This window comes from Carex rostrata, chromosome 13 (assembly GCF_964058835.1).
Source record: "Carex rostrata chromosome 13, lpCarRost1.2, whole genome shotgun sequence".
In the NCBI taxonomy this organism is placed as follows: Eukaryota; Viridiplantae; Streptophyta; class Magnoliopsida; order Poales; family Cyperaceae; genus Carex; species Carex rostrata.
In genome coordinates this window covers 4,544,178-4,616,266 of record NC_135930.1, presented here as the reverse complement: position 1 = coordinate 4,616,266, position 72,089 = coordinate 4,544,178, and the positions used below count along the sequence as shown (strand labels likewise).

Here is a 72,089-nt window from a genome sequence, read left to right as displayed (position 1 = left end):
TGAGAAAAAAATTGGATTCATTGGTGTTCAATATTATACTTATTGATAAAATAATGCATCATGCTTCATGCATAGGTGAGCCGCCATTTTGGACTTAATTTCTCTTTCAGGGCTATTAAACCTACTATCCATAATATAGTAATTAAATTCTCCCGCAATATAAATATTTTCCTTCAAATCCAATCCATCTCTTGTGTGTCCGTTGTCTTTTTGTTATACATTAATTCTGCGATACCTTCCTACCCTTAACAGCAATCATCTGCACTTCCACAACAATTAAGACACAATTCTGCCTTAGCTATCAGCACAGTCAAAAGTGGACCTTGATGCACCTCAAAGAGTACTTAGCTATCTTTATAATATTTAAATATATTATTTATGCATATTGAAATTTAACTAAAAAAAATTTCCTTAAAGTTTTTAAATAGTTCAACTCCCTCGTGAAATATCAAAAATGGACTATATAGTAGCCAGTGGCTAGAATTTTTACGATTGTCCCTCATATCTAAATTTTCTAGTTCCACCGCTTAGCATAGTGACAAATTAATTCGACAATAATTCGGTGAGTCTTGAAATTATTTGTGATTCAGATATAATTCGAAAATATTTTATTTTTTTCATTTAGTTCAAATAATATATTACAATATTAATATTTTAGAAAATATATATTTGGTATGAATCGCATCAGCACTCTTTGGTATTGTGAAATAAAAATATATATTTTTATTGAATAATATTTTATATGAATTTTGTATAAGTTAAATCTGATACATGTCGAACAAATTCTTCGAGAACAACTATTTAATTTATCCATTTGTTTATGAAAGTGCTGAAATTAATGATACATTTGTAATTCAAACATGATTCAAATTTATTTATTTTACTATTGCATAAATTTGTCCAAGCAGACTTGATAAAAATTAAAAAGAAGTACGTATATTTGAATATGCATGAATGATTGATGGGAAAAAAATAATCATGTTTCATTATTCCGTTCCTTCACTCATTTTAATTCCTCTAATTAATGTACTTTGGTAACGTTTAAAAAACCTTCAGAAGAATCCACTCAAAAGAAGGAAAAAAGGAATAGCAAATAGAGAGGCGGCAAAGACTGAAGTACAATTGATTGTGTGATAATCCTGATTTTTTTTTTCCAAATGACTAATTAATTATAACATAATTAAGGGTTAATTTAAAACAAATTTAATGCATAATTAAATTCTAGCAACTGATTAAAAACTTAGCCTAAATGTAACAAAATAAAACTAACAATATATAAAACCCCAATAAACCTGAATAATTAAATGCAAACAAATTTAAAACAAACATGAGATGCTTCAGCCAACTTGTTTAAGCTTCTTAGCAAACTAGAAAATGGCGCATCATTTTCTTCAGCGAAACTAAGTGTACATGCTTTAGTGTAGTAAATTGTGTGTTTTCTATCATCCAAGATTTTGTAAAGCAGGTGCCACAAGTTGATAATATATCAAGCAAATTCTCACTCAAACTACACGAGCTGAAAGTACATATTTTAAAAGATTTGGAACTCTGTCCAAATTCTCGTGAGGGACACAGCAAGGAAAAAAAAATACACGTGAAAAGTAAGATACATTTTATTGGCAATGATGCTAGAGAATGGTGACCAAGATAAGGAAGAGGCACCAGCAACAGCCACAGTCAGAGGCGTTTGCTTCCCACTTCAATGAGCATTGGCCCCACCTCCTCCTGTGCCTAGGAATGAACTGCCGGCCGGGCCCACAGGTGCTTTCCGTTTGCTCTGAATTTCACCTTTGCATGGCCATTCAGAACATACTCCACCGACTCCAGGTTGTAGAACGTGACATGTGCATGCATATTGCAGATCCCTTATTGTACTTGGCTCTTCAATATATGCGCTCTCCGCCTCAATTCTATTGCGCCTGAAAATTATAAAAAATATTTTATATAAAAAAAATTGAGTATTATAAACTACTTCTAAGCCATAAATATTCACCAGCATGTTATATATCTGTAACCTGGGTAATTGTATACTGAAACCAGTTGCATGCATCAGGCCGGTCTTCTGTACCAGCTTTATATCATCTTGTTCTAATTATTAGTATTTAAGCCCTAATTGACCAGTGCAGAGTTCTTCCATAGAACCCCCATGTAAACACAAACAACGCTATTCATGCACTACTGACTTAATCATACAAAATAAAATTTACTCTAGATTCTCATTAAAAAAAACAGGGTGCAAACTCACGTCCTCAAGAAATCGAGCAGCTAATCCGCTGTTAACGGTGATCCATTTGAGAAGGTCACAAAGAATGTCCTCTCGTCTGGATGGAGTCATCGAGGTGGCACTAATGCCGGCTGCTGTATATTTGGTGCATTGATGATCATATTGGTAGCACCAGGAGGAGATTGGTACACATTGGTGCCGTTTTGAGAATGGACAAGTGATGCACCGCCTTGTGGTGGGAGTGCAGGTAAATGTGACGTATTGGCACCTCGTTGAAAATTACACAAATCAATGTCAAAAGTTTGCTTATATACCGCAAACATGGGCTAGTGTACTGTTATTTCAGCAATTAATAGTATACTAATACCAGATGATGTATCTGGTCTTATATATGTATCTCCTTTGGTACCATAATTAATGCCAAGTTCAAGTTTTGACTTTGAGGCCTCTATTAATGGATGCATGGTTCCTCACATACAGATATATACAAGTCACACCCAGATGTAATGAATGAGATGGATCTAAGCTTCTTGCCAGTTTGGGAATTAATATAAATTAAGCTGACCAAAATAAAGAATCCACTATTTAATTAGTCTGATACTCTGATGTGATTAGTTTACTTCCAGAATAGAATTTGTTTGATAGAAAAGTATCGAGAAAGAATGAAATTGCTGAAAGAATTAACCGATTTAATTAAATATGAAATAGAATATTAAAGGACAAACTGATCAATAGATCGGTAGCTTATTACCTTGATAAACCAACTAGGCTATATATGGTATATAAAATTGTAACTGGCCATTAAAGGGAGGTTTTAATACATACCTTGTATCTAATACGTATCCGACAAGGATATTGCACAACACGCCTACAAAACAAATCTGACACGACGTCACCTCGTAACTGAATTGACTGGAATATGCATTGGCACAATCCCCTGTCATGTGTGATCTGAACCACACACTGAGATCTCTGCTTTGGACACACAGATTGACAGGATATATGATATATCTATATATAGGGAGCTCGGCGCTCTCGTTTTGTAACATAAGCAATGTGGGACTATTGTTCCGGTTGTTTCCGGATTAAATCCAGAGTAGCGTATGATGATTGTGCTACTTATTCGTTTCAGCCCTCGATTGTTTAGATATTATTATGTCAATCTCCATAATCCATGCATTACATCTATCATTTATTTATGTTTTTTAAAATGAAATAATCACTTGTAAATTATTTCAGTTTCTACTTTCTAAATTTCATGAAAAAATTATTGGCATTTTATTCATAGAAGTTGTTAATTATTTTTCTACCTTTGTTTTTTTTGTAAACACGTTTCAATGATCTTTTCTATTAATTACTATACATAATTTTCCTGTTATCAAAAGAAGTGACTCTTAACAAATTAAATGCAGTATATACATTAAGCAGAGGAAATTTTTATGTTTGATGGAAAAGGGAAAAGTGGATTCAGAAATTTAGTTTGCACAACTCGGAATTTTTACTCGAATTCAAGGGTTCTTATATAAATTGGAAATAGATAATTAGTATTGACTAAAAATTGAAATGACAAATGAAAATAAAGAAGAAAATCACACGGCAAGCAATAAATATTAAGTAGGTTCACATTATATCTTTATTTATCATTCTAAATCAAAAGATCTAATGAGATAGGTCAAACAGTTAACCAGCTCTAGTAACAGACTGATGAAACTTTCTTATCTCATAATTAACTGATACACCATGAGAAGTATTCTTCACAGGTATAAAATAGAGTAGCTCTTTCATTGTCACAATTTTTCAGCTTGAGATATGACAGTTTTTTAGCTCTTCTAAAGAGCACCATCTTTATTTTGGAATTTAAGAGTATGGAGTTTATTAAGCGAGCAACTCTACTAGTCATCTTATAACATCGGTATGCAAAAAAAAAAATATAATTTTTGGTGAATTTTGCGCTTAGAATTACACTGACACTTGGAATAATGTCCTCAACATTTTCTCCTGTGTTGTTAATTTACATCAACGCAAGGTATTTCATTCACAACAACTACACTTTGAATAATCCCTGTGGGACAATTAAAGGCCCGAATAGATACTGTGAAATTGAAGAAAAAACTACAGGTACAGTTGCAACTTGTGCTCTATCGTAATAATCATATGGGCACCCAGAAATATCCTTGTTGTCAGACTCGGTAAAAAGCAAGACTTAAAACGAGGCAAAGACCTCTATAGATTTTTAGTTCATTTTTGTTTAACTATATTTAATGGCTTTTCAATGGAAGGTGATCACAGATATTGTACAGCAAACGGAGCTGGCAATTTGAGGCAGAAGCCGATCATGTTCCGACTTCTATTGGAGACTCATATCAATGATTCAGGCACAAATTATACTTGTTCTCATGGGACCCACTGAAGCCAATAAATAATACTTGTTAAAGGATTGGAATAAGTCAGGTTATAGAGGGATCAGACCCTGATGTGTGTACCAGTATACTCATACAAAGGTAATAATCAGAGGTTCCCCACATTAGCAGATTCTACGGCCATGATGGCAGAGCAAGAAAATATTACCTGTTGCACAGTGGGTACATAGGTTCAGACACTCAGGTGAGGCACAGGTATTCCATTGCAACCACAATATATAACTTCCAAAACCTCTAAAATATTCTTCATGGAAATTTATATAACTTTACAAAGATGCAATGCTTCAGCAATTGACAACCCAACTTGTTTAAGTTTCTTAGAAAACTAGAAAATGGCACATTATTTACTTCGATGAAACTAAGTGTAGCAGTTTTAGTGTAGTAAATTATGTGTTTCCCATCATCCAAGATTTTGTAAAGCAGGTGGCACAAGTTGATAATCAAGCAAATTCTCACTCAACTACACAAGATGAAATTACATATTTTAAAAGATTTGGAACTCTGTCCAAATTCTCTCAAGACACAACAAGGACAATTATTTATGTGAAAAGTAAAATACATTTAATTGGCAGGGATACTAGGTGACTAAGGTAAGGAAGAGGCACCAGAAACACCCATAGTCAATGAGCATTTTGGCCCCACCTCCTCCTGCGCCTAGGAATGAACCGTCGGGCCCACAGGTGCTTTCCATTTGCTCTGAATTTCACCTTTGCATGGCCATTCAGAACATACTCCACCGACTCGGGGTTGTAGAATGTGACGTGTGCATATTGTGGATCCCTTATTGTGCTCGGCTCTTCAATATACACACTCTCCGCCTCAATTCTATAACGGCTGAAAATTACAAATGATTTTATATCAAAACTGAGTATTATAAACTCTTCTAAGCCAAAAAAAAATATTCACCAGCATGTTGTATATTTGTAACCTGGGTAATTGTATACTGAAACCAGTGCAGAGTTCTTCCATAAACCCCCATGTAAACACATAAAAAACACTAAAAGAGTAATAAACAAAATGAAGATAATCATCGATTCATGCACTGACTTAATCATACAGAATAAAATTGACTTAAAATCCCCATTAAAAAAAAGGGTGCAAACTTACGCCCTGAAGAAAGCGAGAAGCTCATCCGCTGTCAAGGGTGATCCATTTGAGAAGGTCACAAAGAGTGTCCTCTCATCTGGATGGAGGCGTCGAGGTGGCACTAAAGCGGGTGCCGGTGGCTGTAGATTTTGTGCACCAGAAGAAGATGACGCACCGCTTTGTGTAGATACTACAGGTATGTGTGCAACAATTGTACCAGTTTGGGGAGAGAATGTTGGCATTTGTTGCATTATCATACCGCTTTCTGCAGTAAGTGCAGGTAAGTGAAATACAACTCCACCACTGTGTGGAGCAAGTGCCGGTATGTGTTGTACAACTGCACCGCCTTGTGGAGCATGTGCAGGCATATACTGTACAATTGCACCGCTCTGTGGAGCAAGTGCAGGCGTGTACGGTACAATTGTACCGTATTGTGTAAATTGCGGCACAATTGTACCGCCTTGTGGTGGGAGTGCAGCTAAATGCGGCACAATTGTACCACCTTGTGGTGGGAGTGGAGTTAAATGGGGCACAATTGCACTGCTTTGCTGAGGAAATGAAGGCAAATGTGGTACAATTACACCATTTTGTGCATAGAGTGTGTGTGGATGTGGTACGATTGTACTAGACTCAATCATGTGTTCTACTGGTGGTACCGGAAAATTGTTTGCTGGAATCGGGAAACTGGTGGCATGGCTGGTGTGGCCGGGCATGTATGCTTTTGCCGTAGCAGAAAGCTGAGATGAATTCTGTGCACGATCCTGAAATATATCGTCCAATTGCTTCAAAAGGAAAAGCGACTGCAGTTAATGAATTAAGAGTAGAATTAAAGAAAATTTGGAGTAATTTACATTATGGGGATGCACTAGACTTCTCACTTCTCCATTTTCACCTCCACTGTAACTCCCAGTTTGTGATATGGAGACTTTAGACGAAAAAGACTCTGTTATATTTGACAGCAAACCCTGAAATAAACAAATATTATAATGTAAACCAGGAGAATTAACTAAGTTATAATAATTAAAAAATGGAAGTAAAATTAGTTAACCTACTAATGGAAGACATTATGTAAGTACAAAGAAGTTGTGATACTACCTATCAGGTGAGGGAAGTAATTTTTTTCTAACGAAAAAAACAAAAAGAAGTACACCGAAATTAGCCGTTTTACATTGTTTGATTGCACGTGAATCCCTGTGCCAGAGCTGCTACTTCCGGCGCCATCTCCACTAGATAAGCATGACTTGACTAAAGATGGTTCTGGTTTACAGAGGAATTCCTGAAACAATTAAAAGAATTATGAAATTCAGTTGTCTAAGTATTCTTTTATAATATTTCCCGAAGATAGAAGTTGCGAAACAAACCGATAGATTATCTCAAAAAAAGTTCCATTCAAGATTTCCTACCGACTTCATGGGATAATAACATAAACAATAAAAATAATTTACAAATATTACTTTTTCAAACTGTCGCCCTGTCAATTATAGTATCTTATCTACACGTGCGCCCTTCTATTAGAGTTCATGAAGCTAAGGTGAGTTGCATGCTTAAATCACTGCCAACCAAAATAGAAAACTGTCGTTTTGCAAAGAACAACTTCCGAATTTCTTTTTTTTTTCATGTATGATGTTTGAGAGATTAACAGAAAATAATAATCTGTCACTTCTAGCTCATATAGGAATCTTCGGAAAAGATTCTTTAGATGTATAGCATATCTACTTGTACATCACTGAATTATGTTAGATTTTCCAATTGGTCCTTCACCTATCCTCGAGGGATTTTGTCGTACCTGATTTTTTTTGTCGTACCTGAATTTGTCGTACCTTGATTTATGTCTCACAATAACTAAAAAGGGAAAAAGCAACTAATTTTGAAGAGTAGTGTGTATAGCACACAAAATCAAAATTGAAACCCCTTTTATCAATTCAATAGATCTAATATAAGGAAACCAAAATTATCTTATAAAAAAATGTAAAAAGTTCTCCCAAAAATTGCAGTCCTGTGCCATGTAGCTTTGATATTTTATGTCAATTTGTACTTCACAAGTTACACGGCCATAAAAACTCGAAGAAAAAATCAAATATGAATCTGAAAAAAACACAGAATTAGATCTAAAAAAAAGAACTCACCTGTAGATCCAGTTCCTGCAGTGTCTTCTTAGCCTTCTCATATTCTGTTTCGTCCTTGAGATCGTCAATAGCCTTACGGCAAACAGCTTTCAGAAAATAATTTACACCTAAGAGAGCTTTGTGAGCTGTGGAAGAGTCACTTTTTGCTGCATTAGTCAAAACCTGTTCCCCAAGTGAGCAGATTCGTTTGAGACCATCATCACTCAATGACTGGATAGCGTGAATTACATCTTTATTTATGTTCTCTTCAAGCCATAGCCAGTAAGATATGATCTTGAAGGCTAAATCGCCGTCTATTTCAAGAGAGGAAGCCATACGAGAGAAGAGGTTTCGCTCCCCTGAGTAGAAGGAGTGAATGAATTCAATGCTAGGTTTTCTATGCTCCATAGGAGCCATGGTTGGGTGGCGAGCAGAAAGGGGAAGTAATTGATGCATTAATTGATTTTTGGAATAATATAGGAAGGCATTTTTCCCACATATTTAACAGTGGGGATACACCATTAGGTAAACCGGTTCTAGTTAATAATATATTTCCTAATATGACTGACAAAATTAAAGTAGTACATGGTTTACAAACTGGAGCAATATGCCCGTTCTAGCAGAGGAGTTTATTCTATGACATAACCGTTTTAACACTTGGCAACCAAAGCAGGAAAGAGGAATTGTTTGTATCTGCATAATATGCGCTGATCGCTGTGCACAGCTGTTGCAACCTAGTGAGTATAGAAAGATGGCAGGTCCCACCAGTCGGTAATTGTGTAATATAACTATTATTCATGCTCCAGGACCAGCCAGTGATTTAGATTTGGCTATATTCACTGAGTCACGCTTAGAAACCCTTTGAACTCTCACCAAAACAAGAGGGAGGGTAAGGGGATGTGGTTGTTACAATTGTTGTTTATCTTAAGCAAGTGTCCTGACTCCATGCCACGTACACAAGGGGTGCATGTGTGTGTGTGGGGTGGTGGTGGCTGGGTGGGGGGGCGGGGGGGATTTGTAATGCAAAAAACATCTTTGGCTCAAGCAGCACTGTTTGCAATATTACGTTTTTTCCAGACATGAATAAATTTTGACAGGAGAAACAAAACAGGTTATTTGAAAAACGTTAACCAAATAACCCAACCCGAAGAATGCAGTTTGAGTTTACTTTTAACCGAAGGATTCAGTTTCTTACACGCGCAACACCATATCAACATTCGAACAGCCACATCAAAGCAGCCATGCTTATTCTAAATTTTCTTAAAATTAATTCAAATATATAACAAACAAATGATAAAATTTGTGATAAAACCAATTTTTTTTTTGGTAGGCAAAAAAGGGTTAGGGAAGAAAAAATATTAAGTATCAGTTTAAATTATGCACACTAGAAATCAATTGTGTGATGTACGTAATGGTAATCCTTATGCACACATGCAACACAAAAAGCTGCTTCCTCTTTGACTCGGCCACAGAAAATCTTCAATTGTAGAATTAAATAGCAGGACAAATAATGGCAAGAATAGATTATGTTCATTGAATTATCTACATAATAAATGTACAGGGAAGAGCTAAGAATATGCCAAATGAGGAAACAACCAGACCAATATAATTTATTGTGTACTTATATTAAATAAGATTCTAATCCAAGGAATGCCAATTAGCAGGCAGGAAATAATAATATACTACTGATCATCGTAATATTAATTTTCGTGCAAATTTGATTGAATATGAATGTCAAAACTGATATTAAGTAGGAACATACAAGGCCTGGTTGAATTTATTTTTCAAATTAGAGCAATGCAAAATGCCATAATACAAGCCACAATATATATCACCCCCTCAGCAAAGAATGCAAAAGCACCTTATTTTTTTTCCGCATCGCTATGAAATGAGAACAAAGGCATAGTCAATAGCAAAACAATATGCAGATTGAAGGGCCTTGAAGAAATCTAATGCCAAATTGAAAATGTGTAATTCAAAGATGAATGAATTAATTAATTAATTATGAGGAGTAAATCAGGAAAAGGAAAGTAATTATTGAAGGCAAAACGCACGCACAGTTTTTAGCACACTAGACTAATGTAAAACCTAGTCTGAAAAGAAAAAACTAGATTTGCTATTGAAATCATTTCATCGCTACAACATCCATCCAAAACCATGGCTTTCGTTACACACTATAAGTATGAAAATTCTAACTTACAAGCACACCAAACAGTTATCTGGCACTGAAGATGGGCTCGGCGACAGCATTAGGCTGCACCCGTCGTGTATATTTAATTAGAAGGCCTTCTGAAGATACACCAGGCACACGTAAATCCCTAAATAAAATTATAATGGCTTGTTAGTTAATTCTTACTGTACAGCATTTGCACCAATGGTTGCCAAGACCCTTAAATATTAAATAGTTTCCACATTATTATTATTTTTTAGATTAAATAAATTGACAACTACCCCTATGTTTTAAATAGGTTGAAAATTAAATTGTGCAATTTGATCAATCGAACAATTTGAAAATTGATGGTTCATTTTTAACAACATTTGGTCTTCACCAAATAATTATCATATTGCAGCGAATTTAATGAATGCTCTATTTAAGATAAAGAGCACATTTTTAGTATTTTTTGTTTCAAAATATTTAGCATCAGTTACCATGGTTGCCAAAATGAGTTGGACTTCATTAAATCTCTTCCCATTTTCTAGCTATTATTTACTCTTACAACTTGCATATTAATATATTCCAACATTTGTTTCTTGCACAAGATATTGTTACAAAGTAATTAAATAGATTTCCCTTGTTGAAATAAAAGTTTACCTTACATAAGGCTCCAAATCCTTCCATGCCCACTTGGCACGCTCCTTGAACAGCATTGAAAATCGAGCATCTGGTCTCAATGGTAATTCTGCCACACTAAAGGCCTTGATCCAAGTCTCAGCACCGATTTTCTCAAACAAAACCTCTCCTTCAAGCATATTCATATCAAATGACATCCCCTTCAGCACATTTCTCATCCATTTTTCTATAAAAATCTCTAACTTCATCTTTCCACCATTAGTGCCCAGAACCTGTTTGGCAAAATGCACAGCTATCCTTTTCGTATCTAAGCACCAAACTTTCTGATTCTCATTCTCAATTTTTGTACCAAATGTCTCTAGGCAGTGTTTTACAACGGTAGAATTAAACCCATCAGAGTCTAAAATTGATAAGACCTCTTCTTCTACAAGTGCATCCCACAGCCAATCATGCAATACCAAATTGGTTAAAACCATAGTTAGAACCATGTTAGTGGATTTCGGGTCAACCATCCGCCAAAAACCATTTATCTCCATGGCTGAGAGGGACCTCAGCCCCTCTCTCAGTTCTTCATCACTTGCCTGAATTGAGGAAATTAGGTCATGCCACGTGTACAGCCCCTCTGTCCCACAATCTTCTTCTTCTTCATCTAGTTTGTATGGTCTTTGCAAGAGAAGAAACCGCAACTTGTCAAGTCGAGGTGCAGTCTGCACCAGCTCTATGTTGCCTGGCGCAAGCTTCAGAACAGATATTAACGGATCAGGTCCCAAATCTGATGGATTCGGGCTTTCTCCATTTGTTATTAAAAATAACGAATTTGAAGTGCCAACAAATTTCATGGCGTAGGTTGAAGATTGTGTGCATAGAACAGCCTCTTCATCAGTTTGGCCTCTTATTGTTACTCTATGATAACAAAAATTAATTTTATCAGGGACTAAAATGCAAATCCATATTTCAAAGTGATCTAACTAGATATTATATCTCGTAATAAAGGAGAGGTAAGAACCACCTGCCATGGAGAACATCGTTCAGAAGAGCTTCATCAGGAGCTTCTAGAAGGATGAGATCATTGTGGGGCCCAAAATCCGGGTGGTATCTCACCGTCACTGACCCGCCTGGGCCCACTGTCAGAAACGACTCTGCTCCACCACCGCTTATATCAACTTCGTCGGCAGCCATCTCACTCTCTCCCTCTCTCTCTCTCTCTCTCAATCGTCTATGTGTGTGTGGATCTGTCGAAATCTTTCAAAGCGCGGGAAATGTCAAGTCTCCTGTGTTTTTCCCGCGCTATGGGATAAGATGTGCTTCTATTTTGGGCCTAAATGGGCTGAAGTCAAAGAACCAATTAAGCCCACGGGATTTAAGTGCCTGTTTTTTCAGTTACGACACCTACACGATGATTTGATTCCTCTAGAGAGACATTCGTGTGGAATTCGTGTGGACTCATTCTGGATCGTGTGGTTGTATTTGTAAAAGATCGTAAAATTTTCCGTGGGGTAAAACCACCATCAAAGAAGCCATTAGTGTCTGATTTGAATGCCTTTTCAGTTACGACACCTCACACGATGATTCCTGTACAGAGACATTCGTGTGGTCCGTCCACCGTGTGGTTGTATTTGTAAAAGGTCGTACAAATTATCCGTGGATTAATAAAATCTCCTTCTAGAAGGCATAAATATGAAAATTGTACGTAATCACTGTTGCAGGTGGTTTGTCATTATTTGTCATTTGCGTTATAACGCATGCCAATGCTATCTGTGACTGTGCACAACAACACACCCTCACTGAAACTGAAACACACTACCGCACAAGAAGACAAAAAAAAGAGATTGAATACACCACGTAGTGTTTGGTGGGCCTCACCGACCTTTGAAAACCTTTCTGAAAAGTTTTGTAACGGATATTATTCTGGTAATTATGCCCGTTTTCTTTTGACCAAGACATGCTTATCCTATTATCTAATTATCTAATTATCTCCTTTCTAGATAAGTTGTTAAATGTCAAACGATTGTGCTTTATGTTTGTATGATCAATATATAGTGTTATGGAGCACCAACTCATTTTACTCCATGGTTCACCATAGAGAAATTTTATAAAATACTCTTCATTTTTAAACCAACAAACAAAATATTCCTTCCCATAAATTATTAACAAAATACCTTGTGGACCTCACTTTACCCTTCCTTTCCCCTCCCTCCTACTTCTCCCCATTTACTTCCACAAAATTTAGCGCCTCTTCCTCTCCCTCTCCCTCTCCCTCTCATCCTGCCGCTTTTTTTTTTTTCCTTGAGAGTCCGCCTCTAGCCTTTATTTCTCAATTTTCTTCTCGTCTATCCTCTTTGTGCCTCGCATCTATCACCTCCCTGTTTACTCCTCCTCTGTCTTTTATTTCCTCGCTGCGGGTGTGTCGTATCGTGCTAGTTAATAGGTAATCAAATTTCTTTGTAACAAGATTTTAATCAAAGTTTGTTATTTAGTTTCATAAATTTTGTTATCCTTTTTCTTATGTATTTCTTTCAATATGCTTTAGATATTTCAATATATATACTCATTTTGTTTGGGAGTTCCGTTAATTTGATGAATTTAGTTATTTGATATATTTGAATTAGTTGTTTGATATGGACTATTTGGTTAGTAAAACATCTCTTACCCACGATTTAATTGTAGATTTGTCAGTAAAACATTTTTGTTCTAAAAAAATGATGATATCCATCACTTGAAAGTATTTCCTTTGTCTACTCCTTTTCCTACAAAGTTAAAAAAACCATTTGTAATGGTACAGAGGAAAAAAAAAATGGGGATAGGTTACTATAATTTTTTTTTTTTTTCAGAGGTTGCAACAAATAAAAAAGGGCTTGATATATACTCCCCAAAGCATTTTATTTGTATCTGGAGGATTTTGTACAATGAAATAATCATAAGGTAAGAATGTATGAATCTTTTATGTATATGGAAAGATAATCTGTCATGATCTAAGATTGGTTTTTTTCCAATGTAAATATTATTAACTTTGGGGAAAAAAACATATTATTATTTTCTAAAGAAACTCATAATATGTTATTTTCTTTTCGATTGAAAAGACACTCATCATAAAATATGATATTATAATTTTGTAAATTATTACATTTGATTCAATCAAATACCTCTATGTATTAAACACATAGGAAATGTAACATCACATTATCGTTGATTTGAATGATATGTTAACATTACAATAGTTTAATAATAATTCTTTTTTTTAGAAGCTATACTGGAGGCAGAGGTTGCAAAAAATAAAAAATAGTTATTTTCTCAGTTTGATACCCAACAAATGCAGTTTTGTTCTTCTTTTTATGTGGAACTCGCAAGCTTAATTTTAATTTATACAAGGTCGGTTATAAATATATGCCGTTATTCACTTTTTTAATTGATTTTTTTATACATATAGGATCATGGATGATTCATTTGGCAATTTCAAAAGTTTGCTAGAAAATGACAAGGCGTTAGATGATACTTTGTCATTCGAATCATCCAGTGAAGAGGAAGAGTGCTCTGATTCTGATGATAGCGTTGATGAGGAGGCAGAAGTTGAGCATGATGGTGGTTTAGCAAGCATAGCTGATGCTATTGAAGTAAACAGAAGTCTAGAGGTGGATGGTGAGTTTGTCAACAATCCGATGTCTTTCAATGCTGATAAATCTTGGCTAGCGAAATACAAAATTGCAGATGTGCTTAATTAATGAGAGTCAATTTGCTACACAAGGCCTGGCAAATGCAAATGGGGACTGGAAAGGACTAATATTTTCGGACAAAAAGAGTTTATTGAGGGCACTTGAAGAGTGGCATGTCACTCACTTTGTTCGAATGAAAGTGAAGAAATCTGACACTTGTCGCTATACTTGTGTTTGTGTTGAAAATAACTGCAGTTGGAGGTTGCACGCACATAAACCAAAGGGAGCTGCATACTTTTTGGTTAGTCAATACAATGGATCTCATAATTGTGTTATTGCAATAGGTAACAGCATGCACCGAAATTGCACGTCTACTTTAATTTGTGAGAAGATACTCCCTTCAATGAGAGCATCGTTGTCAATGAGTGTAAAGGAAATTCAACTCAAGATAAAGGATGATTTCAAAATAGAAATTAGTTATGAATTAGCATGGAAGGCACGCAGTAGAGCATTGAGAATTATATACGGTAGTTGGGAACGGTCTTTTTCTGATCTGCCAAGGTACTTATCTATGATGCAAGCTTCAAATCCAGGTACTGTTTGGACCATAAATCCTCCATGGACTGGAAGAGATGTACAACAATTTAGGCGAGTTTTTTGGGCATTCGGCCCTTCGATAGAGGGTTGGAAATGTTGTCAACCGGTGGTAAGTGTTGATGGAACTCATTTGTATGGCAAATATGAGGGATGTGCATTGATTGCTACAAGTATTGATGCTAATGGGGGGCTTTATCCAATAGCTTTTGCTATATGTGATAAAGAAAATGGAGATAATTGGCAGTGGTTTCTTCACTCATTGAGAGAGTTTGTTACTCGTGAAAGGAAGGTTTGTATCATATCTGATCGTTTTTCAGGTAATAAAGAGGTGGTGCGTAGTGTATTTTCTCCTGATGATGGTCATGCTCATCGCTGGTGTTTGCGCCACATAAAGGCCAACCTTAAGAAGGCAGGATTTACTGATAAAGTTGTATTGGATAAATTTTACATAAATGGTTGTGTAAATGAGATTGCAGAATTTAATAGACTGAAAGAACAATTTAAAACTGAGTGTGAGGATGCTTGGCAATGGGTAGAGGATAGACTAAATAATGACCGTGAATACTGGGCTTTAACATTTGATGGTGGAAGAAGGTATGGTGTTATGACCACCAACTGGTCTGAGAGCCTTAACTCGGTGCTTAGAGGTACTCGATCGCTACCTGTTACTGCATTTGTTATTGCTACCTTTTATAGAGTGAACCAAGCTTTTGTTGAGCGTAGCGAAGAAGGAAGAAAAATGACAAACCAGTTGTGTCCTAAAGTTATTGCCAAAATACGCCATCGACAATCAGCATCTCGTGGGTACCAGGTATGTCGGTTTGGACCATGTCAATTTGAGGTTAATACCGGAACCTCATTATACCCGGTGACAATAAACGGGAGTTCATCAAGTTGTGTATGTGAGGTATTTCGACTTACCAAACTTTCTTGTAGTCATATGTTGGCTTGTTGTGGTGAACAATGGCATAAAACAGACTTTCATACACTTTGTGATGATTGGCATTTCACTGAGATGTATCGAAATACATACTCGGTTCGATTTCATCCCGTACCAGACAAGAGATTTTGGCCAAGCATGGAAGGACCAACTATGCTCCCTCCTGCGCTAAGGAATAAAAAGGGTCGTCCAAAGTCAACTCGCATACGTAATTCAATGGACGTGAGAGAAACAACTGGTGCAACAAAGCATAAATGCTCGCATTGCAGTGTACTTGGCCATTATAAAAAAAGATGTCCGCAGTTTCGCAAAACTAGAGGTAACACGAATTTTTCATTGCATTTGTTTGAAACATTAATTGTTCTTTCTAACAAAATTATATGATATGTAGGTGGCACAACTTGAGATCTCATCTACATATGAAAATTGAAGTATGCTTAACACTATCTTTATTCTAATGTAAGATTGCTCGGTCGTTTAAAGTTCATTCACTACAATTTAATTTTTTTTCTAAAATAATATTGTCACTTTATTTGTTATATTTTAAATTTCTCTTTGTATTGCAGAAATTTTGGAAGCTTGATACGAGCATAGAACGATACAGAAGTAGTTTCAATTTGTGATCTCCATTTTGTAATGGCATTTTATGCTTTTATACTCTTTGGTTATGTTGGAATAGTAATTTAGTAATATTTTTAGATATTATATATGTGAAAGATAGGAGTTGAAATGCATTAAGCACATTGTGTTGGCTTTTTTTATGTTTGTTGTCATTCTCTTGATGAGAAATTTGTAAAATGAGCAATGAAAAAAAAATCAAATGATTATTAGAATTGTTAATTTTTGATGTTGCGGTGTATATTAGTTTATCAATTTTGTACTTGGTTTATGATTAATACAAGCAGATTCCTCAAAAAGAAAAGAAAAATGAAAAAAAAATAACGCAACAAAAAGTTTATAGATAGATAAAGATAATATATATATACTAGTAATCGTGCCCGTGTACAGCAACGGGAGCAAATTATGTAGTAGAAAACATTAAGCTCCTTAATAAGGAGGAGAGATAATTTAAATCAAATTTGTAGAGAAAAATAGTTAAATACTATATTTATCTACAAGATAACACATGTGAACTCTAGTGTAGTGGTAATAATTTTGGCACCAACAGAATCCAACTGAGTTCGAATCCCGCCTTCAGCAGAAAAAAAGAAAAAGGTGTCGTGCGCGGTGCACAGGCTCGGTCCGCAGGTGCCGTGCGTGGTTCAGAGGCGCGGTCCATGGGTGCGGCGTGCGGTCTATGGGCACTGGGATCATATGCGGTGCGACCAATGCATACTTAAGTGTTGAAGCTCATAATTTGGAATATTCATCTATGTGCGATCTGGAAATTCAACGGCTGAGCATAATTCCGAAAAAAAACCAGTAAATCAGAACCCTTGCAGGATCTAGACATTAAGCTCCTTAATAAGAAGAAGAGATATATATATATATATATATATATAGAGTACGGCTAACGTGCTTCCTCTAGCATATGGGCCGAAATGCTTCCGGTGGAAATTTGAAATTTCAAAATCCAAAAAGTCGATCTGAACCGTTCATCTTCTTCTCCATATTAATATCTGCTTGGAGACCAAATTTTACATTTTTCTGAATTTTTTACTATTTATTAAGCCACTTTGAAAATTGCTGATCCAACGGTGGCTTACCAAACAGTAAAAATCAGAAGCTACCGTTGGATCAGCGATTTTCAAAATGGCTTGATAAATAGTAAAAAATTTCAGAAAAATGTAAAATTTGGTCTCCAAGCAGATATTAATATGGAGAAGAAGATGAACGGTTCAGATCGACTTTTTGGATTTTGAAATTTCAAATTTCCACCGGAAGCATTTCAGCCCATATGCTAGAGGAAGCGCGTTAGCCGTACTCTATATATATATATATATATATATATATAGCAGCGATATTAAAAGGATGCATATCAAAATGATTTGAGCAAATAAAATTGTATATGCTAAAAAGATTTTGTTCTAAATCATTCTGTACATGTCAAAAAGATTAGGGATACCAATTCAGAAAAAATAATTAATTCATAAGAGAATCGGAACAGCTGTAATTTCCAAAATAGACTGAGTAAATGGGGATGAATGGGAGAGAGGGAAAAGAGAAAAAAAAGTGGGGTCCAGAGGGGTATTTTGTTAATAATTTATGAGGAGGGGTATTTTGTTTGTTGGTTTGAAAAGAAATGGTATTTTATAAAATTTTCCCTCACCATAGCTCATTTCTCTCTCTCTCTCTCTCTGTATATATATAGAGAGAGAGAGTAATGGTACGCTACTTCGCGAATTAAAAGAGTTATTTTAATTCGCACTCATATCTCTAGTTTTGAAGACCAAATAGCCGATCCAAACCGTTAGATATTTAATCTATATTAAAATGTACTTGGAGACCAAATTTTATATTTTTTTTGGAATTTTTTTACTATTTATTAAGATGGTTTGAAAATTGTTGTTTTTTAATGGTGCAGAATTTTAATAAAAACAGCAATTTTCAAACCATTTTAATAAATAGTAAAACAATTCCAAAAAATGTAAAATTTGGTCTCCAAGCACATTTTAATATAGATTAAACATCTAACGATTTGGATCGGCTATTTGGCCTTCAAAACTAGAGATATGAGCGCGAATTAAAATAGCTATTTTAATTCGCGAAGTAGCGTAGCATTACTATATATATAAAAATTTGAGCAAAGCTAGGGTGTGATGTGCTCACCAAGAGAGTTTGGTGAGCACAACTCTAAAAGTATATCGGATCGATTTCAAATGTCGAATCCAAACCGTTGAAATCTATGTATATCATGAGTGATGCACGTACATGCAAAATTTTGAAAGCTTCGAGTTTATTTGATACAAGGTGTCACACCCCAAATCCCGGGTATAACAACCTGCCGCGTATATTTATTAAGACATATATACGCAAGGCAGTGGATCTTTTATATGCATTACCAGTAACATCATTACATAATAACCACATCCCAAATTTCACGTGGTTATGCTGTCAGACGCAATCCAGAACCGTCTCTCTATATCCGTGTAATAAACCTGAAAATGACCCAAAGGGTGGGGGTGAGAATAAATTCTCAGTGCGAAATTTGCCACAGTTAGATTATTGGACTTGCAATCAAACTCCATGCATATTCAAAAATGAAACCCATACAACAGCAATTCAAATCAATTCATATTCATAATAAAAAGGAATGCATATGCTTGACAACAAATAATAAACCGAATCACAGTTTACGAAATTTGCAAGGTGAATTTCAAACACAACACATATTTGGCTTAACTCAACTCTTTAGGGCTTGTAACAACTACAGATGTTCTTTCGAGTTGGACCCTTTGCAAATTCGTCGGATCCAAGTCAGCTATACAGCTCAACTTCGTAAATCCGCTCACATACATAGTCCGTGGAGACTTTCAATCAAAATCAGATCATAATAGATCGACACAAATGGCAACCATACAAGCATGCAAATCATTTCATTCACAATAATCTGAGTTTAATTTGATTGGGCTATGCAAATGATTTATGCAATTCAATGATGTAACAATCAAACATTCAACATGACAGACGAATAACAATTTAATTCCTGAAAATAAAATATCAAACAAGTCCAAGAATCCCGCACCTGATTACGACGAGCGTACCGCTTAATTAAGGATTGGGCGTCTCGAATTGCCCCGCGAAGTCTTGCTCGACCGAGCCTACACCTATATTGCACGTATACTAGGTTTAATCTTGGTTCAGAAATTCAGTTCCTGTAACCGTTCAATTTACCGATTTGTTAACCCTAATTTGGTCAATACCTCAAATTAGCTGTTAAACGTTCTACAAATTCCAGATCAAGAGGTAACCCTATCGGTTACAAGTCTAATCGGTTGGATTAAACTAATCAATTCATGATTATGTCAAATTTCAATTTTTGGCACAAAACCCTAGGAATCGGTATCCTAAATCGAGATGAAATCGAGAAAGAATCGGCAAATAAACAATCAAAGAAGCTCAAGGAGCTAGTCTACAAGCAATTCGAACACAAATCTCGGGTTTAAAATGAAAACCCAAGAAATCGAGAAATCTGAGATTTTAGAGAGAAACGGGAAGAGAAAGGATTACCGAATAGGAGAGCTAGGAGAGATCTACGGCCGCTTGCTCGGTTCCAACTTCGATTTCTCGCAACAATCGAGAGTTTGAGAGGGAAAAGAAACTCTCTCGCTCTTTTTCTTCTCTCTTGGGTGAAATTCGCCAAAAATGGGGAAAGGGGTGGAGGGGAAGAGAGAGAAAAGAAAGAAATTTTGGGCTTTTATAAGAAGATACCCTGAGTGCGAACGCACTCAATTCAGTGCGGGTCGGCCACCCGCACTCAGCACTTGGAACATATTTTCATCAGTTAAAAATACACAGAAATATACACGAGTGCGGACGCACTCATTTCCAGTGCGGGTCGTTCACCCGCACTCAACACTTGGCAGAATTTCGGCAGCTTGGAAAACACATAAAAGAATACCCCAATGCGGACGCACTCAGTACTTAGTCAAATTTTCATGAAAACGACACTTGAAAAAAGGAAAAGTCTGAGCGTAATGCAGACGCACTCAATTTCAGTGCGGGTCAGACACCCACACTCAGTACTTAAGTAGAATTTCAGGAACTCAATCAACACAGAAAATTCATGAGTGCGGACGCACTGATATCCAGTGCGGGTCAACCCATCTGCACTCATTACTTGGTCAGATTTTGGAAAATTCAGCCAATACAAGATTTTCTCAGTGCGGACGCACTCAACCTCAGTGCGGACGCACTGGCCTAATTCAGAACATAATTGACAAGGAAACCGGAGCCAGTGCAGATCAACCATCCGCACTCACTACCAGTGCGGACGCACTGGACCTATAAAGGTTTAGAACTTCGTATTTTCGACGCGGTTTCGATTCACCCTTAACCTACTTATCTAGGGAATCATTAATTAAGGTTTAAATGTCTATTTCGTTAGCACGATTTTTGATTCTTGCCTTTAAAACATTCAGAATTTAATTGTTAAAGTTCTGTAACGTAACACAAGGTCAAGCGATCAAATAAATGAACTTTTGATAAGCTAATTTATAAGTTATTTAATATATTCAATTTTTATCATTCCTTTGACCGCTTGACCTTGTAACAAATAAAGTCGAAACTTTCAAAATTTTACATGTGCATGCATCACTCATGAAGTACATGGATTTCAACGGTTTGGATTTTATGTTCGAAGTTGATCCGATATACTTTTGGAGTTGTGCTCACCAAACCCTCTTAGTGAGCACATCACACCTTAGCTTTACTCTATAAATTTATATTTGTGTAATTTAAACATGAATTCAAAAATAATGACATTGATTAGCACTAATGATATTCCTCTTTTTTTATGAATGTTAGACCTGAAAAGTTATTGAATGGGTTGCACTATGTAGGGTTGCACAAAAAGTTCGTAGTTCGTGATTCGATTTGAATTTGATTCAAAAAAAGTTTGCAATTAATTCAATTTGAAATTAGTTCGTTTTGAAACAAATCAAACCAATTTGGTTCGATCTTATTCAAACTCAAACTCGGTATAATTTGTTCGAAATTGATTCGCGAACTATTTAGGCTCGAATCTCAAATAATGCAACTAATGGATTCCACCATTAATCTTTAATAATGCGGGAACCAAACTTATATTAGAGCTCAAAATTGTTAATATAATTGTAACTTATAATAGGAAAATATTTCAGCATCGTAACAAATTAACAATAAAATAAGTTTTATTTAGCTAGGTTCATGCCGTGATTTTAATCAATCTAGCAGCGTAAGGAAATCTTGAGCTGGCCCATAATCTATCAGTGTGAATTCGTGAAAGGTAAAATGAAACCGTGTGAATTTTGTTCCGTGAGAAAAAAACTAATGCATAAACTACCGGTATAACTGAGATAAATTTGATTTGGTTTGATTCGTTTGTAGCCCTGGCACTATGTACTAAAAAGTAGTAATGGGCTGATTGATTGAGCCTAGCTAGCTACCAGAAATTCTAATTCAGCCTGTTATTTCAAAAATCTGATTTTTTTTTTTTTTTGTCAGTTTTATGATTTTGTACCTATACTTTTAGGTCCAATCTAGACTATCGAGTCCATGATTTTTAAAGCATTTTGTGAATTTTCAAATAGGTCCGAATTGACTCGAATTCAGATCAAACGGTACGATTCTAAATTCACTAATTACGTTACTTCAAAGGATATGTCGACAGTTCGTTCCTCATTTTAATCAGTGTTGTAAAATATGTTCATTTAGTTTGATTAATTGGTCAATTAGTCATTGTTGGTGACTAAACTGTTACGGATTATTTTGACTAATCGATTAATTATTTTTGTTTATAACTGATTATTCTTAATTAATCACTTGACAGTACATTTACGTCTAACGTGCACATACTGTGATTTACAACACTGGTTTAAACTATGAATCTTAAGTGTCAAATTAAATATTACTTTTAAAAAAAATCACAATGTTAAATTAATATGAATATTAACTAATTAAAAATTAAATAACATGTAAAATAAATGTATATACTTTAATAATAGCAATAAAAAACATGTAAAATAAATTTATATACTTTAATAATAGCAATAACAAACATGCAAAATTCATCTAATTTGTTAGATTCAAATATGAATAATATTGATTTACAAAATAATATCATTTTTAATAGTAAGATAATTGTGTAATTATTATGAAATCTCTCTAATCTTTTCAAATCCCCAATCGAGAACCTCTCGTGTAATAAATTATCTCCACCAGTTTCTTAGATAATTTGTCACTGACACATGGGTCCCATATGGTTCTTCAGCAATTCAAGCGTACATAAATTTGAGTAACTCTAAAGTCTAAAGTCTTAAACCCTTAAAAATTAAGACCCTCTCATCTCCCCCCAATTCCAATCACCTAAAGTAACTCAAATTTTAAATTGAAATTCGGACCGTCAGATCATATTTCCCACGAATATCGGGCGTCCTTGCAGGACCTGATTCTGATCGGACGGTCCAGGCCTAAACTCAAAATTTGAGTTACTTCAGAGATCTTAGCCTTCTTCACCGATCACCTCCTTCAAATACGTTGTTTCCACTGGATCTGCAAAGGGAACCGCGTAGAAGTTTTCGCGCCTCTGTTCAAAAGAAACGAGGTCATGGCTGTTTTCATGCGGAGTGGGCCCCATTGTTCAGGGTCATCTTCTCTGTGCTGGAAGCTTCTCCCTTTGATTCCACAACCTATGTGCAGTATTGATTTGCCGTCAACCTTTTCTGAGATAAAAAGAAGGTATAATGAATGGCTTTAACCTGCTAGTAGTTGATCCTTGATTTAAAAAAAAAAAAAATTAAACTTATGTCTTTGGTCCTTTTTCTGAAAAAGTTGAGAGGTATAGATGAAAGAAATAATTATCTCATTTTGTAATTAGTACATTTGTAAGGTTGGATTTAGTAAAGAGAATTTCTGTTTTCAGTTCTGAATTATGTATACTGGCACTTTAAAACCTGATTATTGCAATCTGTGGTACTGATAAGTAATTCCTTCTTGCCACAAACTTTAACCAAATTTGTTACTGAATTGGTTTCATATTTGCTTGATATCAAGTGACTAATTTATTTGTTTTCTTGTAACAATTGTGTCGACTGCATTGTCACAAACATCTAATTCTCAAGTCTCTTGGTATAGAGCGAGTCATATTATATCATGTAATGATATCATCTTCTTTTAGTATATAAAATAATCCCAAATGGTTCTCTCTCATTGTGTTATTTATTGTTAGTGTTGTGTATTTTTCTACAGAAACTTTCTAATATTGAAATCCTCGGTTCTAATAATGGCAGCTTTAGAGCTCACACTCTTTTCTCTTCAAGGGAAGAAGCTCAAGGTAAAATTGAAAGAAATTTGTGTTTGCTTTCGAAAGGCCAAAGAACAAAAGAAGAGAAAATCAACGCATGGTTATATGATATGCGAGATTCTACAATAAAGAAAATACGTGCTGGTCACATACCTCTACAGTATAAAAATTGTATGAAAAACAATCATTCAAGGAAGGTCGCTCCTGCCCCTTGCAAAGGTTCTTTCCATTTTTATTTTTTATTCAGCTTATAACATGTATTTCCTCCTTTTTTTCCTTTTTTTTGTAATTTTTTTTTCTTTGTTCTTCATAGTCAATCATGGAACCAAGTACGAAGTACTCAAATTTGGGGGCCGCATAGTGTACTGTCGAACAGATAGTGAAGTAAAGAATGCTACTATGGAACTCCTAGACAAAATCAAAGCAAAAAATAGTGCTGGTCAAGTTCCTCTTGGATTTGACCTTGAATGGAAGCCTTCATTTACAAAAGGTTGGTTCCTTGTATAGTTTTTATCCCATCATTACTAATTAATTGCTGCTAATCCTGTACCACCAGTCTAGTGCAACATCGGTACCTTTCTGGTATAGAACATGTCATATCAGACCCGTATGAATTGCCACCAGTCAGACTTCATGTATTTTTATTTTTTATTAATGGTTAAATTGGTATTTTATAAATTTAAAATGACTTTTAATAGAAAAGTCAATAAATTAGGTAAATTTGTTGAGTTTTTGAATTTTAGAAGGGTAAATATGATATTATGAATTTTAGAAGGAGAAGTGTGTAATTTTGAGGTTTTTGAGGGATATAAATGAAATTCCCATTATATTGTTTTTATCCCATTATTACTAATTGCTCCTAATGCTGTACCACCAGTCTAGTGCAAATCAGTACATTTCTGGTATAGAACAGGTCATATCAGACCCGTATTAGTTGCCACCAGTCCGACTTCACATCGGTCATGTTTTGGTGATTTCTCGATATAATTGAATAGGGATAACAATGCAGTTTAGACCTAATGCTCCTTACCAAAAAAATATGTTTATTCATATTAGTTTAATGTTCAAAATAACAAACAGTAACAAATATATCAATTGGAAATTTGAGAAATTTGCAGGAGTACGTCCAGGAAAAACAGCTGTAATGCAAATTTGCATGGACGCGACATGTTGTTATGTGATGCATGTAATTCATTCAGGAATTCCTTCTATATTAAAGTCATTTCTGGAAGACAGCTCGTCTGTTAAAGTCGGTACAGTAGTTTGTGCAATCATATATTAATTAAGAAAACCATTCTGTCAGGTTTCATAAGTGAGGCTATGGTACTATGCAGAGTGTGGGTTGGCCCTTCATAAGTGAGGCTATGGTACTTGCATACTAAATTTTACATTTGTTAGAATCTTTTTACTATTTTTTAGATAGATAGATAATCACTACTTTTTAATGGTCTAGAATTTTAAGATCAAGTGATTTCTACATATCTAAAAATGTTGTAAAAAATATAAGATTGATCTACAAGTACATTTTCATATGGAGATCATGTTGAATGGTTCATATCGACTGTTTGGACTTCAAAAACAGAAATATTGATTCATATTACAGACCAATTCGTGCTATGCATAGTACCATGGACCATGACCTCACTCAGGTTTAATTTGTATTTTTATTATTTATTGCTTCTTAATTGAAGGTTGGAATAGGTATAGCAGGAGATGCAACCAAACTTTTAAAAGACTATGGCGTGCATGTGCAGTCACTAATGGATTTATCTGACCTTGGAAGTGCGAAGCTTACGGGTACCCGAAATATATGGGGTCTCTCTTCTTTGATGGAAACCGTCATGCGCAAACGGGTATTACTTCTTTTATATATACAGGGAGAATTGTTTATACCCAATGAGATAATTCTAAATTGCTTATTTTCTCATCAAAACACTCAAATTTCTTATTATGTCATTTTAAATTATGATAATTGTTGTCATATCCATCAAAACTTCTAAATATCCAATTTTCCCATCAAAACTTAAATTTTTTTATTTCTCCACTGAAAACAAATAACCTTTCTCATGTCCCTTTTCTTTAATCTAATTTTAAACTTTTATTTGAGCTTATTATTAATCATTTATTTTAAAATGAAATGACTAATTTACCCATCTCTTCATACAAACACACTTTTACTGTTCAACGTAACTACGATCAATATTCTTTTGCATTATAATCAATCAAATGTTGAATGCTAATGTGCAAATTTAGCTACTGGATTTGTGGAAAACTGGGAAAACAGATTAAAAGTTAAAAAAACTAGATTATTCGATCTAGTCAATCAAATAAAAGTTTAATATTGGATTAAAGAAAGGAGAAGTGAGAAAAGATATTTGTTTTTATTGGGAAAATAAACAATTTTGAATTTTTTTTATTGAGCAATTGAATATTTTGAAGCTTTAGATGGGTATGATAACAATTTTCCTTTTTCCTTTTTTTTTGTATTTCTGATGGTGGTGTTTACATGTTTTCTTATTAGTAATTTAAATTATTCTTATATTTTTGTTGAATGACTAATCTACAGCTATCTAAACGAAAGAAAATAAGAATGGGAAACTGGGAAAATGTTCTATCAAAAGAGCAACTCCAGTATGCTGCTACTGATGCATTTGCATGCTGGCACCTGTATGAGGTAAGTCTGAATTTCGGTCCTTCTTTCAAAACATCTAGGTATTGTATGAGATTATGGATATTTAATTGACTGATATATGGTAATTCTTATACCCAAAATTTATATGCAGAAATATCACGTAAATATAACAAAAAAGGACCAATTAAATAAAAAAATAACTTAATACATGGTTAATACTACTACAACAATCCTTCATTATTTCGGCATTTTTTTTTTTGGGGGGGAAATAAACAGTAGTGTGATGCTTGCTTTGTGCAGGTACTAAATGGCATGCCAGATCTAGAGATTGAAAAAGAGAACTTAGCATTGGAACAGGAAAAGAAAAACAAAAAACGAGAGAACAGGAAAATCAAAACAGAGGAGAGGAAAATGGCTCGTAGTCTTGCGAAGCTTTAATGATACCTTTTTAGATAGCTGCTTAACCTGAGAAGTGCATGAACTGCTTAATTACCGATTGGAACTAATAAATTAATGAGAAAAGCACTAGACTTGTATAGGTTTTCACCTTGGCAGGCTTAACCTTTTTGGCAATCAACAGGCAACACAGAGATTGGTTGATTTGGTAGGTTTAGCTCCCCGATTTCGGAACCCCTAAAGTAATCCAATGTTTGAGTTTAGATTCGGATCGTCTGATTATAATCTGTATGAATATTAAAGGGGCCCCATAAATTACAACTTGAGCTGGATTGGCTCGGATTATGCTTGGACAGTCTTGATCCAAATTCAAATTTTGAGTTACTTTAGGAGATCTGGACTAGCACCGCGCCCCTTCCCATGGCACTGAGATATCATTCTTTTTTACTTGGTTGGAAGCTCATTCTACCAAGTGTGGTATCCAGAGTATATCTTTATTTTCGATTTTAAAGTCCAAATAGATGTTTTGAATCAGTACACGTGATATCTACATTGAAATATGATTGAAGACCAAATTTTATATTTTTTTAAAAAAATTTATTATTTTTTAAAAAAAAATTATTATTTTTTAAGATAGATACAAAATCACTGTTTTAGATGGTCCAAAATTTTCTAAAAACAATAATTTTGTACCTATTTTAAAAAATAGTAAAAAAGTTCTAAAAAAATATAAATTTGATTTCCAAGCACATTTTAATGTGGATATCACGTTGAGCAGTTCAAATCTTCTATTTGAACTTTAAAATAGAGATAAAGATGTGAACTATGATTGGGGCATGAAAACAATAGAGCATTAGAGCTCCTCTTCTTTTATATATTAACTGTTTAATAATAAAATTTGTTAATTATGAATTATGATTCATCTACTATAATCAAAATGTGAAAATAATGAAAAATAAATACATCCAAATAAATTTTCATACCTCCACTTTTAACCACTTATTTTATACTAAATGTAAAAAAAATACAAAATGATATTATTATAAAAAGCATTATTTTATGAAATAGATCGAATATTAGACCGTCTTCCTTGTGTGGATATCATCATCTCTAGAGGTAAAATCATTCCCAATCTAATGCTACGCATAAGAAAAAGGTTGTTTTTTACTTAATAAAATGAAGAAAAATTAAAATTACATTATTAATTGTTTATTTTCTCTCATTCCTGATTGTAATAACAGCTGCGCCGAGTGGGCGAAACGACGGCAGATTGAAAGGGTCGAGCGTGTTCGTCAGGCGAAGGAGAACTGGGAGTCTCAGTGCAGAGCCTTTGTAGGCATTTAAAATCACTACAAAAATCTGTGTTTATTTTTTCTCAATTGATTTGTAGTAAATGTTTTATTCCCATTTTTTTTTTTTTGCATCGTACAAACAATATTAAGAACATAAGAATAAACAATAAAGAAAGCTACTTTAATTACTATAAATAAAGATAAAATCAAATATGGAAAATTTCTAAGAAATGAACTTTTTCTTATGTTGTTTTCGCATACATATATAAAAAATAAAAAATAAAAACAGTTCAATCAGATATATACACAGTTTTAAAATATCAATCAAAGAGCTACAGTTTTTATCCAATACAGCCACGATACATTCCGTGACAGAACCTGACATGGCATAACATTTTTCATTCCCTAAGCATTGTGAGAACCAAAAACTAAATAACAGTCCCATTTAATTTCATTACTGAGGTGTTCAGAAGATCATAAATCCATAAAGAAAATTGTGTTGATAATTAGTTATTAGAAACTTGACAACAGTTAATAAAAGTAAAGATGCCAAAAGTTTGAACAAAGCAAACCAAACTCCATTAAAGCACCCTTCAAATATTAAACAGATAAAATTTCTTGCTTTTATTGCTGTACAGATTACAAAAAAATACTGCTAAAGAAGCACTCTTACGCCAAAATTTAAGATTTAGATGGATATCAAACATTATATCCTATTGAATCATATCATTTGCATTACTACAATTTGCATTGTTTAGATGTGGTACAAGCCAAGATAAGAAGCCAGTTTTCGTCTCTCTTGCAAGTCTTTGAGATGCGTACTCGGCCAGCATTTGCCACAAATCACCAACTGTCCATTCGTGATCCATTATCCATTCCGTTACCTATCCGAACAGAGGAAAAAAAAAATATGACAATAATATTTCGCATTAGAAAAAAGAAAAAATATATAATTTTTTTAACTTTTTAAAACAAAGATCCACCTGTTTGAGCTGCTCCAAGGATGGTTCTCCAAACGTGTAGTAGTGAATGAAAGGCCTGTTAGCCTAATATAGTAAAATAAGATACACAAGAGACAAGTTGTAAAATACAAACTAAAACATGAACCCAAGGGTGAAGCGACATATGAGAAGAAATGCGCCCGAACTTTTTAAAAATTAACTCAAATAAAATGATTCCATAGCCAGTTTATGACAATCTCAGTACCCAAAATATGTGTTTCCTTGTAACCAGAGATTTTGACTGTGATTGAATAAAGTTTCCAGTGTTGCCTAAGTAGGAAATATTGGAACTTTGCTGTATATAAGGTAAAACTTATTAGGCAAAATATGAGAAAATAAAATATTTTGATGAAGGAGCATGTAAATGGCCAGTATTTTCAACAGCCAATAATAAATATAGTAATCCAGTCAAGGATAGATATTTTTTTTGAAAGAAAGTGGGGTAACCCACCAATTTCCAACAATATGAAAACCATTACATTGTCACCTGGTACCACCTCTCTGGTACCAGAACCAAAACCAATACATATTACAAAACCAGGTATTTAGTAAAATAAGTCAAGGATAGTTATTTGAACCCACTATTTTATGGCACAGTAATAAACCCTATATTTGCGAGTACATTACAGTATCATTTCATTTAAATGCTTTTTTGTATCAATTACCTGAGAGGCAGCCAGCCACTGAATCATACTCTTAATTTCCGGGTCTCCTCCAAAGGCACCACATCCCCAATTTCCAGTTGAAATTCCAACTTTATCCTCATCAATCTCCATATCTTCATGTTTTTCATGTCTGTACTCTGAGTTGTAATGTTTTAAACATGAATTTTCAGGACTGCAGTTATTTCCAGAACTTTCCTGCTCAAGTTAGAAAAATTGATGGTTTTAATAATGAAACCTCTATTACTAGTATTTGCAAATAATAAAATTTATAAAACCAACATGGAAATTGATGGTGTACTAGAAAAATTGACCAATTTGCCCTTCGTTTAGCAGTGCAAACATAAGGCCAATCCATTCAGTCCCCATTCTACCATTCTGGGGCAATTAATAATGATTCTCTGAAGCAAAATCCTCTTATTTAGTTTAACTCTAATGTATGTTAAACTAATTTTTCCTGAAAGTCTAATCCAGGTCATTCATTTAATCAGGAAAAAAGTTTGAAATAAAAGATGTTTTCTCATAAATGTAACGAAGGGACAATTTTTTCCAAAAAAAGAGAATATATGTGACATCCCTATTCAAAGATGAATACTTATACATATACCAAAATAATGTGTTTCACGACAAATTGTTCCAATTTATTTGAAAACCATGACCTCAAAGAATTATAACAGTAATATTAAACAATTAACCTGACAATTTTGATATCTTGATTGGTAATTTGAGTGCTCCAAAAAGCCACACAATGCTTTGTTAGCCTCCCTATAAATTTATAATACACGCCAAAGGAAAAGTAAAAAAAAAATCATCTTCGAGTTGAAAAACACAAAATAAGTAAAATTTGGAAAAAGAAATAAGTACCTCAGAAGACACCTAACTTCATATTGCGCAATCCTAGGGCTATATAAAGCATCAATGGCTAAAATTCTAGTTTTTCGCCTCCGCATTTTATCAAAAGGCTTAGTATCAACATAATCACCAACAAAGCGAAATGATGAGCCATACCTAAGAGATTATTATTTTATTAAAAAAAAAAAAAAAGTTCACAAGATATTCAACAAGTCTGGAATGAATCATTTTTCTAGGATATTTTTACCCCATATATTTTGCGAATCTCTCAACGCCAATGATTTCTATTGCCTCATTATCTCTCATGCAAGGCATAAAGAGCATGCCTATTGTCAGTTCTGGGTTGATCATGAATCTTATTTCTTCCTATTTACCAATAAAAAGAATGAAGAAAAAAAATAAAAAAATCAAGAAATGAAAAATAATATTTCAACAAGCTTGGTCCTCTTTTATGTATTATAATAAAAGTTTACAATAGCAATATATCTTAGAAACCATACAGTCCAAGAAATTTCTACATGTGTGATTTTCTATAAAAAAAAATAAAAAAAAGTTGGTGATATAGATCCCTAGATTCATCCCAAACTCATATAGCCCAACAAGAATTCAGGTGGTAATCTTATTTTTACTTATTACAACAATTTTCTAGTTTTTCAGTCTCCTTTTTTCTTCTCTTCTTTCATTTTTGTATTTGTAAATTGTACCTTTTATTTCATTTAATACAATTTAGGTAGGCTCTTCGCCTGACTATTAAAAAAAAAAAAAATACTACTTGTTAGTTATTACAATGATATTGTTTTCGTCACAAGTTGGATTATAGAATTTCCCCCAAAAATTACACTTATAAGACACAAAAAGTCAGTTCTGCGTTAAGAAAATGCAACCAAATGCTTTCTCAGGAAAATTCTTTAAAATCCAAAAAATTGCATAAGCAATTCAAAGGAAGTTTACTAGTATGAACAATAGAAATAATTATGGCATATACCTATAAAAAGAAAAGAAATACAACCTGCACACAGCCTCTCGAAAGAGCACCACCTCCCAAATATTCATTTGCAAAATCAACCTCTAAAGCTTCATATCCCTGGTCCTCTATAAACCCAGAATTTACCACCTAGAGATGAAAAGGTAACAACATAAAACAGACATTGACCACATTCAAGAAAAAGTTTACTGTTTGCAAATAACACCGATCATGACAATAGGAGAGAAGTTGTGATTATTTATGGGAAAATTTGTCAACTTTATAGAAAATTGTATATCCATGCAATAATTCCAAAGTTACTTGATGTGATTTGGCAACTTAAAAGAATATTGGGTGCTAGTTGTACAAAAAAAATATTTATTAGGGTGAGTTGCGAGTAAAACAATGTTGGATGTTACTTGCCAAAACCCTTCTGTAATCCTTACTTGCACTGTATTGCATAAAAAACCAAATAAGTTCAGGAATATTTCTAGGTTGTCATAGTAAAGGTGCAAAAGGAGAATTTTCAACAATCAGATTTGTATTATGAAAATTTCAAATAACTTTTCAGTGCATATAACTCAAAAGAATGTTCACTGTTGAGTATGAGTGAGGCTACGGTATTATGCATAATGCACACCAGTCCGTAAAATAGCTCCATATCTTCATTTTCAATGTCCAATCAGTTGATCCGAACCGCACAACATGCTCTCTATATGAAAATGTACTTTGAAACCAAATTTTATATTCTACCTATCTAAAAGAAATAGTTAAAAAATTCTATAAAATGTAAAATTTAGTCACCAGGTACATATTCATATGGAAATTATGTTGAGTGTTTCCGATTGACCGTTTAAACTACGAAAACAACAATATGAAGTCAATAGTACGGACCGATCTGCACTATGCATAGTACCGTAGCCTCACTCGTTGAGTATAGGCATGAGAAGCAAAGGGTGTTAATTGCCAATACCATGAAATAAAAATTCTAATTTGGACATAAAAAAAAACTATATCAGGGAAAAGAACAAAAAGGGCAGAGAAAGATTTATAGAAATTTAACCTTAAAAGGGCACAAGGAGGAAACAGATTTGCTCCAAAAATCAGCCTCAGGATAAGATACTGATACACCAAGTGAATTAGAACTACGCTTAAACGGAAGCACCTTTCTTTCGAAAGATACAAGGCCATTTGGTGTATCTTTACATATTCTTTCAAAATAGTGCACAAGGCACTTAACTTTGTGCTCCTGGCAATGCTTTGAATCTGAGAGAAGGGTCCTGAGCACATGCAAGTGAGAAAATCACACACCTGCTGTTTTTATTGTTAAGTAAAGCAAAATGAATTGATTGTCTTAACCTAAATAGAACCCAACTCTAATGATATCGGGGCCAGATTCCGGTGAGGACAGTCAAAATGTTTGTACCAAATACATTTTTCACACCATGTTCCCCTTTTAATGTAATGAGCTGACTTTTAATGTCCTTGTATAAATCTCATCTTTCTTTTCTTTCCTTCAAGTTCTCAATACTAAAGCACAGGCAGTTTTCAGCCATCCCTTTCAGGAAAAATTACAGTGAGTGTTGACAATTAAAGAGTGAAATTAATTGCATGGAAGTGTAAAATAAGTAATCACAGTTTATACGCAAGAAATCATCAGAACTGAACCAAACCACTACCCTTAGTTCGTCTCCTCACTGTCTCTCTACATGAAGAGCCGATTAGAGTAGCGGTGACAGTTTTCATGTAGACATATTTATTTCCAATAGCATTTTTTTTTAATAAGCATCTTTTCAAAGTGCAGTAAATGACCCATATTTTCTCGAGAATAAAATGGCCTATATTTTTCAAACTTACGCAAATAATTGGTCAAAATTGATGATAGGTAGATCATTCGCATTCCTGTCTTTTGTTGGGAAGAGGCACAACAACGCACAAGCAAGTAACGAAGCTACCAGTTCCTACAATAGAAGAGAGCATCTTAAAACATTGCACATGCCAATTGCATAGCAGAGGAACAAGTAGATTAAATTGCTACACTATTGCACAACTTAGAATTGATTAAAAGCAAAATTGCAATCTAATTGATGCTTAAATAAAAAATCATCTTAGTTCAGAGAGGGGTTCTAAGATTACAAATTACCTGAGTAAGAAACAATATGCCGGCATCTTGTGAACTCAATATGCGAAGCCCAGAAAACCTCTGACCAGATAGTTCGTCGGATTTACGATAATGACATTCCAAAAGGGAAGGGAGTTTTAGTAATAGCTTGGCTAGAGATGGTATCACCTCATTAAACCATACTCTAGCATCCATTCTAGACATGAACTGCTCAAAACAGATTAAATTAATATTTCCATTAGGGGTTGGATCCGGTTTATTTGGTTTCCAACAGATTTTGGATTAAATGGTTCGGTTCGGTTCAATTTTTGAATTACTTCGATTTTGTACATTTGATTTGGCTTAATCTCCCTTATTTTGTGTGTTGATATTTATTTCTATAATTATTAAATGTATTTGTGTAAGTATTAATGTTTAGAGTTTAGACCTTTTGAAATTTAATCACTTTTTTATTTCGGTTCAACCAAACAAACCAAAATTTACTTCGATTTATTTTGGTTCGGTTGTTATTCGGTCTATTTTGGTTTGACAACTTTAATTCCGTTTAAACCCAACCGGCCTTTGAATAAAAATATAGCGATACCTCGTCAAAAAAGAGCGAGAAGCCATCTTGAGCGCGAGAGGCGAGAGGAGGCTGGGAGTAGAGTTCGAGAGAGTCGCGGAGATCTAGAATGAAATCGAAGAGTACTTCGCCGGAGTCAACGTGACTGACAGTAGGTCCCAGTGACAGTGCCCTCAGCGAATCCTCTGCTCTCTCTGACAAGGAGAGAGAGGAGGCTCGAATGGAGAGAGGCAGGAATGGTAAAATTGAATTGAGATCGGACCGATTCTCCATTGTGACGAGAAGTGGGGACTGGCCGACTGGGGCGGGAGAGACTTTTGTTGCTAAGATGTTTATTCGGGTAAAGATTTTAACAGAGTACATTGGGCTTCACGCAGCACACTAACCATATACGCCGATTTTTTTAAAAATATCCAAAAAAAAAATTATTTTATTAAAAATAACCAGATTTTGAGAGAAATTTTAAAAATATCCAGGGCGCAGATTTTTTCTGCGCTCCGGAATTTTTATTCCGGGCCGCAGAAAAAATTTGCGCTCCGAATTTTTTTATTTTTTTTAGATTTTTTTTATTCCGAGCGTAGATTTTTTCTGCAGCCCGGATTTTTTTTTTTAGAGTTTGGAGAAAGAAAATATCCATAGTTTGATTTTTTTTAATAATATATGTATAATATATGTGTATGTATATATAATATAATATATGTATATGTAACATGAGGAGGGTTCAAATGCCTCCATGTTTTTGTGCCTCCATCATGCCTCCATCTCTCTCCATCATTTTCAAAGTTCAAACAGTCGATCTGAACCGCTCAACCTAACCTCCATACTAAAATATGTATATTGTTTTTAGATGGTTCAGATTTACTAATTTTGTACCTATCTAAAAAAATAGTAAAAAAATTCCTAAAAATATAAAATTTGGTCTCCAAGCATATTTTAGTATGGAGGTTAGGTTGAGCGGTTCGGATCGACTGTTTGAACTTTGAAAATGATGGAGAGAGATGGAGGCATTATGGAGGCACAAAAACATGGAGGCATTTGAACCCTCCTCATGTATATATATGTATATGTATAAGTATATATAATATTATATGTGTATATAATATATGTATATGTATATATGTGTATATAATATATGTATAACTCATTTTTTTATAATATATGTATATGTATATATATGTATATGTAGAGCTAGGCTACGGTGAGTTGCGAAGTAAAGCGACTATTTTACTTCCCGCTCATATTTTGTGATTTTAAAGTTCGAAACGTCGATCTGAACCGTTCATCTTGTTCTCCATATTGAAATGTGCTTGGAGACCAAATTTTACATTTTTTGGAATTTTTTTACTATTTATTAAGCAATTTTGAAAGTCGCTGATCTGATGGTCCAGAAAATTTTACTGTTCACAGCAAAACAGCAATTTAAAAAAATGCTTAATAAATAGTAAAAAAATTTCAAAAAATGTAAACTTTGGTCTCCAAGCACATTTCAATATGGATTAAATATCTAATGGTTCGGATCGGTAATTTGGACTTTCAAAATAAAAATACAGCGTCAAGTAGAAACGCGTTTTACTTCGCAACTCACCGTAGACTACCTCTGTATATGTATATAATATTTATGTATACATATACATATACATATACATATATTATATTATATATACATACACATATATTATTAAAAAAAATGAGTTTATAAAAAAAAATCAAACCATGGATATTTTCTTTCTCCAAACTCTAAAAAAAAAAAATATACATATACATAAATATTATATACATATACATATACATAAATATTATATACATATACATATACATAAATATTATATACATATATATGTATATATATATATATATATAGAGATGGGCTATGGTGCATTGCAATGCATAGGCCATGGTGTGCATTGGACCATAAATCACTGATTCAAAGTCCAAATGACCGATCCAAACCGTTCATCTTGTTTTCCATATTAATATGTGCTTGGAGACCAAATTTTATATTTTTTGGAATTTTTTTACTATTTATTAAGCCACTTTGAAAATCACTGATCCAACGGTGGCTTCTGATTTTACTGTTCCAAACAGTCACCGTTGGATCAGCGATTTTCAAAGTGGCTTAATAAATAGTAAAAAAATTCCAAAAAATATAAAATTTGGTCTCCAAGCACATATTAATATGGAGAACAAGATGAACGGTTTGGATCGGTCATTTGGACTTTGAATCGGTGATTTATGGTCCAATGCACACTATGGCCTATGCATTGCAATGCACCATAGCCCATCTCTATATATATATATACATATACATAAATATTATATACATATACATATATATACATATACATATATGAGATGGGCTACGGTGAGTTGCGAAGTAAAATGCGTTTCTACTTCACGCCGTATTTTTATTTTGAAAGTCCAAATGACCAATCCGAACCGTTAGATATTTAATCCATACTGAAATGTGCTTGGAGACCAAATTTTACATTTTTTTTTTGAAATTTGTTTACTATTTATTAAGCATTTTTGAAAATTGTTGTTTTGCTGTGAACAGTAAAATTTTCTGGATCATCAGATCAGCGACTTTCAAAATTGCTTAATAAATAGTAAAAAAATTCCAAAAAATGTAAAATTTGGTCTCCAAGCACATTTCAATATGGAGAACAAGATGAACGGTTCGGATCGACATTTTGAACTTTAAAATCGCAAAATATTAGCGTGAAGTAAAATAGTCGCTTTACTTCGCAACTCACCGTAGCCCACCTCTACATATATTATACATATATTATAAAAAAATGAGTTATACATATATTATATACACATATATACATATACATATATATTATATATACATATAATATTATATATACATATATTATACATATATTATATTATATATACATACACATATATTATTACAAAAAAAATCAAACCATGGATATTTTCTTTCTCCAAACTCTAAAAAAAAAAAAAATCTGGACCTCAGAAAAAATCTGCGCTCGGAATAAAAAAATCTAAAAAAAAAAAATTCGGGGTGCGAATTTTTTTGCGGCCCGGAATAAAAATTCCGGAGTGCAGAAAAAATATGCGGCCTGGGTATTTTTAAAATTTCACTCAAAACCTGGTTATTTTTAATAAAATAATTTTTTTTGGGTATTTTTAAAAAAATCGGCATATACGGAAGTGTATCTCTGCGGAGCTATCCGTTCGTTTTGAATCGACAGACCAGATCATATCTTGTCTGAATTGAAAAAAAAATAAAAATTCTCAAAACTCGATTCAAAACGAACAGATCAGATTAAAAGCTCCGTAGAGTACGACTCTACCGAAGATACGCTTCCAATCATATGCAGGGCTGTTGTGATTCCTTAGTCTGTCCTGAACTACGTCAAAACAACTCTGTTACAATCTTTATCCGTTTCTTCAGCTTGACCCGATCGATGAGCCTTTATATACGGATTTTCCAGCGTGCAATACTGCAATTCGAAAGCCGTAAACCCATATGTAGGGGTGGCAACTGGAAGGAGATGCTAAAGAGTAAGCTAGCCTTACTTGCAGGGGCGGATCTACTGTAGCACGGGGGGCAGCCGCTCTTTATGGATTTCGAGTTTTAGTGATGATTTATTGGTACTGATCTATTTTGCTTCTCCCTGAAATTTTTTTTGCCCCCCTCTGAATGTTTGATTTATAATTCAGATTAAATTTAGTGTTAAAATCAAAATAATTTTTTTTATTTATAATTGGTAATATTAATTATAAGTTATATGATCATAAATTATAAGTCATGGTATTGGGAAATATAAGTCCGATAAGTTATTTAAACTCGATTCGATATTTTTTTATCGAGTACCCAATTAGTTATGGGTTTAAATCCGATAAGCTATTTAAACCTGATTCGATATTTTTTTGCCCCCCTGATGAAAATTCTAGGTCCGCCCCTGGTTACTCGTAATCAGTTTATTTGTAATCAAGTAGAACAAGTAATTTTGGATTTTAGATTTCGAGCTGAAATTTTTTCTAAGATTGATTCCTAACTTGTCCAAACGAGCTGAATTGGCTTGTTACCAACTTGACAAATTTATAAATTTATATATTCTATTTCATGCTATATGTTAAATTTTCATAGCACATCTTATCAATTATAGTTGAAATAAAATAATATTTATACGATTAATTGTTGAGGAATACTCTTTATTCAAATATAACTTGTCCGAACGAGCTGAATTGGCTCGTTATCAACTTGACAAATTCATAAATTTATATATTATATTTCCTACTATATATTAAATTTTCATAGCAAGTCTTATCAATTATAGCTAAAATAAAATAATATTTATACGATTAATTGTTGAGGAATACTCTTAATTCAAATATAATTAAGCAAATCAACTACTATAAATTAAGTTTGTATCTAAATTCATACATACAAAAATATCAAATTCCTAAATTCATACTTCACGAAATAAATTCATGCATATCAAATCAAAACAAATTTGTACAAATTAACTTAGTTACTTATAATTAATTTACACATATTACATACAAAATTACCAATCAACTTAAGCACAGTCTAAAGTGTAATTATCATAACACTAGCTATAACATCCATAGACTATAGTATCTCCAACCTGAAGTGAACAGATCCGATTAAACTATTAAACTACGTATATTAAATAGCTCGTTAATAACTGAACTGGCTAGTGCTGAGCCAGACCAAACCCAAACTGATTAATTCTGACTTGAGTATGTAGCGAGCGAGCTAATTTTAACTCAATCTACTAACAAACTGAATTGTTACCGATCGAATCACTATCTGATACCAAGCAAGCAAAAAAAGCTTTTTTTTGCCAACCCTACCATATGAGTTCAGATCCAGTGGGTACCCGCATCAATCCGATCCGATCAAGTAGAAGTTGGATTTGGATTTAAATAAACTCTCCTTACTATTCTAATCTTCATGGATTAGGTTCTGACATTGGGTTCAATGGTTAATCATGAAAACTAATTCAAGAAAATGATATTCCAAAACAAGGCTAGGCCCAAGTTGCTGCCGTGATTACTCCCGAAATTTTTATTAATAGAAAATATATTAAATAAATATCGAGATATAGGAAAACCGTTATGATTTATCACGGCCTCTGGCCGTTATGGCTTATCACGGCCAGTATTAACACTTAATTAATCATCATCCATTCTAACTGAACTGCGCAAGAAAAAATTCAGAAAAAAAACCCTGGCCGTTACTATCTATCACGGCCAGAGGCAGAAAGAAAAAAAAAAAAAAAAAGGGCTGGCCGTGATGGGCCCGTTACTATCTATCACGGCTAGAGGCAGAAAGAAAGAAAAGAAAAAAAAGGGCTGGCCGTGATAGCCCATCACGGCCAGAGGTGAAAATTTTTTTTATTTATTTTCACACCTGGTCGTTACTGTTCATCACGGACAGAGATTTTTTTTTTTCTTTCCTTTGGCCGTTCCAATCTATCGCGGACAGGGTTTTTTTTTCCGTTTTTTTATGGTTCAATTAGAATGGTTAATCTTATTAATTAAGTACTAACTCTGGTCGTGATAAGTCATAACGGCTAGGGGCCATGATAAACCATAACGGTTTCGCTATATCTCGATAAAACGCAAAAGCGTTATCTAATCTCGATATTTATTTAATATATTTCTTATTAATAAAAATTTCGGGTGATTACTCAGATAACATGTAAAAAGAAAAAAAAATACAAAGAGAAAGAAGAGAAATTTTTTTTTTGCTTAGTTGCTCAATACCATTGAATAAAACGTAAAAGGGCCAGAGAATTAAGTGAACATTTATATAATGTGGATGCAAAATTTGACTATTGAATTTTCATATATAATTTGTTGAACTGAATTAATACAAAAAAAAAAAATTGTTGCATAGAAAAATTATGAATTTTTCTTGTACAACTCATCACTAATGGACCCTATATAATTGATAAAGCGTTAGTACACAACCATTTGTTTTTTTTTTTAAGACGAAAGATGAGAGTCATACTCTCATGTTCCATTAAACAGACACAAGTAGTGTCAGATTACAAGGTAAAAGCAATTTAAGCTAAGAAAAAAGAAAGGAGGAAAAAAGAAAAAAGAAAGTGCAAAGAGCTGAATATAAAGTACTAAAACAGTTTATTTTATCCACCTAATTTCCAAACTAGCTGCAGAGCTCTTGACAGACCTCTTGTACCATTTGTTTATTTGGCATGCATTTGTAATGATGTATGTCAAAATGTGTAGCTATCAATATTTTATGCATAATTGTTTAGGGTTTTTTTTTTCAATGTTATTGTAAAAACACAAATGCACTCCATCAAGTTCTTGAGTCCTAATTAAGAGCTTCACATGCTAAATTAAAAAAAATATATTTAGAAAAAAAAAAGATTTTAAATTAACCTCGGTAAAAAAAAACATATTACTTAGTTTTGTTTGTCGGTTAAGAAAGAGAGGGGATGCTATACGGGCGTAATCACAATTTTTATTAAGGGCAAGCAAAAAAAAAGTTACCGGTGTAACAAGCAGTTTGCGAACTGCCATGAATTAATTAATTCAAATTGTAAGCTATTCAAAGATAAAATTTTCTCTAGAAGTAGACAACATACTGATTATGTACTACAGACCTATATCATGTTTCAAAAATCTAGAAGTAGGCAGCTAGTACAATATTTGCCTTAGGAGGTGAGGTAAAATAATAGCGAATCGGATTTAAATAGCTAATCAGATATTAGATAAAAAAAATACTCTTTAATACTTTAACTTCTACTTTCCAGTAATCTAACTTCAAATCCTACTTACCAATTAGAATTAAAAAAAAAAAATCTAATTTTAACCCTAATTTAACCTTAATTACAAATTTTAAAATTCATAAAAAAAAAATTTCAGAGAGCAAAAAGCTGACCCGAATCTATAAATATCCATAAAAATTCAAAGGGATCGACTAACAGTCCCCCTACTTCAGTCTCCTATCTGTCCCCCGCATTAAAAGACAAAAAAAATAGTTAAAACGTGCTAACTACCACCAAAGAGCAAGATTAATGTTATTTTATTAATAGTCAAAACGTATAGTATTCATACCTACGAATTTATAGTATTCATACTTATTATCAGAATCATTCGTCATATGTAAACACAAGCTGGAGGGGACCAGTAACGACCAGGGGGACCGCTGACGTCTTGTGACAGCCTGGATTGGGGACCGCAACCATCTGAAAGCAACATTTGCCAAGATTGGGGACCACTACAGCAAATCTATATATTATTCATATCTAAATAAAGAAATATTCATATCTATACAAATGAAGTATTCATACATGTTTGAAATAATTTATACAATTCAAAATTCAAAGTCAGATTCATCTCTCTCACCCCACTTCTTCCAAGAAGTATTCATACTGACGATTTGTCACACCCCGGAACAGGGGGTCGCGCAATTTTGTTTTAAAATGCGGTTTTGTTCATGCATGCGGATTTATATTTATATTATTATATTTTTATGTGGGTGGGCCTGATTCTATTAGTATGCGGGGGGGGTGGCAGGGGGGCGGCAGCCCCTTGCGAGCGTTGTCTGAGGTTACGAAGCACCGCTCAATAGAGCACGAAAAATTTTATTTTGGAGAAGTCAAATGGTATGAAAATCCTTTAACCGACGGCCCAGATTAGTCAAATTATCATATGATTTGATTTAAAACAAGTTTGATTCAAAACCGATTTAATTTGACTAAGTTATACCCTAAAACAGCATTTTTCAGAACCCATTGCGGCCCGCAATAGGGCTGTTGCGGCCCGCAACAGTTCCCAAAATTTCCAGCCTTTGAAATTTGCCTCTGTCTCCATTCATTGCGGCCCGCAACAAATTCCAAAATTCCCAGCCTCTGCACAGCACTTCTGCCTCCATTCATTGCGGCCCGCAATGAATTTATTGCGGCCCGCAATGAATTTATTGCGGCCCGCAATGACCTGGTTGGCTTTTTAAGCTGCGAATTTTTCTCTGTCTACTCTCATTGCGGCCCGCAATAGGGTTATTGCGGCCCGCAATAGGGTTATTGCGGCCCGCAATAAGGGTACTGTTTTTCATCCCTTTGCCCATTTTCGTGGAATTTCACCCCGTTTTCAAACCCGATCAAATCCCAGTATAACTAAACAATTATTCCCCATTCACTAGAAATTTTAATGACGTTTAACATGCAATTTCAACATTTAAATCATAACAACCATTTAAAACATACCGTTAGGGTTTTATAACATAATACGGTTCGATAATAACCTATACATCAAAATAACCGACTACGGGTTCAACTACACATTCAAAATGGCATAAAAAGGGTTTGGCATAACCTATTAGCTCGGCCTATACTCACGAGTCGAGCCCGAGTCCCACTTCACTCGCGTTTACCTGCACATATCAGTTCAAAGGGAAAAATTCCCCGAGAGGAGGGGGTGAGAAAACTTGTCATCCGTTTTCTCAGTGCGGAATTTAAAGGGCTACTGGATTTGTGAGAAATCCATCACCAGAACTAAATACACTAGCAATAGGGCATCTATTTATTTATTCACCAATAATAATAAATGCACATGTACCGGGAATAGATTCAAACGGTTTCAATTCACAAAAATCAACATCAATCAACGAATTTCCAGAAAGATTTGGTTTTACAGATATAATATATATAAGTCTGGTTATGAGGTACAGATATCAACTATCGATCACCTCCGGCTTAACAGTTCTATTTTCTAGTTTCAAGTCATACAATCTCATCAATTCATCACTTAAAATATACACGGGCATATTCCGCGAATATGCAACAGAATATCACTTTTCTCAATAAGAAATCACTGACACTTTCACTGAGTCACTGAATCACTGAACCACAGTTCTACCTAAAATTACACTGCACTTCCCTTACCCAACCGGTACTGGGTTCACTAGGGCCATTCTCCAGATGCGCATAAGGGTCCTAGATGAAAGTCTAGTAGCTAGCTAGACTTTCCACTATGATACACTGTTCACTTCACACAATCAATCCAAGTCATACTGTGGTTCCACTCACTTATTCAAAACGACAGATCAACAATCGATAAACCGTACCAACATGAGAATCATAACAGTTATACAATTCAATTACACTAATATCACAATTAATGCAATGCGGCAACAAATGTTTTCAATCAGAGATTCAACATGCTATGCACAGTTTATTTAAATCAAGCAATCAACATAAATATAATAATATGCACCGTTATTTAGTTCTACGAATAAACCCCAAAACAGATCCCGTGAACCCCCGCACCTGGTTATGTAGGGCACGTAGAGGGTCCGTGATCTCGTGACTCGGTAAGCTCGTCAATCCCGCTAGTCGTGCTCGTTAGGATCTATCCATAGGTCAATTTATTAAATTCTGGCACTTTTACAATTTAAACCCTAATCAATTTTTTGGGAAAATCCGTAATTTGAAAATTTGGTTGCACTTTGGAACACGAAATCAATCAATTTACACTTTAGAAACAATAAAGACACGGAATAATCAATTTGGTACGATTCTACGGGTTTTCACCGAAACCCTAAAAACACGGAATCGAGAAATTTGGGAAAATCCGTAAATTGGAAATTTGGTGGCACTTTGGAACACGGAATCAGTCAATTTACACTATAGAAACAACAAAGGCACGGAATAATAAGTTTGGTACGATTCTACGGGTTTTCACCGAAACCCTAAAAACAAGGAATCACGAAATGAGAGAGAAATAGAAAGGGGAATTACCGATGGAACGGATGGATGTACGAGATTTGAGCTCCTCTTCCTAAATCTCCGTTTTCGTGAAATACGGTCACCGGGGGGTTTAGATCTCTCTCTCACTCTCTCGTTCTCTGTCTCTCTTGGCGGAAGCAAAGGAAAAGGGAGGGGGCGCAGGAAAAGAAAGGAAGGAGGGGAAGAGAGAAGAATGACAAGGGGCCCCCACTTGTAAGTGGTCTTTTTGCAAAATAAACCCTCAACTTGTTCGATATTGTTTAAATGATTTATATAACACCTATTGTTCCTCTTTCTTAACACAATTAATCGTATAATTATTGTTCACCATCCACGTCACTAATTTCGTATATACGTATATATATATAATTCGATTTAACCACTTATTATTTTAATTAAATCTGAATTTTAAAAGTTCACAGTGTTACACGATTACAAAGTATTCATCCATGTTTGAAATAATTTATACAATTCAAAACTCAAAGTCAGATTCATCTCTCTCACCCCACATTTTCCAAGAAGTATTCATACTGACGTTTACGAAGTATTCATACATGTTCAAAATAATTTATACAATTCAAAATTCAAAGTCAGATTCATCTCTCTCACCCCACCTCTTCCAAGAAATATTCATACTGACGAGTACGAAGTATTCATACATGTTAGAAATAATTTATACAGTTCAAAATTCATTGTTAGATTCATCTCTCTCACCCCACCTCTTCCAAAAAGTATTCATATCTAACATGAAGTATGCATATCTAACAAATAAAGTATTCATATCTAACTAATAAAGTATTCATATGTTTCACTTTGACAACCTTCGTTGGGCTAGCATGGACCCCTTCAATGGTGCACTACGCTCTCCTGCCCGGATCTCGATGGTGCACCGCACTCTCCTCGTCGGATCTCGATGGTGCATCACGCTCTCCTCGTCGAATATCGAAGGTGCACCATGCTATCCTCGCTAGATCTCGACGGTGCACCACACTCTCCTCGACGGATCTCGACGGTGCACCACGCCGAGAAAGAGACTCAGAGAAGGAAGCCGCGGAGAAGGAAAATTTGAAGTTCAGCGAATTCAGCGAGGGATTTTCAATTATAGTTAGCGGGGGACTACTAATGATTGCATTAATTAACTATCATAAACCATTAATCGGGGAGACAGATAGGGGACTGGAAAGGGGGAACAGTATCTTTACTCAAATTCAAAAATCCAGAATAACAAAGGAGAGAGGCAACTGTCTCTACCATCTATCTACATCTGATTCAATATAGCTCCGCTACCGAATCTTCACGGACTCATAAAGAATCGTAGTTTGCAACTCGCTCAAAATTAGCTCGTTTAGACTGGGCTGAAAATAAACTGGCTCCTAGGCTTAAATTAGCTCGTAAAAAATGTTTAAATTAAAGTTTGCTCTCGTTCGGACCAAGCTGAAAATAAATTGAATCCATACTGGCTCGTTCTAACTCAGGTCCATATCTAACTATTAAAGAACTCCTCTAGACCGTTGGATATTCTCTGAATTCATATCACTTTAAACTTTATAATATTTCCGTTTAGATCTAGACCGTCCGATCAGAATCCGCACGAATATTAAAGGACACGTGCGTTCCACCTCAGGCGAATCTTAGCCCGGATTGTGATCGCACGGTACGAATCTAAACAGAAATATTCTCTTACCTCAGAGTCTATACTGTTCGTATCTTAGGTTTAGCTGGAAGTCCACAGCTGCCCCCTCCTCACACGCCGCACGTGACCCGTCACGGTCTCCTCCGCCTCTCCCTAATCCCCCCTTCGCTCCTTTCAACTGGTTTGCTTTTCTAAATCTCTCTTTCCACCTTCAATTTTTCGCTGATTTGATTTAGAACGAGACAGATCGGATCTTAGTTCCAATTAGTCAAGCGAAGGAGATGTGTTTGAGCTGGAACTGGTATTTCTTTCCTTTTCCTTTGCCAATTTAGTCCATTAGTGGCATTTACTTACTCTCTTTGCTTGCCTTGTGCTTGAATCTGGTGAGTTTTTTTGCATCATCCAACTACTTTCTCATCTTATGATGTGCGAGTTTGTGAATTGTTTGGGTTTTGATGGAGTAAAGGTGAGAAAAACAGTTGAATTTTACTGCTGTATAAATGATGTGATAGTGGCTAGATTTTATTTTAATATGAAGCTTTATGGTAATTGAATTGCTGTTAGTGATGTAATTATGCTTACGAACTGCCTGGGATATGATTTTCAAAGTACAGGTTATAATCTATCCAGCTAAAAAATGAGAAAAAATTGGAAATTATGGCATTCTTTATTATGGTCTAATATTGCCGTGCTTCTAATGATATCTCTTTTCCCTACATTAGAGAAAATAGATTGAAGTAGATTTCTGTTGAAAATAATGAAGTAAAAGCTACCAATGCCAGGGCTCCCTTTGGCAGTTCGAGAAACAGCGTATGTTATTTCATACCTTGTAAATCACCTTGTTATGATTTGATCTTATTATGCAAATGATGCCCAGCTGTTTATTGGTTTTACAGTCTTTATTCAAATTTCTTTTAACTATTAACAATCCAAAGCCTCAATTTCCCTCTCAAAGGTTCATTTATCGACTACTGACAATTTTTCCCCAATACTACTGAGCTCATATTTCCCCTTATAAGTGTGATATTGCGCTTAATAAGTCGAGCAGTATTTAATTGATTTTCCAGAAAAAAGTTGGAGGCAACTTTGTTATAGTTTGCTTGAGTTAGCCTGTGTTTTAAGAGACAGGTTTAATTTCAAACAAAAGAGTTTGGTTGTCAATTGCAACGAGCTTTGCACATTTATGTGCAAATTTGGTAAAATAGTTTGTGTAATTTGCAAAAAAAAAAGGACCCTTTTAAAACACAGGAGACTTTAATTGAACAATGAGCCATTTGATATGTAGGAATTTCGGGTGTTGTTGTAGCGATTCAAAGACAGCTGATCAAATGTGCCGACATCAGTCGTGGGCCCATCTAACTGCTGAGGAGCAACTTGCTGCTGAAGAAAGCTTCTCACTGTATTGCAAACCGGTTGAACTCTACAACATCCTACAGCGCCGCTCTACCAGAAATGTAACTTCTTTTAACGCAACATCTTATGCACGCACAAATTCAAGTAGAATGAATGGGTTTTTTATTTTTTTTTTGTATCTATGTATGATTTTCTCTATAAATTAGATTAAAATGTTATGGGTACTGTATAATTGACCCCCGTAGTTTGAAAGTCTGGCCTTGTCCATTGCTGTTGACAATTTGCTAATTTATTCTACAGCCTTATTTTCTTCATCGATGTCTCCTTTACAAGATACATGCGAAGCTTAAAAAGAGGTAAGGCTAAACTTTGAGTAGTACTCTATAAAATTTGAATAATTCTGTATTGGTAAGGTATTGTTAGTTCCAACAGATAAACTGTGTATTCAGGCCCTTGACTAACTTTAGCTCATGGGCATAATATACATTTTTATATGCAGAATTCAAGTATCTGTTTCTCTCTCATCGAATATAAATGATGCAATACAATCACGGATTATCTTTCCTGTATATGTGCTTTTGGCTAGACCTGTGCCTGAGGTTTCTTGTGGAGAGGTTAGCATTTTACCCAGGTAATGAAATTATGAAATTTGATTTTACATAAATAATTAAATCTGTAAAGTTTGAATCTCAGCAGGCTGCATCCTACCGTCTTAACAAGGCCTACAGACTTGCCTCTTTCTTTGAAATTGGCGATAAAGATCACACTGAGGCCAATTTTGTAATTCCAAGTTTGCAAAGGCTTGCAACTGATTTTAGGTCTAGCAACCTTCACATAATCATTGTTAGCGCTGGTAGAGACAAATTTTACTCACTTATTAACTCTTTATTTTTTTAATTTTTTTTTCACCTGTTGTGATTCAGTTATTTATATGGCTTATAATATTTTGTGAAGGAGAATGCAAGGAAAACATTGTTGAAAATGGAAAAATGGAGCTTGGGCAATCTTCCTCTTTGCCAAGTAAATATATAATCCATATACCATGATGGTTACTGCCTTGTGTATGATGTCAGCATTACTAACATAAAAATTACAATAATTTTCTGTTGAAATTATAAAATTCTGGCCCACCAGCAAATAGAAAATTATAAATATTATATGCACACCAGTTGGGCGATCATTTGGCTATTCTTTTATTAGTTTGTAAAATTTGCAACTATTTTAATTGGGTGGGAATCCAGTGACAATGATTTAACTTGATAATCTCGGCAACATCAAATATCTTTTGTAATTTGAAAATCTGACAATTACAATGTAATCTATAATGCAGATCATACACATGAAAAAATGATGAAATTTGATGCAAATTTCACCATTCATTAAATAAATCGAAGTTTGCAATGGACCATATTTTGGCATTTGATGGATTATCAATGATATTCAGATTGCATGAAAATTGATACCCAACCAATCTTTAAGGAAAACAACACGCATGTACTTTTTTTTTAGTATTTTTATACGTGATTTGAAAAGTGTTTTTTGTCGAGTTAAAGTCGCTGCCAGTGGATCTCAAAACCATTTTAAAATGCCCTTTTTTTGCTCTTTATTGTTTGTTAAATTATTTATTAATTTCACATAATAGATCTGGAAGGAAAATGCTATTGGGGGTCTATACCTATCAGTTTACTCTCTTCTTCTCTTGAGAATTGCGTGACTTTGAGTTTGGGGCACAAAGCTGAGATGGTTTCAGCAATTAACATGCATCCAAGCTACTCGGAGGTTCGTTACTTGAGCTTCCATTTATATTTGTATAATTTCATGCTGTCCTTAAAATAAAGGGAGCTTGAGATTTTAAATTTTCAGAAATAAAAAACCTATTGGACTGAATAGGTATATAATATTTTCTGAGCCTCTTTTCGTTTGCCTTGTTTTGGAAGATATATTAGGGATTTATACTTGGTTTGGATCAATAATATAATATGTATATGTTAGATTTCGAAAGTGCTGAAAGAGATGGCACCTATAGCAAATTTTCTGTTTTTTATTTGTTTCTTCTCGGGTGATATTCACTTCTATTTAAACTGAAGAACCAAATGAAGAGAAAGGGGCATGTTGAAGTGAATGCTCATTGGGAGGTTAACTTTATGATGCATACATATATCCTATTTAAGTACCTAATTAGGTTATGTTAAACTCTAAACCTACAGAATAAGCCAGAAATATTGCACATTTCCTCATTTACACAACTTTCTCATCTCGTCTATTTTGGAAACTCTTTCTTTGCAGATGAAGTTAGCAGAGCAGAATAATCATGTTACTTTCCATGGCCCCAAAGAAGATGCTTCTGTTAGTCACCTTTCGATCTAAATGAAATTGAATTCAATATAATGAAAATTTGTGGTTGATTGATAATTTTTAATTTTTGTACTGAAGGGTCCCTTTCAGTTACAAGTAAGCCTATCTGCTGTAGAAGTCGGCGCAAGTGGGCGTACCCCGTATGATTCTTACTCATATGAAAATATACCCGCATCATCATTGCCTCATATCATGAGGTAAAAAACTTTAATTAATTACTTCATGAGGAAATCTCATATACTCGATACTGTCAGAAGTTATGAAGCGTCCTCTTATGTTAAATTAGTCATACATGTTATATTTTCTATCTATTTTTATTGTTCTGGTAATGAGTCCTCTTATGTTAAATTAGTCATACATGTTATATTTTTTATCTATTTTTATTGTTCTGGTAACGAATAATTAGGACCTTTTTTCACATGAAAGGTGAAATAAATGACATAGTTGGCTTCACCATATACAAGGTATTGCACTGTTTTCTTCAGTTTGCCACTGCTCCTTTTTCTTTACAATATCTTCTCTGTTGTTATTTTTTATCTAGGTTGAGAGCTGGCAATGTTCTTTTCAACTACAGATACTACAATAATACATTGCAAAGAACTGAAGGTTAAGCTCTCCCTCTCTTTCTCTCTCTCTATCTCAGTTACATTTGCTCTCATATCCACATCATCTTCTTTTTTCTCCTTTTGGTTTGCTTCATCTTTTAGTTCGTGCAATCTTTTTCACAAACAGTTACCGAAGATTTTGCATGTCCATTTTGCTTGGTGCAGTGCGGAAGCTTTAAGGTAAACTATATGCATTCATTATTATTTTATTTTATTTTTTCATTTTCCAATTTGTATCTATCAGTGTAAATACGATAAGCATCTGATAGATCAAGTTGCTATTGCTTTATTTTGTAGGGTCTAAAATGCCATTTGGTTGCATGCCATGATCTTTTCAAGTTTGAGTTCTGGGTTGGTAATCTTCTGTATTTTCCGTTCATAGCTTGTTTTGCAGCTTCGGTTCTCTTTATATAAATACTTGGACTACTCTTTTGATTCATCATTTGAAGGTTACTGAAGAATACCAAGCAGTAAATGTTTCAGTAAAGACAGATGTTTGGAGAGCTGAGGTAAATCAATGTTTTACTTGTAAATCATCAAATATTATATTTCAACCATACTAATATTTTAAGCAATGATTTTTACATAAAAACCTAAATTGAAGCATGGCTTTGAAATCGGCCGATTCCGAGCTGACTCGGCTGCCAAAGTTATGTGCAGAAAACTGATAAAATTGACGGTGAATCGAGACAATTGGCTGAATTTCCACTAAGTCTCTTTCCTCTAGAGCAAAATTTCACTGTTTTGGTAATTCAATTGAACCAATTTTGTTTTTTTGCATGGACGTTAGCGAGATTTGGGGGAGGATTATAAAATATTATAGATGCAAACAGGAAAGAGAAGAAGCTTTAAAGCATTATAAAATATGTAATAGACATGGTGTATGTGTGGTGTACTGTTTTTTTTTTTTTAGAATATAACTTGATTCATAGTGGACCATGTTCATACACACCTGATATGTGTCAAGTATACTTATTGAGAACATCGCAGTTATTGAGTATTTATTATTGTAATCTCCAACTTAATTTCTATATTATCGACAAAAAATTCTATATAATTTTTTTTCCTGTTTTCTGAATACAAAATAAGATTTTTCGAAAAAATCCGAGTTTCTGATCTGATTCGGCCGATTCTTACTGGTTCATCCGATTCTGATTCCGATTCCGATTCCGATTCCGTTCTGATTTTCAGAACCATGAATTGAACAAAGGAATGGAAGTTAGAAAATATATGTAATCTCTAATATGGAAAAATTGTTTCCAGATTGTAGCGGAAGGAGTTGATCCAAGACTGCAGACGTTTTCCTACTGGTAAATTAAATGCCACCTTTCCTATTTTCTTTGAAATATACATGATGTCAAGTGACCTTTTCCTATTATTATACTATCTATGATGTCAAGTGACCTATGTGTGTATGTTTGTTGGGTCAGCTCAAGATATAGGAGGCGAAAGAGGTTAGAAAACACAAATAAAAGAAAAAGTCGTGTGCAGCTGCGTGCAATGGAGTCCAACTCTCCTGACGAAACCTTAGCCTGCATGGATGAGGAATTACAGCAGAAAGATAATGGCACGTGCTCCTCCCATGGTCCTGTTGCAAATTCACACACCATTGCTGGTAAAAAGAGAAACAAATAAAAGATAAAAGAGTAAATTGCACTTGTGGTCCTTGATCACCCTTTCCCAGTTTTGGCCTTAAAAATTCAAAGTTTCTGTTTTGGTCCCTATCGTCATCTATTCTGTACAAAGTTTGACCTTGTGTACAAATGTGTTAAACATGACTTCAGCATGTTCATTCCGTGATGGTGGATTTTTGTCCATTTTAAAGAAAATGTCATTAGTAGGGGATCATTTTGGTGCAAATGATGAATGTTAGGGACCATAAGGGAAATTTGGTAACTTTTAAGGTCCAAAATGGGTATATAAAGACTATTTGTGTGATCTACTAAAAAAATATATGAAGCGTAAAGCTATCATGATTTCATGTTATATTTTTGATTGAGGGGTCCGTTAAGTCATGAAGGATTAACACTTTATTGTCTGTTACTTCTGCTCATGATGTTGTAGCAGTCAAGTCAGGTATAACAATACCAGTATATACTGGATGTCATTCAATGTAAATTTGCATTTGGACTCATTTTGTTTTACCAGGACCAACCACGATTAGTAGGGTACTGTGCTGTTTCCAACTAGAAGTAAATACTTGCATGCAAAGTAGGAATTCATTACTTAATAATTGCTTTGTATAATTAACTTTAACCTGTTGTTGGAGGGAAGATAAAATTTTATATACTCTATGCTTGTCAGCGCAACTTTCTATTACAAGTGATACGGCTCAGACTTTAGCTGGAAGTAACCTCGCACCACCCACAGTGCTTCAATTTGGGAAGACCAGAAAATTATCTATCGAAAGAGCTGATCCTAGAAAGTAAATTTTTTAATTTTTAATTTTTTTAATCATTGTACAAAATTTTATAGTTGCCATCATCATCATCATCATCATCATTGTAGCAACTTACTATGAGTGCCATGTTCATCGTCTTCTCTCTTCATGTGACACTCATTGTAATTTTTTCTGAGAAAAGTGGTATATAATAGCACCACTTTCATTAAACTAGAAACAGCCTAGAGTTTGCAATCTACATAGTATGCACAATCGAAAGACAACAAAACAAACAGATAGCTGAACTATAACACAAAAGGAGAACAGTAAAATTACACCCTTGAATATATCCCAAAGAGGAGAACAGGTACAAACACAAAAATTGTGTACCAGCTTCACACAAGATGGCCATCAGGTCCACATATTTACATTCATTCTGAGTTTTGTATGAGAAGTACAAATATCAAACAAATACATAAATTCTAGGTTCTCTCTTGGTGCTTCCCAGTGCCCCTTCCCACAGCTTTCATTATTCTTATTATAATTGTTGTTGTTGTTATTGTATGCTTGTACCATACTTGACTATGTTTTCTTATTTTGTTGATAGCCGTGCACTTCTACAAAAACGCCAATTTTTCCACTCACACAGAGCTCAGGTAATTGTTGGCTTTAGGGTTTAGGGTGTAAATGAAAATTAACCGTCCTGTCCCAAAACTCTATGGTCCATATAAAACGTTTCTACTATTGGCACAGACTTTTATGTTTGTGCAAGTTAAATGGCCCATTGAATGGCATGAGTCTATAGAAATGAAAAATTGCACTCACTATCCAAAAACACAGTAAATATTATGTAATAAGAATAGGGTTTACAAATCATGCCTCACATACTTATCTCTGTTTACAAAGTCAAAACATTTGATCCGAACCGCTCAACATGATCTCCATATTAAAATTTCCTTGGAGACAAAAAAATATTTTTGGAAATTTTTTACTAGATAGGTAGAAAATCATTGTTTTCAGAAAATTTTGGACCATCCAAAAACAGCGATTTTGTACATATCTGAAAAAATAGTAAAAAAGTTCCATAAAATATAAAATTTGGCCTCCATGCAAATTTAATATGGAGATCATGTTGCTGGTTGGGATTGACTGTTTGGACTTTGAATTTGGAGATAAAGATGTAAGGCATGATCGAGGTAATAAACCTTTCTACCATTTTATCGATAATTGTAGGTAAGTTCTCATGCTCTTGTTCAATCCTTTTGCAGCCAATGGCTCTAGAGCAGGTATTCTCAGATCGCGACAGTGAAGATGAAGTTGATGATGACATTGCCGATTTTGAAGACCGCCGAGTCAGTAATTATCGCCTTGTTATGCAAGCCCTCAATTTTGTAAAATTTATATAAAACACTAAGAATGAGGCTATGGTACTATGCATAGAGCAGATTGGTTCTGTACTACGGATTGATATTTCTTTTTTCATAGTCTAAATAGTCGATTTGATCGTTCAACATGATTTCCATATGAATTGTACATGTAGATCAAATTTTACATTTTTCAGAATTTTATTACTATTTTTTAGATAGGTAGGAATCACTTGACTAAAGATTCTCAGACCATTTCAAAGTAGTGATTTTCTACTTAAATAAAAAATTAGTAAATAATTCTAAAAAATATAATATTTAGTCTTCAAATATATTTTCATATGGAAATCATGTTGAACAGTTCAGGTCAACTATTTAGACTTTTAAAGCAAAAATATTGGCCAGTAGTACGGACCAATCTGTGCTATGCATAGTACCGTAGCCTCAAACACTAATAATGGAAATGTTAAGTAGTTTTATATTGAAATATTTCTTTAGATGCTTGATGATTTCGTGGACGTGACAAAAGATGAGAAACAGATCATGCATCTCTGGAATTCCTTTGTCCGAAAACAAAGGTACCATCCTTAGTTCTCAGCTGATGATCTTTCCATAATATCATCCATTCTGCACGGTTGCAATTTGGATCTGAAATCTGTTTTCATAATTTTTTTTTTATTTGAAGAGTTTTGGCTGATGGTCATATTGCATGGGCATGTGAGGCTTTCTCAAGGCTCCATGGAAAGGATCTCGTGCAAGCTCCCTCTTTACTATGGTACGTTACATTCTGTTGAATTTCACTAAGGTTGAATTCAATAGAAAGCCGTGTTGTTTCTCTATGATGTGTATATCAATTATTCATATTTCATCATCTTTCTTTGCTCCATATAATATTATATTCTCCTCTTTGTAGGTGCTGGAGGTTATTTATGATAAAATTATGGAATCACAGTCTGTTAGATGCACGTACTATGAACAACTGCGGTTTGATTCTTGAAGGTTTCAAAAATGAAAGCTCTGAGCAAAAGCAAATTTGATGGATATCATGGTACCTAAGCAAATCCTCAAATTTGATTAATTAGTTCAGGTCACCTGGCAAATCTTCTTTTCTTTAGATGCAATTAATTGGTTTGATTTAATTTAGAAACTTCCCTGACCTAGTATTGTTATAAATTAAAAGGTCGATTTATTACTTGATAGTATTTGTATATCAGTGCGCATGCTACTGTTTTGCGTCAATTTCTGTATTGAAATTTTCTGAAGATGTTCTTTGGTGAATATTTCGGCTGCATTTAGCAACCAAAATGACTTTGTTTATATTGCCATCAAACCCAGTTAAAGAGTTTCATGTGCACAGAAGAATATAACAAAAGAAAAATAAGAATAAACTTTAAAAGAAAAAAAAATCTGTCCGCACAATCTTTTAATACGAAATATATATAAGGGTTTAATGCAACTCGTTGATTTCTACTTGCACAAATTTGTACATCTTTGGTGGTCGAAGTCAGAAATTAAAAGGCAATTCATAATCAGATCTCTTAATCCCTGGATTCCAAGGTATAGGAATCATGAGCATGAAACTTGGAAGTTTTTAGTCAAGTAGAGAAGAATCATTACTCACAATCTCACATTGGTTTTGCTAATCAAGAACGTACTCAGAAAACATTTGATATAAGACCAAGGGTTTTCCTAAACGTCATCATTAAAATGAAAATTTCTGGTGTGCCCATGTAAAATCTTAAAATAGCTAATATCTCCATCAAAACAACATAATATCCAATATCTCCATACAAACTTCATATTATTTCTTTTATCCCCATTTTACATATTTAAATTTTTATTTAATTATTTTAATATTAAATTGACAAATTTACCCTCTCCTTCCTCAAATATTCATTACCTTTTCCAACATTCAGTACTTGCTTCTCCCACAGCCAAATTTTTTCATGCCTGCCATCCCCCTACCTCTCTCCCATCCTCTCCTCTCAGCATCAAGCATGAAAGAAAAATATTTTTCCAAAAGAAGCCCGTCTCCGGTTTTCTCCGAGCTCCTTTTTGTCTCTTATCTCAAAATTTACCCAAATGTTTATTTTTATAACACAAGCGGACCTCTTTAATAACTTGAAATTTCAAATTGTAAAGTAAAATATTATTTCCTCTTTATCAATTAAGAAAGCCATATATCCTTGCACCAAAAAAATTGAATCATTGTAAACTGGAGATAAAAAGAATCATTGTTAATTGCGTCATCAGCTGCTTGGGTTGAGAAGAGTAGACAACAAATCGAGCCTCTTGTGAGTCAAGCTAGACATACTTGGTGGAGACAGTTGATATCCTAAAAGAAGAAGCCTCAAAATTTCACATAAAAAATTAAAGGTTAAAAAACTAATTTTGGTATTATTTATTTTATTTATATGTTTGTTTTGTTTTGATCTTTAGTCCGAACAGAGTGAGACCTTTGTTGTATAATAGCAAAGCAATTTATCATCGTGTATACATTGTGCCTTTATTTTTATTTTTTTCCTTGTGCAGGTTGTACATTTTGCAGATTTTCATTTTCTTGGTTTTCTCCTCTGCTTGTACAAGAGAGAAATGAGGTATATGTTTTTATTCTCTTTCCTTAAGTCTTTTTTCTTATCCGTTAAATGTTTTCAGAGGGAAAGAAAGAGTGACATTTCATTACTAGTAAGCACATATGAAATATTTCAGATTTGCATGAGGGATACTTTATATTTTGTGAATTTTTCAGACGTTTAAGATTTAAATGAGGGATACTAGTCGGAACATATGAATTATATTTCACTCGCAAGAGATAAAATGAGTCAAGAGAAAACTGGAGATGAATCTCTTTTGAAAAAAAAAATGCTTGAGGCTGAGAGCAAGAGGAGAGGGCGAGAGGGAGGTAGGGGAAGAGGGACGGCCATGAAAAAAAATTAGCTGTGGGAGTAGGCAATGAATGTTTGGAGAGGGTAAATTTGTCAATTTAATATTAAAATGATTAAATAAAGAGTTAAATAGATAAAATGGGGATAAAAGAAATAATATAAAGTTTTGATGGGCATATTGGATATTATATTGTTTTGATGGGGATATTGGCTATTTCAAGATTTTATATGGGCACACTAGAAATTTTCCAAAAAAAATAGGTAAAACCCTTTTTAAGATATTAGAAATTTAGTAAAATATGAAAAATTAAATTAAACCACCAAATGAATATTTTATGGAAAACAAATTCCATAACTCAAAGCAATACTAAAGTTTTGCCATTGTTGTTCACATTAAGCATTCCCCTATCACATTACAAAACGAACTAGACCAAATAACTTCCTATTTACAATAATAAAATCAATACAAAAAAAAAAGTTTACCAATAAGCTATTAGGTACATCTCAAGTGTTAAGAAATAAACATAAATTGTCTGCGTGTATCGCATATATGATAATTGTGTCCATTTATTCTGGTACACATTTTGACAGAGCTGTTTTTAAGTCATGCAGGGCATGAGCAGTACAATTAAAATAACTGTGTATATAATTTATGCCATTTATGAATTAAAATCTGCTCTGTCAAAATGTGTATACCCATTTATTCAGATACATAGTTGATAGATGATTGCAAATGAAACATTACCAGAATAGCATTATTCTTTATTTTTTTCCTATATTTCAAACAATTGACTGCATGAACACTTTCTCATACAACCACTGAAACTTGGAGGCTTGACCTCCACTTTTCTCTCAAAATAAAAAATCATACAACCACAAGTTTAGGAGCATACAAATATACAGCGAAAATAATCAAGATGAAATCAGTAGTAATTAAAAGGCATGCATAACTAGCTGTTTCAAGATTACAAATTAATTAATTAATAGGGAACATTGGAATTGTAAGGAACAATCTTCCAGTTCTGAAATGCTGTGTGTTCCCAATTCTTGACGACGATCTTGTCGCCGTCGGAGAAATTAGTATCATTATTGGAACTGACAGCGGTTAGATTGAGGGAAGTGGAGTCTGCAATCCCGATGAAATGGAAACCTGTCGACCACACCTCTGTCCACTTCACAGAATCCTCGAGGTGGTTCGGATTGTAAGGAACTAAGCCAACCAGATTCATTCATTGTGTATACAAGGAGCAATTAAATAAAACAAGATAAGCAAACTTCTATTTATTTATCTTAATTAGTTATGAATGAGTTCTTTAAATATATATATACACACATATACACTTCAGTACCTCTTGATTTTCTCCATGCGGGTGCTGAAAGGCTTTGCCTGTCACTCTGTTGACCAGTGCAAAAGCTGGTAATTAAACCGCTTTCATCTTTTACCTTATCACCATAACTCATGTCCTTGATCCAGTGCTACATTCATTGCATTTTTAAAGTGGTGGAGAAGTTTGTTTTGGATAAATAAATGCCTTGCAACTGTTACCTTAAAAATAAATTATTGTCCTCATCAAGTTAGTTAAACACAAGTTAATTTTTTCTGGAAAAGTCAATTTTAACAAAAGCTGCGGGTTTCCTTTCGGTCGGTAAGAGAATGGGAATTTCATTGTAAACTTTTGGCTTTCAGTTGCTTCCAGCCACTATAGAATTTATCATCGGTGTTATACAACAAAAAAATCATCAACTTTTGTCGAATCCATTCAAGTGCAACATTCACTTTGATCAAATCACAAAAAAAGAAAAGAAAAAAAGATCCATAACATTAGCACGCTTTTTTTTTTTTTTCCTTTTATTCAATCACGGGTGCTACATTAATGCTACTGGAGTCACATGCACATAAACCCATTTTCTTTTTTACTTTAGTCAATTAAAAAAAAATTATTCTCTATGTGTCATATTGTTCATATGCTGAGTAAATTAAGATATAAGAGAGACCAAATAATATCTCAATTCTAATTAAATTAAAATAAATAACAAGGTTCTAAATAGCGATTATAGCAGCATAGCAGGGAGACAAAAAAAAAAGCTATTGCGAATAGCGTAGCTATAGCAGAAGCTATCATACATAGTGTGTTTTTCTTTTCAAATTTTATATTCTATATTTCTACTAATTACAACATAATCAATGTTGGAGAATTGAGGTAACAACTAAATAACAACTAATCTAAGTCTATAATTTTATCAATTACGCAAATAAGGAGGAAAAAAAAAGATCTAAAAAGTAGCATTATTTAATAGTTCATATTTCATAGTATTACATATTATAATAAACGAAGAGCAATTAATTTTATAAGATAAATAAAGTCAGTATATATATTTAAACATTTTATATACTATAATATAATTAAAATCAGCTTTCAATTGAAATGAACGATAATAATTTTACAAATAAATACTATACGGAGAGCAATCAAAAGGAAGGATTACATTTGAATATTTCTCGATATAAAATGAGAAAATAAGTCACAAATAAAAATAGAAGAACATAGTTTGGTTTAGCATACTTATCATAGAAGACCATGTAGCAATAGAAATAGGAATAGAAGTACATAAGTCCAAAAAAAAAGCCCATGCAGCATAGCGGTAGCTATAGCGCGTCGCATATAGCGGTAATAGCAGTCAGCTATTACAACTATAGTGGTCATAGTTAAGTTAGCGTACTTTTATCTCATAACTTAGCGTTTATGCTCCGGAAAAGCTATAGCGTCGCTATAGCTAACTATTTAGAATACTGATAAATAACAAAATAAAGTTGCTGGACTCTCATAAGCTGGCTCGCCAAATTAAAAAAACAGACTAAGGTCGAAAGGGATGAGATCCGAAGATTACATGAGGTTGGATCTCAGGAAATTTTCAAGATCAAGAATACCAGCCATTAATAGCATTTGGGTTACATTGTCTTCATGAAACAGAAGCAGTTTGTAGAGCAGTGCCCGGTCAAACTTTATTTTCAATTCTCTAAATAATGATATAATTAAAGATGAGCTATATTAGTTTCTATTGTTTTATTATCTTTTGTGACAGTTGTATGCAACTTTATTTTCTTATTGTTTTAACGTATGTTTTCAACGTAAAGAAGTTATACAAAAAAAGAGTGCTTATGTGGATATTAATAATTGAATGATTGTCTTAGGAACAGTCCACCATCAAAATAAGCAGTTCATTTAAGGAACCCAAAGAACGAAGAAGAAAGAATGAAGCCCAACGAAGGTCTGAAGTCCACGGCGTGTGCAGAAAAAGAAATTTAAGCATGCTCTGTTTCTTCATTTCTTTTTTCTTGAGCTCTGGTGAAGGATGTTAATTTACATATGGCATTTTACTGAAATTCTTTCTTGACTGTCTTATACATATAAACAATTTTTCTATAATAGTACTTATATATCGTCAAATTGGTCAAATAACCAAACAATGTATTTTTGCATAATTCAGGAGAAAGCACTAAGTTTTCAGGTATCGACACTATCGCCACATAGTACTAGTGCAATTGTTCCCTTCAGCAATACTACAATGCTACAGTTAGCACCAGGTACATCTTGTACAAGCTGTGCGATGCTTGATTGACTATCTCAAACGGCTAGCTGTTAATAGCTAGCTCATGACAGGCTACTCCATATTTTTGTTAGGATGTTTCTGAGAAGTTGGTTAATTAAGTTTATTTATTTTCCAGAGCCACTGATATATGAGACTTGTCGGTGTACACGTCACTGACGTCTGTCTGACACACTGATTAAGTTAATTCTTTTGTAGTAGTGTTACCATCATTTACAATTTTAATTAAGGAGAGAATTACAGGATCACGAGTTTAATGATACTAATTAATACAATATATATATATACCTATCTTATATATCTCACACTTTAACAATGAATACGAAAGTTAACATTGTAAAATTATTCATTTGAAATGTTATCTCTAAAAAACAGTTATTTATTTTGATATTATAAAATAAGCAAACTCATTGTCTATGACAAAAATGTAATCTGATATTCACTTATATTTTACAACGCAATAAAAACTAATTAAAATATCAAATTTTCTACTCTTTTGCATATGTGGATGTGAGGCTTTAATATGCGATGATGAAAAAAAACTGAAAATGCGTTAATTTTTATTTTAATTAGTTTGCATTAATAATACATATACTGATGAACAATCAAAATCCATTTCCAACTTAATTTGATAGACACATCGATAGATAGAAAGAGAGAGAGAGATATAGATAGAATCACTTGGCGCCAAGTTTTCAGAAGAGAGGTAAGCATTGAATATTTTCTAAATATATTATATCGTTTATTAATAATAAATTTCCACCTACATAATTTACCTAAAAACAATTAACTGCCTTAATGTATATCCTAGGCCAGATGGATTGGTAGTTTCAGGAAAAAAAATGCATTTGATTAATTCTAGACAGTGACAATTAATTGTCTCTCTTGTGTTATAATAACTGTTATGACCAATAGAGGTTTTGCTCTAATTTTGAGATTATCAATAAACTCATGTTAGATCAAGTGCTCCTGTACAATGTCTACAGTTTCTTATACATGCAGACCATGCAAATTAATCTCTCGAATGAGATCTTTTTGGCATTTTTTATCTTGAAAATGGTTTCAGATTAAATCCTATGTAATTGTCGGACCTCATCCGGGACACTTGATTTGAGCTTGTTTTTTAAGTTGGTGAGCTGGAGTATGATCTCTGTCTTTGAGATCATTTTTGGCAGCTTCTGAGAATCCAGTGTTGTTCTTGTTATTTCTATCAATTTAATAAGAATTGAGAAGTAAGATGTTAATTATTTGGTCTTCTCCAATATCTTAATTGAACAATATGACACTTTATCTAGTAGCAGCGACATTAGAAATTAAATGAAGAAATGATATGAGGTTCGTTTCTTAAATAGAAGGATGAATTTTGTATCACAAGTATTCCATTCAATCACACTATTGCAGCTTCTAACCTAAAATACAATCACGAGTTTCCAACTTCTCAACTAAACAGAAAACACAAGATATAAATAATTGCCAAACACACAAAGGCCTATGCCGGATAAATGATGCAGACGCCTTTTGTGTGTGCTATACTGGTTAAATAAATTGTTTTATTAATAAGTTAATTAATCAATGTGTGTCTGGAAAAAATAGTGTGTGATTAAATGTACGCCTTTAGTCAATTTAAAAAAAAGGTATAATCTAATTCTCTATACTGGACTGCTAGTGGTCTAGTGCTAGGCTTTAGTCTGGTCACCAATTGCACACATGCTGCAAGGCATTTCTTTTTTTTCGTTGTCAGGAGTATAGTCAACAGTTGCACACCAGAAAAATATAAACTTGATGAGGTCAATAATTTTATTTTGAGGTAACATTTGGCATTAATTTATATCTTTTGTTTACTGTTTAGTTGAGTAGTTGGAAACTCATGATTGAGTTTTACGTTAGAAGCTGTAATAGTGTGATTAAATGGAATCCTTGCGATACAAAACTCATCCTTTCTATTTAAGAAACGAACCCCATATATCATTTCTTCATTTAATTTATGTTGTCGTTGCTATTAGAAATAGTGTCATATTGTTTATATGTTGAGTAAATTAAGATATTGGAGAAGATCAAATAACAAGAAAGTTGTTGTTATATAAAGTTGCATAGGTCACACGTCATCTCGCAAACTTCAAAAACAGGCTCATGTCAAGGGGATAAGGTGATCTGAATATTACACAAGGTTACATCGGAGACAATTTTCAAGAACAAGAATGCCAACAATAGCATTTGAGAGATTGATTTACATTGTGTCGAGGTATTAGAAATGTAGACTTTGCAAAACAGGCTTGGTCCAACTTCAATTTTTATTTTCTAATTAATTTAATAAATGAAGATGATATAAGTTAATTTCTATTGTTTAATTATTTTTATGACAGTTTGCAACTTTATTTTTTGTACTTGAGTCGTTAGTTCTTATTGTTTCAACTGTCTTCAATGTAAAGAAATTATTCAAATAAAATTCTTATATGGAATTAATTTCATGAGTACCTTATAGTTTCAATTTCATACAAATAATAGAAAGTTATCTTATAAATTACCCATATGCTTTTGCGCTACCGCAAATCAAGAATGTTTAGTTCATTTGTTTGAGTGTAGATGCATGTAAACAAAGGTACAAAGAGGAGCCAATGTTTAAATGATTTTTGTTCATGTTAAAATAACAAACTTAAATAATGATATATATTTTGTATTATATCTGTTACGTTCGTATAACAAAACGTGGAATTTTGATTTTATTAATTATAGAAAATTTTGATCCATTAAAATTACCTTATTTTTTAAATGTATCAAAATAAAGTCAAACTAAATTATTTTTTGTAAATTATAAAATATACATTTTTGTTTCTTTCTCTATTTTATATTCCTTGATTGATAATTAAACTGATAAATCGAAGGCTAAATTGGGTTAATGATGATGATGAACTACTGAGGCATAATTGTACATGCATATAACAGAGTAGAGTTTATTTTTGGTTTCTCAATTTTTCGATGTGGTTAAATTAAGTCCCTGTACATTTTTCTAATTCAATCATACGTTAGACATGTATAAATGATGAAATAATTAGTTAAATACCCTGCATGCTGCACTGAAAATTAATTAGCGCACCATGATTTAACTACCTTCGTTTACTATTTTGGTTAAGGAGAGGATTGCATGGTCACAAGTTTTTAATAACACTAATTATCACAGTACCTATATGTGTTATTTTACTATCTCACACTTAAACAATGAATCCGAAAGTTAATTAACATTATAAAATCATTCATTTAGAATGTAAAAATCATACATTTGAAGTTTCATCTCTAATAAATAGTTATTTTATTGTACAATAAATAACCTCATATCCAAAGTGTCCGTGAGAAAAATATGAGTTCATATTCACTTACTTTTAGAACACAATGTGAACTAATAAAAAAATATATTATATTTTCTATTCTTCTGCATACGTAATTAAATGTGATGGTGGAGGATACTGAAAATGCATCATATTAGTGAGCTTATTTGAGGGTTCTGTTATTTTACATTAATTTGATATAAAATACATAATCAAATTCACAAATGTTGTGATGATATTGTGTGTCGAGCGGGTTGTAAGCTGGTCCACCAGACGAGGTCTGATAACCTTCTGACATGACCCAGAAGTAGAAGTTTATTTTCTGCACAACAACTATGTGAATCATGCAGATGTTCTGTACGGGATTCATGATATATTTTTTCATAGTTAATGGTACGGATATACAAATTTTTAATAATTTTTGTATAGGTGCATATGGTGGAATGTTTATTATTGTTTCATATATCAAATTTTTATTTGTTTTTGAAGTGCTGGCGGGCGTAACATAAATAATTAACTAGTGTTTTTGAAGTACTCGCTGGCGTTATATTTTCATGCAAATACACTATGACAGTTTAAAATTATTGTTTCATAAAAAAAAAAGTTTAAATTTACTGTTTACATCCAATTTAAATACATAATCTTTGGGTTAATTAATTGAGGTCACCATTTCCAAGTTTATCATGAAATTACGATGTTGTTTGCCTAGGTGGGACCCACATGCAGTTAAAACACTAGTTAAAGTATGTTTATTTGGGTATATCGCACTTTGCATCATTAATTTGATGAAAAACTTTTTTTTTTTTTTTTTTTTGAAAAACTTAGTAGTAGCTATTAAGTACTGGTTACATTTTAGTATCCAACATCGACATCGCACCCTTCAATACTTGAAGCAAAACCTAATGACTATACTGCCACTTTCAATTTCTAATTTAAAATTTTCAAAATTTTCAGCATTTCTCTCACAGCTACCCTATTCCAGTTTTAGTTGCAGCACCCTTACAGTATTGCATCCAAAGGTTTCCTTCCTGTAAGATCTTGTCAGCTAACAACGTAGGAGGCATGAGTTTATTGCGGAATATCTTCTCATTCCATTGCTTCCATAACATCCATAATGCACACATAAACCTTGATGTCCAATTTTGTTTGCTGACAGCCTTTGGGAGACTTTCTTTGGTTCTGTCCCATGTGTCACCTATTGTCTCTCTTGGGATCATGAGCTTGAAGCCCAAGTGGATATCCATGTATCGCCAGACCCGCTGAGTATATGGACATGACAAGAATAGGTGCTCGGCTGTCTCCAAGTCGCATGTGTCACACATTACACATCTCCTTTCGCAGTTTATAAACTTGAATGGCAGATTCATACAATTCTTTGAAGCAATATTCCGAAATTAGAGCAGATATATCCTAGACCAGATATTAGAGCAGTAGCTAGTTTCGGAAAAAAAAAATGTATTTTATTATTTCTAGACAGTGACAATTGACCGTCTCTCTTGTGTTACAATATCTGTGATAATCAATAAAAGTGTTGCTCTAATTTTGAGACTATGAATAGACTCATGTTGGATCAAGATCTCCTCTACAAAGTCTGCAGCTTCTTATGCATGCAAGCCATGTAAATTAATCTCTCAAATTCTATATCTTTAGCATTTTTATGTTGAAAATGGTTTGAGATGCAATCCTATAAAAATTTCAGAACTCATCCCGGGAACCTGACTTGATTTTTTTGTTGACGAGCTAAGGTGTGACTTCTTTACTACAAGAATGAAATAGTATCTGCGAGGGTAAAAAGTGACTATCCGCGAAGGTATACCGACATAAATATATTTTTTCAATTAGTGATGGTAGTATCCGAGACACAGTTACCGACAGTACTCCTAGCGGTCCATTCTTGTAGTAATTTCTTGAAAGCACTTTTGGCAAATTCTTTGAGTCCAACAACTTTCTTGTTATTTATTTCATTTAAATAAAAAATTGAGAAATAAGATGTTAACTATTTGGTCTTCTCCAATTTCTTATTTATTCAGCAAATGAACAATATGACACTTTATCTAGTAGCAGCGACATTATAAATTAAATGTAGAAATGATATGAGGTTCGTTTCTTAAATAGAAGGATGACTTTTGTATCACAAGGAGTCCATTTAACCACAGTATTTCAGTTTCTAACCTAAAACACAATCATGAGTTTCCAACTTCTCAACTAATTAAACGGTAAACACAAGACATAAATAAATGCCATGCAACTGTTACCTTAATAAATTATTAACCTATCTCGCATGCGACTGTTGACTAACACTAGGCCATGGTATTAGATTACAGCCTTTTTTTTAATTGACTAAAGTAAAAAAAGAAAATGGTTTTAATATTTTTAATGTGCATCTGATCTCTCTATCGATTTAGTATGAAAAATATCAGGTCCAAGTAAAATTTAGTTTCATATATATTTTTTTCTTCTAAGAACTGATATGAAAACTATATCCAAATAACACGGAAAATAACTATGGTGTTCTCCTTTTGTATTGCCAATTTGCCACCAAATTCGTTGTTATTTATAAAGGTGTTTTCTTTGTCTGTCAATGGAACCCACATCTATCGGTCCCTTCGCCACTAAAACCAAAAACGTTCAACGCAAATAAAATAAACTATGTACAAAGCCTACGTGGCATTTAAAAAAAAAAATCAACTGTGTACAACGCAAAAGGTTTACAAAACTAAAAAAACAATATTTATGCTAATTTCAATGTTAATTATACAATCCACAATCATTTTTCACCAGTCATACATATTTTTTCACATTTCAACCATTCATACAAGGGAGCAAAGGGGTCTGACAAACATCAAACCAAATTACGTTTCATGGAGGATTGTTTGATTCGTTTTAAGATTCGCAGAAACCTTTTAGATTCACATACGATTTATAATTTAAATTTTGCACGAATCTCAAAGTGAATCAAAGGGTCCTACCCGGACACATACTGGATTAGGTCTGATACTCATTGAAAAGAACCTGCACTCCCTTTATCTAAGCTCACCAGTGTCGAACTCAACAACCTAGCCGATTAGCAAGTCGGCAGTCTCCAGCTGAAACAGGAACCCACGGTACCGGGTATGCGCCCGCAACCCATTTCTGGCCAAAACCTGTAGTTGTTGCCTCCATCTTGATGACTTTTTGAGGATTTGAAGAAGAAATGATAAACAACAATTTTATATTGAATGTTCTGATCTTTACAAGTGAACTGTACATGCTTTTATAGAAAAATTATTCTAACGGTAGCCTATGATCTATTCTAACGTTTGCCTACTGTTCATAAAAAAGGTGTAAAAGTAGAGTAGCATTTTTCCTTGAAACTAGCTGCTCCTTTTCCCTATGATGAAATTAATAACCTTTTAACGGTTCCAAGGTTATTATTTATAAACAATTAATTTTGTTTCTCAACACATCTCCTACACATTTTGGGGCTTCATTTCGCCATTTCTACTACTGCCGCATATCCTCACCTGTTTGTAACTTTTTGTTTGACCAAATTCATTTAATAGAGTCAATATTACTACACTAATCAAGTTATTTTCCTCTTGTGAGTAAATCCGATTTTGTTAATTAAGTATTCAACAAAATCGCAACATCAGTTCTGTTAATAAAAACGAAGTGATCTGATGGGATAATATAGCGCGAATCTCGATAAGTTTCAAAACCTAAACCCCAACGCCAAGGAGTCGAAGAAACTGACAGCGTGCCCTTTGTCAACAAATTAAAGCAAAGAGAAAATCAAAATTAATCGGGAAAGACCGAGATGCTAATGGACTCGGTCCATTTAAGGAACCCAAAGAATGAAGCCCAAGGAAGCTCGAAGTCCGCAAAAAAGAAATTCAAGCATGCTCTGTTTGTTTATTCTTTTTAAGCATGCTTTGTTTGTTCATTATGTTTTTTCTCTTGAGCTCTGGTGTAGGATGTTAATTTACATATGGCATTTTACTGAAATTCTTTCTTGACTGTCTTATACCTATAAACAATTTTTCTATAATAGAACTTATATATCAATTGTTCAGGTAATTGTTCCCTTCAGATACTGACACACAGAAAAGTATTTAGTTCCTTCAGTATCCTTTGGGTATATTTCATGTGGGTTTATTAGAATGATGCATGGCCAATATCATGTAGAGTTTAATCCATTTAAGGTCCTGCAGAGTGCAGAGGCCGTTGTGTGTGCTGCTGGTTAAATAATTTAATTTATTAATAAGTTAATTAACACGGTGCTACAATACTACTGGAGTCACAAGCACATTCAAAGGTATGTATACTCTAGTACTCTATATTGGACTGCTAGTGCTAGGCTTTAGTATAGTCAACAATTGTAGCCTTGTAGGTTATAGTATAGTCAACAGTTGCATGCACGCCAGAAAAATATAAACTTGATGAAGTTAATAATTTCCTTTTGTGGTAACATTTGGGATTTATTTATATCTTTTGTTTACAGTTTAGTTGAGAAGTTGGAAATTCATGATTGAGTTTTAGGTTAGAAGCTGCAATAGTGTGATTAAATGGAATCCTTGTGATACAGAACCCATCCTTCTATTTAAGCAACGAACCCCATATAATTTCTTCATTTATTTTCTGATGTGGTTGCTATTTAATAAAGTGTCATATTTTTCATATGATGAGTAAATTAAGATATTGGAGATGACCAATTGCAAATAACATTTTATCTTTCAATTCTTATTAAATTGAAATAAATAACAAGAAAGTTGTTGTTATATAATGTTGCATTCAAGTGAAAAGGTTCTCGCGAACTTAAAAAAGTTGGCACAATTCAAGTTGACGAGGTCTGAAGATTACACAAGATTACATTTGTAACAATTTTCAAGATCAAGAACGCCAACAATAACATTTGGGAGATGGATGCATGAGAAGTTGTAGATTATGTAAATCAGCGCTTAGTGCAACTTAATTTTCTATTTTCTAATTAATTTAATAAATGAAGATGATATAAGTTAATTTCTATTGTTTTGTATTTTTTTATTATAGTTTGCAACTTTATTTTTTGTACTTGAGTCGTTAGTTTTTAGTGTTTGTGTGTTTCAATGTAAAGAAATTCTACGAAAAAAAAAAAATCAATTTATCTTATAAGTTAGCCGGCCATAACATGGTTTTGGGACCCATGCATGCTTTGCGGTACCACAAATCAAAGCACGTTTAGTTCATTTGTTTGACGCGGTAGATGTATTTAAATAAAGGTACAAAGAGGATACAATGTTTAAATGTTTTTGGTTCATATTAAAATATCAAACAGAAATAATGATATATATATCAAACACAAATCAAGCACGTTAGTTCATTTGTTTGAGTGTAGATGCATGTAAATAAAGGTACAAAGAGGATACAATATAATTTAAATGCTTTTGGTTCATGTTAAAATATCAAACAAAATATATTTTTTTTATTATATCAGTTATGTTCGTATAAAAAAAATATAGAATTTTGGTTTTATTAATTCGAGAAAATTTTGATCCCTTAAAATTTACCTACTTTTGAAATGTATCAAAATAAAGTCAACAAAAATTAATTTTTGTAAATTATAGAAAATATACAATATTTTTCTTTCTATACTTTCTATTCCTTGATTGATAATTAAACGGATGAATCGAAGGCTAAATTGGGTTAATGCGTAACAACTGAGGCATAATTGAAAATATAACAGATATAGTTTGTTTTTGGTTTCTGAATTATTATTCGACGTGGTTAAATTAAGTCCCTGTACTTTTTTAATTCAATCAACTCATTAAAATTATACATTTTAGACATGAAGAAATGATGAAAATAGTAAAATACACTGCATGCTGCCCTGAAAACAGCATGATTAATTTAACTTGCTTATTTTGGTTAAGGAGAGGATTGCAGGGTCACAAGTTTCTAATGACACTAATTATCACAACACCTATATGTTCTATTAATTACTATCTCACATTTTAACAATGAATCCGAGAGTTAACATTGTAAAATCATTCATTGGAAGTTTGATCTCTAATAAATAGTTATTTTATTGTACAATAAGTAACCTCATATCGAAAGTATCCGTGAGAAAAATATGAGTTCTTATTATCTTACTTTTACAACACAATGAGAACTAATAAAAATATCATATTTTCTATGCTTTTGCATAAGTAAATTAATGTGAGGTTTTAATATGTGATGGTGGAGGATACTGAATGTGGATTAATTTACTGCATTAATTTGATAGTTCTATTATTTTACATTAATTTGATGTAAAATACATGACAAAATTCACAAACGTTGCGACGATATTGTGTGTCGAGCGGGTTGTGGACTTGTCTACCAAGCTAGGTCTGACAAGAATCTGACATGACTCAGAAGTTGAAGTTTATTTTCTGCACAGTAACAATCTGACAGGACTCATGACATATTTGAGTATAATTAATTAATAGTACATTTACATGCAAGATTAAAAATATATTATTATATTGCTTTAAATTACATAAATAAAATCTTAGTTATTCACTTTTTCCAAGTTTGAGATTAAAATAAAAAAAATGAAAGTTAGATATAACAAGGCTATTTTGTAAGGATTTTTGCTAATTTATTTCGTGTGATTGTTTGTGTTGAGAATGCTTTTACAAATGAGCAAAAAGGTATATAAAAAATGGAACGATTGATTTTTTTTTTTTTTTTGTAAACAATAACCTCAAAGTAGCGCATTTTTTTTAGAGCGAGTCTATGGTACTATGCATATCACGGATTGTTACTGTGCTACGGCTCTATATTCGAGTTTTCAAATCCTAACGGTCGATCCGAACCCTTCATTTTGTTCTCCATATTAATATGTATTTGGAGACCAAATTTTACATTTTTTGAAATTATTTTACTATTTTTTTAGATATTTAGAAAATCACTTGATCTGAAAATTCTGGACCATCCAAAAACAGTGATTTTCAATAAATCTAAAAAAATAGTAAAAAATTTTCAAAAAATGTAAAATTTGGTCTCCAAACACATATTAATATGGAGAACAAGATGAATGGTTCGGATCGACCGATAGAATTTGAAAACTCGAATATAGTAGCACGGTGCCAAATCGTAATATGCATAGTACCATAGACTCACTTTTTTTTTTTATATATAGGAGCATATATTTATTAAATTTTGATATATCAAATTTTATTTGTTTTTGAAGTGCTGGCGGGCGTAACATAAATAATTAACTAGTGTTTTTGAAATGCTCGCAGGCGTAATATATATTTTCTTGCAAATACACTATCACAGTTTAAAATTACTGTTTACATCCTCCCAATTTAAATACGTCATTTCTGGGTTAATTGAAATTACAATTTCGAAGTTTTATCTTGAAGTTGTTTGCCTAGGTGGGACCCACTTTGCATCCTTAGGGGGAATTCATACAATCCAGTGAAGCAATATCCCGAAATTAGAGGTGAAACTAACCAAATTCCGCTGAGGCATTTTGTCAAACATCATCATTGATTCATTGCATTGCTCATAAGCGCACAACTTGAATAGAACTATAGAAGTAGTGGTATGGCCCGTGTTTGAGTCATGGTGGGCTAAATATTTATGTCGGCCCGCTCTGCCTGTCTCTGCCTAGATGAGTTCCGACGTCGTTGATTATCCTTTCTTCAAAAATCGTCGTTCTTAGCTTGAATTGCTATGCCAATTCTCCAGTCGGCAATAGCTCTTTTTCTTCTTTTTTTGTTGTTTTGTACTTCTTGGGTATTTCACACAATCCGGGTTCGCGATACCAGACGGGTCACATATATAGTGAATACGTAACCAATAGCATTTAAAATAAACGTTTGCGACTCTAAGCTTGAGCTCAAGGATGTAAAAGGTCACGCCATGACCGGATACATCATCGTATAATACGTGTGCTGGCCACGTACTATATATGATTTGCGTGTTTCGTGCTGTGATTATTTGCATGAATTGACATTTTTTTGGAGAAATGAACACGACACATCTCGCGAAAGGTCTGGTCATAACACGACATGACACGTGGTTATGTGAGTCACGTGTGATTAGGTCAATTATAACTTAAATCTTGAATAAACTAAAATTATGAAAAAAATTAAATGTGAACAAACGTGACTCATGTATCGTGACTATTGATGTGTTGTGACTATCTTTTTGAATTTGAGCACAATATGACACTAAATATATGACTTGATCACGGCATGACCAATTATGGCATGACACATATTTAGATTGAATTGCAAAAAAATAGAGATGAAATTGAACATACAGTAGTTCAAAATTCGGATTTCATTGAATATGACAGAATTTAATTTCCAATAATCCAATTACATATAAATTAAAAATAAATTTCAAAATTCTAGATGGAATAGATGCCCAATCCTGTGGTATACTAGCTCCATCACTGACTAGATCATAGATATTCACTACTACAGAATAAGTGATTATACACGGATATAAACAGGGGAGCTACACGGATTTTAAGCTGTGTGTAATATGAGGGTGTAGAAATCCCTGAATATTTACACACGGATATTTACGCGTGTGCGATTATCGAGAGCTACACGGATTATTACA

The 72,089-nt window shown here is 33.6% G+C and overlaps 6 protein-coding genes across 15 annotated transcripts; 3 read left to right on the top strand and 3 right to left on the bottom strand.

Moving 5' to 3' along the window:
* Positions 1–9,854: 9,854 nt before the first annotated feature.
* LOC144564515 (zinc ion binding protein) lies at positions 9,855–11,891 on the bottom strand. The gene is made up of 3 exons (XM_078314111.1): positions 11,636–11,891; positions 10,648–11,529; positions 9,855–10,153 (listed from the first exon to the last, which is right to left on the bottom strand). Exons 1-3 carry the CDS (start codon positions 11,803–11,805, stop codon positions 10,051–10,053), a joined length of 1,155 nt encoding a protein of 384 aa, XP_078170237.1. The 5' UTR covers positions 11,806–11,891; the 3' UTR covers positions 9,855–10,050.
* Positions 11,892–14,065: 2,174 nt separating this feature from the next.
* On the top strand, positions 14,066–16,273 carry LOC144564632 (uncharacterized). Its single transcript, XM_078314233.1, has 2 exons — positions 14,066–16,132; positions 16,205–16,273. Exons 1-2 carry the CDS (start codon positions 14,332–14,334, stop codon positions 16,216–16,218), a joined length of 1,815 nt encoding a protein of 604 aa, XP_078170359.1. The 5' UTR covers positions 14,066–14,331; the 3' UTR covers positions 16,219–16,273.
* A 6,778-nt stretch (positions 16,274–23,051) lies between these two features.
* Positions 23,052–28,127, top strand: LOC144563843 (uncharacterized). Its single transcript, XM_078313315.1, has 9 exons — positions 23,052–23,190; positions 23,742–23,974; positions 24,069–24,245; positions 24,874–25,004; positions 25,447–25,608; positions 26,322–26,429; positions 26,688–26,805; positions 27,852–27,939; positions 28,025–28,127. Exons 1-9 carry the CDS (start codon positions 23,060–23,062, stop codon positions 28,125–28,127), a joined length of 1,251 nt encoding a protein of 416 aa, XP_078169441.1. The 5' UTR covers positions 23,052–23,059.
* Positions 28,128–28,673: 546 nt separating this feature from the next.
* Positions 28,674–34,631, bottom strand: LOC144564674 (poly(ADP-ribose) glycohydrolase 1-like). Of its 2 annotated transcripts, none has more exons than XM_078314277.1 (11): positions 34,260–34,631; positions 33,698–33,883; positions 33,412–33,515; positions 32,618–32,834; positions 31,600–31,704; positions 30,838–30,956; positions 30,603–30,746; positions 30,434–30,503; positions 29,742–29,936; positions 29,059–29,121; positions 28,674–28,959 (listed from the first exon to the last, which is right to left on the bottom strand). In XM_078314277.1, exons 1-11 carry the CDS (start codon positions 34,599–34,601, stop codon positions 28,789–28,791), a joined length of 1,716 nt encoding a protein of 571 aa, XP_078170403.1. In that variant the 5' UTR covers positions 34,602–34,631; the 3' UTR covers positions 28,674–28,788. The 2 variants fall into 2 exon arrangements, with proteins under 2 accessions (XP_078170403.1, XP_078170402.1); XM_078314276.1 differs by having other exon boundaries at positions 29,742–29,939; positions 34,260–34,559.
* Positions 34,632–45,690: 11,059 nt separating this feature from the next.
* EMF2 (VEFS-Box of polycomb protein) lies at positions 45,691–54,931 on the top strand. Of its 9 annotated transcripts, none has more exons than XR_013514520.1 (22): positions 45,691–45,816; positions 46,360–46,445; positions 46,921–47,089; positions 47,289–47,344; positions 47,488–47,602; positions 47,682–47,841; positions 47,943–48,008; positions 48,631–48,767; positions 49,275–49,334; positions 49,422–49,540; positions 49,885–49,949; positions 50,076–50,128; positions 50,246–50,299; positions 50,398–50,457; positions 51,212–51,258; positions 51,379–51,563; positions 52,253–52,373; positions 52,936–52,984; positions 53,597–53,684; positions 54,191–54,270; positions 54,378–54,467; positions 54,606–54,931. XR_013514520.1 is itself a non-coding variant. In XM_078313431.1 (22 exons), the coding sequence occupies exons 2-22, from the start codon at positions 46,411–46,413 to the stop codon at positions 54,727–54,729; spliced, it is 1,929 nt and encodes a 642-aa protein (XP_078169557.1). In that variant the 5' UTR covers positions 45,692–45,816; positions 46,358–46,410; the 3' UTR covers positions 54,730–54,931. The 9 variants fall into 9 exon arrangements, 5 of the variants coding, with proteins under 5 accessions (XP_078169557.1, XP_078169559.1, XP_078169558.1 ...); XM_078313431.1 differs by having other exon boundaries at positions 45,692–45,816; positions 46,358–46,445; positions 53,597–53,680; XR_013514522.1 differs by having other exon boundaries at positions 45,699–45,816; positions 47,685–47,841.
* A 2,626-nt stretch (positions 54,932–57,557) lies between these two features.
* LOC144563842 (ricin B-like lectin R40G2) lies at positions 57,558–58,038 on the bottom strand. Its single transcript, XM_078313314.1, has 2 exons — positions 57,927–58,038; positions 57,558–57,787 (listed from the first exon to the last, which is right to left on the bottom strand). The coding sequence occupies exons 1-2, from the start codon at positions 58,036–58,038 to the stop codon at positions 57,558–57,560; spliced, it is 342 nt and encodes a 113-aa protein (XP_078169440.1).
* Positions 58,039–72,089: the final 14,051 nt, after the last annotated feature.

Coding starts and splice junctions, on each gene's coding strand:
- LOC144564515 (XM_078314111.1), bottom strand. CDS start 11,805: ATGGCTGCCGACGAAGTTGATATAAGCGGTGGTGGAGCAGAGTCGTTT. Junction 11,530..11,635: donor AACGATGTTCTCCATGGCAG/GTGGTTCTTACC, acceptor TTGTTATCATAG/AGTAACAATAAGAGGCCAAA. Junction 10,154..10,647: donor GATTTGGAGCCTTATGTAAG/GTAAACTTTTAT, acceptor AATTTTATTTAG/GGATTTACGTGTGCCTGGTG.
- LOC144564632 (XM_078314233.1), top strand. CDS start 14,332: ATGTGCTTAATTAATGAGAGTCAATTTGCTACACAAGGCCTGGCAAAT.
- LOC144563843 (XM_078313315.1), top strand. CDS start 23,060: ATGGCTGTTTTCATGCGGAGTGGGCCCCATTGTTCAGGGTCATCTTCT. Junction 26,430..26,687: donor CATGCTGGCACCTGTATGAG/GTAAGTCTGAAT, acceptor TGCTTTGTGCAG/GTACTAAATGGCATGCCAGA. Junction 26,806..27,851: donor AGAGGAGAGGAAAATGGCTC/GTAGTCTTGCGA, acceptor TTTATGAAATAG/ATCGAATATTAGACCGTCTT.
- LOC144564674 (XM_078314277.1), bottom strand. CDS start 34,601: ATGTACTCTGTTAAAATCTTTACCCGAATAAACATCTTAGCAACAAAA. Junction 31,705..32,617: donor CCTCCTTGTGCCCTTTTAAG/GTTAAATTTCTA, acceptor TTTCATCTCTAG/GTGGTAAATTCTGGGTTTAT. Junction 30,747..30,837: donor AGATTCGCAAAATATATGGG/GTAAAAATATCC, acceptor ATAATCTCTTAG/GTATGGCTCATCATTTCGCT.
- EMF2 (XM_078313431.1), top strand. CDS start 46,411: ATGCCAGGGCTCCCTTTGGCAGTTCGAGAAACAGC. Junction 48,768..49,274: donor TGCATCCAAGCTACTCGGAG/GTTCGTTACTTG, acceptor CTTTCTTTGCAG/ATGAAGTTAGCAGAGCAGAA. Junction 53,681..54,190: donor CCGATTTTGAAGACCGCCGA/GTCAGTAATTAT, acceptor ATATTTCTTTAG/ATGCTTGATGATTTCGTGGA.
- LOC144563842 (XM_078313314.1), bottom strand. CDS start 58,038: ATGAGTTATGGTGATAAGGTAAAAGATGAAAGCGGTTTAATTACCAGC. Junction 57,788..57,926: donor CGCATGGAGAAAATCAAGAG/GTACTGAAGTGT, acceptor TGGTTGGCTTAG/TTCCTTACAATCCGAACCAC.